At 37.5% G+C, this 72,089-nt stretch overlaps 2 protein-coding genes, 1 non-coding gene and 1 pseudogene across 3 annotated transcripts; 1 reads left to right on the top strand and 3 right to left on the bottom strand.

Moving 5' to 3' along the window:
* Window positions 1-13,428: 13,428 nt before the first annotated feature.
* On the bottom strand, window positions 13,429-14,091 carry LOC140871431 (uncharacterized). Its single transcript, XM_073273936.1, has one exon. It carries the CDS (start codon window positions 14,089-14,091, stop codon window positions 13,429-13,431), a length of 663 nt encoding a protein of 220 aa, XP_073130037.1.
* Window positions 14,092-25,220: 11,129 nt separating this feature from the next.
* LOC140871421 (uncharacterized) lies at window positions 25,221-26,120 on the bottom strand. The gene has a single exon (XM_073273924.1). The coding sequence runs from the start codon at window positions 26,118-26,120 to the stop codon at window positions 25,221-25,223; it is 900 nt and encodes a 299-aa protein (XP_073130025.1).
* A 3,201-nt stretch (window positions 26,121-29,321) lies between these two features.
* Window positions 29,322-42,603, top strand: LOC140871412 (uncharacterized; annotated as a pseudogene).
* Window positions 32,165-32,275, bottom strand: LOC140876881 (small nucleolar RNA R71). Its single transcript, XR_012149111.1, has one exon. It is a non-coding gene; the product is annotated as a small nucleolar RNA R71 (small nucleolar RNA).
* Window positions 42,604-72,089: the final 29,486 nt, after the last annotated feature.

Genomic DNA, 72,089 nt, shown 5'->3' with positions numbered 1-72,089 from the left:
GGTGTACGTTTATTTATACCCCTTATTTTCTTGTAATTCTTCTGTAACACCCGGTATTTTTAATACGTAAATTCGCATGCATAATTAGGAAATTTATTTATTTGAAATTTTAGAGTATGGGTTAAATATTTATGTGAATTATTTGTGCATGATTTAATTGATTTTCAAGCATTTAACCCATAATTAGAGATTTTCATGATTTATGGTAATTGAATTATTTTATCGCGTTGACGGGACCGTGGGCGGACGAGATAACAACTTTCTATCCAATTTATTTCATGAGCATTTTTAGAGCCCAAAAATATTATTTTGAGTTTTATTTCCTCAAAATTATTAATATTTAATTTTATATGATTTTAGGAGTCCATTTTTATTCAAAATAAGCCAAAATAATGACTTTTTATTATCTTTAAAATTCCCTTAATTATTTATTTCGGGATTTTTAAATTAGTTATCAGATTTTAATTATTAGTTATGGCTTTTAAGTTATATATTTCATAATTAAAAATCCATATTAATATTTTATTATCCTAAAAACCTATTTTTAATTAAAAACCTTACCCTAAACTGGTAATGTACAGAAAGGTGTTCAGTCCTTTGTTAAAAAAGGACGCTAGGTTTATATGGACCGATGACCATACTAAAGGGGTAAACTAATTAAAAGAGATATGTAAGAATCTCCCAAAAATGGCTATACCAGTAGATGAAGATGATCTGGTATTATTTACGGATGTCAGTGACGATTGGTGGGCAGCAGTCCTTACCAAGATCACTCCAGATGGGGAAATACCATGCAGATACTGTAGCGGTCTTTTTTCAGAATCTGAGGTCATTAGATGGCATATCAACGAGAAGGAATTTTATGCAGTTAAAAGGGCTTTTGAAAAATGACCATTATTTTTATTTGCTAAAAAATTCACTCTGAAGGTTGATAACACCCAGGTAAAAGCTTTCCTAAAAAAATAAGATTGAATCTAAACCTGAGAAAGCTAGGTTATTAAGATGGAAAGCATTATGTCAAAATTATATTTTTGATATTGTTATTATTAAATCTCATGAAAATATTCTTGCAGATTTTTTAACAAGAGATGGAAGGCAGTGACGTGGATTCCATCATGAAAATGCAGAGGCATCTCAGAGAACACCTTGGATTGCTTCAAAACGAGTTCAACCAGTTAGCCTTTAATGCTGAATGGCCGGCAGGTTACAACAAGCTGATCGGATCAAAGTATCTAATCGAATTACAGGATGTATGCAAGCTCAAACACAACTATGGGCTGCTATTCAAGGGCCAATTGTGAAGGCTATAGAGAAACCATTGGTTTCTCATAAACAAAATATGCTAAAACCATTGGTTTTACAAGAACAAGAAATACAAACACCGGTTGTGAAACAAGATGTTGAGGAATCCAAAACTCAAGAAACAAGTGCTGATCTATCATCAGTCTTTGATGATCTGTATGAAGCAACAATTGATGAGGATAACTCATCAAGTCAACCCTCCGCCTCTGGGGTAAAAGAGGAAGAGATCAATCTTAGGCCCAACACTGACAAGGGCAAATCTAAGATTGATACTAATCCATTTATTATTTCTTCATTCCAGGTTTATCAACAAATGTGGGAGAAATTGAATACAAAGAGTGAAATCAACCCGAACACTTGAAGGGTTGATGTTGCAGGAATATATCCAAGGGTTTGGCTAAAAAACAATGTAAATCCTAAAGATGTAAAACTCTGATATGAATTTGGGGCTTTGGCCTCAGTTTATACAACGTCACCAAGCTTCCCGGAGATATCACAGTTACCAAAATGGATCCAGGAAGCAGTCCAAGAAACATGGGCAAATAATGATCATTTGTCCAGAGGAGATGTGCTTGAGTTATACTTTTTTAGTGCAGCTCCAGTGTAGTAGCCCGTACCCTAATTGAGTAATTAAAAGATTAATTCTAATTAAATAAATTGGGTATCGGACGGATCGGAAGCTCCGAAGGCACGATCGGAAGATCCAAACAGGATCGGAAGCTCCGATGAGCGATCGGAGGCACAGATAATATTACGTCAGGCATGACGTATGGTTGGATCGGAAGCTCTGATCACCCCTATCCGGAGTCAACAAGTGATATTTTGACACGTGGCAGATCAGGATCTTCGGAAGTTTCGATGGTAGGATCGAATGTTCCGATCGAGGTTCGGACGTTCCGATCGAGGATCGGAAGTTCCGATCGTTGTCTATAAATAGAGGGCCGAGGCTTCATTTCCAATTGCCAATTCCGAGTATTTCCCTCTCCTTTCTAGTCTATTCGAGTTGTTCTAGCCTTCCTAGGCTTGACCCGGGAGTCATCGAGGCGTTCGGAAGTCGTAGCAGAGTTGTGCCCAAGTTCTGGAGGCATCGACATCAAAGGGCTAACGACGGGCGAAGGTATAGCTTTTGCTTCCTATAAATATTTAGGAGTATGCAATAGCTTAGTTAAGGCTTTTAGAGCACTTTAATGATAGTAGTATCATTTGGCAGTGTAGAGCAGACTATAGGCGTGGACCTAGAGTTGGTAGAGCTTGCACTGATTTGAGGTACGGAAGTACTGTTCGAGATATCTTGACTGAGTATGCATGTATTATGTGACTGCATGGTTTATATGTCATTGATTTATGCTGCATTCATTTGCATACTGAGCTGGATGTCTGTTAGTAGGGTTTTTCCCTATCCTGTTAGTGGTTGGACTTCCATCGATTTGGGTCCGGCATATCCACTGGTATTATGGTATGGGAGCCACCTCCTGAAGCGACGGCACAGCGTGCTACATACCAGGGCCCGATCTGTCTCTGTTATCTGATCTTTGACCTCGAGTTTATAGGGAGTTCACTTTGCATGCATGTATACTCATACTCTCGTACTGAGCGTTTTATGCTCACGTCTCGTACTCTGTGTTTCTGGACACCCTATTTCATGGGGCAGGTTTGCGATTGGACGAGGCGGGTGGATCCAAGAGGGGCTAGTCAGTGGTTGACCAGCTGGAGCTTCGTCTAGGTTTTATTTCTGTTGTTTTGAGGTTGATACAACTATTCGATTTGGTTGTATATTATTTGGATAAATTACAGATTCCTTTACTTGAGATTGTATAATGTTTATGGTTTCCGCAGTTTTATTCTGATATCTGATTAATTAAGTTAATTGCATGCCTAAGTTCTATTAGTAGGTGATCCGGGTAAGGGTCACTACATTTATGGTATCAGAGCATGCAAAAGTATTCTTGGGATTTAGTCTCATCATGAGGTATTTTTGTAGATGGCAAATCGTGATAACCAGAGTTCTCATGGCAGTATTGGTGGGCGTTGGGGTGATGCCGACCGAGAGCATCGTCGAGAACGGCGTCATCGTCATCATGATGACGAGCGTTTCACTGTGCGTCGATTCTTAGCTATGGGCCCTAAGCCCTTAGTTGGAGGTGATTCTCTGGAGGATGCGGAGAATTGGTTATACCGCATGGAGACGACTTTTCAGACTTTCCATTGCTCTGAAGAGCAGAAGATGGAGACCCTTGGCTATCTTCTGGATGGGCGAGCCCGTAGGTGGTGGAGGTTTACTTCTGCACCCTTTATTGCGGCGAGAGGAGTGGCCACCTGGGCCGAGTTCCGCACAGCTTTCCAAAAGCGGTATTTTTCTCCTGCACTCCGTCAGTCGAAGGCAGGAGAGCTACTGAGTCTGTGACAGGGAGCCATGTCTATTGATGAGTATCAGCAGAAGTTCTTTGATCTGCTATCCTATTGCCTCGAGATCGCTGATAGCTCTGAGATGAAGTATAATCTGTTCCTTTAGGGCCTTAACCCTGAGATCCATGACCGTGTGGCGGTTGTCGACGACATGTCCTACGAGGGTTTGGTGAGCCGTTGTCACCAGGCGGAGGACAACATTCGGCGGAACAGGTCTTTCCCTCAGTCGAGGCCTGCTAGTTCTTTGGGTCCCCGTGCCCAAACTTTTAAGAAGTCTGGATCTACTTCTTCCTCTGGTTCTAGAGGTGTTGTCCATTTCGGTAAGAAGGACAAGTGTGATCACTGTGGGAAGAATCATCCATCCGACAAGTTCCGCAGAGCTTTTGGAGCTTGTTTCCATTGTGGAGAGACTGGTCATATCCGGAGGGATTGTCCACTGTCTGGGGGAGGCGGTTCTGGTTCTGGTTCAGGATCTGGTTCTCAGGCCACCGTTCAGCAGAGGTCACAGGGACAGCCTGCTGGGAGTTCTCATTTGAGGCCACGAGCTTCTGGCCAGGTGTTTGCCTTGAGGCATGATCAGGCAGTGGAGGAGAATGAGAAAGTCATCGCAGGTATATTTCTGCTTTATGGTATACCTGCTCTTGTACTTATTGATACTGATGCATCTCTTTCCTTCATTTCTGCACGTTTTGTTAAGAGGCATAAGTTACCATGCATTGCACTAGACGTAGTGATGTCTGTTTCTACTCCGACGGGCCAATCTGCTTTGGCTAAACGTCTAGTGATGGGTTGCCCTTTAGAGTTTGAAGGGAACATTCTGTTAGCGAATCTCATGGTCCTGGCGATGGACGACTTTGATTGCATTATGGGAATAGATATGTTGACTACCTATCGAGCTTCAGTGGACTGCTATCAGAAATTAGTACGCTTTCATCCGGATTGGAGTGGGAGCTGGTTTTTCTATGGTGAGGGAGCGCGACCCCCGATGCCTTTGGTATCAGCTTTGAGAGCCTGTCGAGCTCTAGAGTCTGGCGGGGAAGGCTACCTTATCTATGCAGTTGATTTGTCCGCTGAGAGTATTGGGATAGAGAGCATCCTGTTGTGGATGAATTTCCAGATGTATTTCCTGATGAGATTCCGGGTTTTCCTCCTGCTAGGGAAGTCGAGTTTGGCATAGAGTTGATGTCAGGTACTTCACCTATTTCTCGAGCACCGTATCGTCTGGCTCCGTCAGAGATGCGCGAGTTGAAGAATCAGCTACAGGATCTTTTGGACAAGGGGTACATTCGTCCTAGTGTATCTCCTTGGGGAGCTCCTGTTTTTTTTGTAAAGAAGAAGGATGGGTCGATGCGGTTGTGCATTGACTATCGGCAGCTGAATCGAGTCACTGTGAAAAACAAGTATCCGTTGCCTCGTATTGATGACTTGTTTGATCAGCTGCAGGACACGTCAGTTTACTCCAAGATTGACTTGAGATCTGGGTATCATCAGTTGAGAGTCCGTGATCAGGACGTAGCCAAGACTGCATTCCGTACTCGCTATGGGCATTACGAGTTCCTAGTGATGCCATTTGGTTTGACTAATGCGCCGGCTATATTCATGGATCTGATGAACCGTGTCTTCAGGGAGTATTTGGACAAGTTTGTCATGGTCTTCATTGACGACATTATGGTGTATTTGCGTAATACGAAAGAGCATGTTTCTCACTTGCGATTGGTACTGCAGACTCTTCGAGATGAGCAGTTGTATGCCAAGCTGAGCAAGTGTGAGTTCTGGATGGATCGAGTGGTCTTTCTTGGCCATATCATATCCAGGGAAGGGATTTCTGTTGATCCAAGCAAGATTGAAGCGGTACTTAATTGGTCGCGTCCGACGACAGTTGCTGAGATCCGTAGTTTTCTGGGTCTAGCAGGGTATTATCGTCGCTTCATTCTGAACTTCTCTCAACTAGCTCGACCTTTGACGTAGCTTACCCGCAAGGGTGTGGATTTCGAGTGGTCCTCCGAGTGTGAGGAGAATTTCTGTGAGCTTCGACGGCGGTTGACTTCTGCGCCGGTGTTGGCATTACCGTCAGGATCTGGAGGGTATGTGGTATACACTGATGCTTCTCTTCAGGGGTTAGGTTGTGTTCTGACTCAGAATGGGCATGTGATCGCATGCGCTTCTAGACAGCTGAAGCTTCACGAGGACAACTATCTAGTCCATGATTTGGAGTTAGCAGTCATTGTGTTCGCTTTGAAGATCTGGCGTCATTATTTGTATGGTGAGATATTTGAGATCTTCACCGACCATAAGAGTCTCAAGTATTTGTTCACTCAGGCGGAGTTGAACATGAGGCAGAGACGTTGGATGGACTTGCTAAGGACTATGATTGCGAAATTAAGTACCATCCGGGAGCTGCTAATCTCACCGCTGATGCCTTGAGTCGCAAGGTGCGACTATCCGTACTTCAGAATTGTTCGATGTCTAATGCGATCAGTGACTTTTGTACTTCAGGTTATACCTTCAAGCATAAGAAAGGTATGCAGAGTATCCAGATGTTTGCGATATTATCTGAGCCAGCTTTGTATTCGCGGATTCGAGATGCTCAGATGTCTGATTCGAAGACCCAGCGTTTAGCTCGTCTAGCTAACGAGGGTAGCTCGTCTGGATTTCATTATCAATCAGATGGCTTTCTGTGTTTGTCTGGTAGGCTTGTGATTCCGCAGGATGAAGAGTTGCGAGAGGATATTTTGTCTCAGGCACATCGCACTAAGTTGAGTATTCATCCTGGGAGCAACAAGATGTACAAGGATCTACGTACTCGTTTCTGGTGGAAGGGAATGAAACGCAGTGTTTATCAGTTTGTTTCGAGATGTTTGGTGTGTCAACAGGTCAAGGCAGAGCACCGATGACCTAGAGGATTGCTTCACAGTCTGCCTATTCCTGAATGGAAATGGGAGTTTATCACAATGGACTTTGTGACCCATTTGCCGTTATCCCCGAGGAACTGTGATGCTATCTGGGTTGTGGTGGACCGACTCACCAAGTCAGCGCATTCCATTGCCTATAGCCGGGAGTACAATGTGGATCGTATGGCACGGTTGTACATTCAGGAGATCGTTCGACTTCATGGAGTGCCTGTGAGCATTGTCAGCGATCGGGACCCCAGGTTTACTTCTAGATTCTGGGGGAGTGTTCAGCGTGCGATGGGTACTACTCTCAGTTTGAGTACTGCCTATCATCCGGAGACTGATGGTCAGTCAGAGCGCACTATCCGTACTTTGAAGGATATGCTTCGAGCGTGCGTTATGGATTTTGGTTCAGCCTGGCAGGATCATTTGCCATTGATCGAGTTTGCATACAACAACAACTATCATACTAGTATTGGGATGGCACCTTTTGAGGCGTTGTACGGGCGACGTTGTCGTACTCCACTCTTCTGGGAAAAAGTGGGGGAGAGACAGGCTGAGGGACCGGAGTTTATCCAGCAGGCGATAGACATTGTTGATCAGATCAAGAAACGGATTAAGACTGCACAGGATCGTCAGGCCAGCTATGCTAATATCAAGCGTAGGCCCTTGCAGTTCGATGTCGGGGAGAAAATGTTTTTGAGAGTGTCACCTTTCCGCAAGATTCTCAGATTTGGCCTTAAGGGCAAGTTATCTCCCAGGTTTATCGGTCCGTTTGAGATCTTGGAGAGCATTGGCGATTTGGATTATCGACTAGCTTTGCCATCGCATCTATCTAGTATTCACGACGTGTTCCACGTATCTCTGTTGCGACGGTATGTGGCGGATGAATCTCATATTCTGCAGCGGTCTGAGGTTCAGGTGAACAAGGATTTGACCTATGTTGAGAAACCTATTCGTATCCTGAATTATAAGGATAAAGTTTTACGGAACAAAGTCATTCCTTTGGTTTTAGTTCAGTGGCAGCGCCGAGGCACTGAGGAAGCTACTTGGGAGCTTGAGGACAGGATGCGTGAAGAACATCCTGAGTTGTTTTGATTTCATTCATAAGTTGTATTCAGTTGCAAACTCTGTAAACGTTTGATTTGAATAAAGAATGTTTCTGATTTCTGTATTACATTCGGTACTTAAGATCTGATTTCGAGGACGAAATATCTTAAGTGGGGGAGAATGTAGTAGCCCGTACCCTAATTGAGTAATTAAAAGATTAATGCTAATTAAATAAATTAGGTATCAGACGTATCGGAAGCTCCGAACAGGATCGGAAGCTCCGATGAGCGATCGGAGGCACAGATAATATTACGTCAGGCATGACGTGTGGTTGGATCGAAAGCTCCGATCACCCCTATCCGGAGTCAACAAGTGATATTTTGACACGTGGTAGATCAGGATCTTCGAAAGCTCCGATGGTAGGATCGAACGTTCCGATCGAGGTTCGGACGTTCCGATCGTTGTCTATAAATAGAGGGCCGAGACTTCATTTCCAATTGCCAATTCCGAGTATTTCCCTCTCCTTTCTAGTCTATTCGAGTTGTTCTAGCCTTCCTAGGCTTGACCCGGGAGTCATCGAGGCGTTCGGAAGTCGTAGCAGAGTTGTGCCCAAGTTCTGGAGGCATCGACATCAAAGGGCTAACGATGGACGAAGGTATAGCTTTTGCTTCCTATAAATATTTAGGAGTATGCAATAGCTTAGTTAAGGCTTTTAGAGCACTTTAATGATAGTAGTATCATTTGGCAGTGTAGAGCAGACTATAGGCGTGGACCTAGAGTTGGTAGAGCTTGCACTGATTTGAGGTACGGAAGTACTGTTCGAGATATCCTGACTGAGTATGCATGTATTATGTGACTGCATGGTTTATATGTCATTGATTTATGCTGCATTCATTTGCATACTGAGCTATCTCCTTCGAGATGTCTGTTAGTAGGGTTTTTTCCTATCCTGTTAGTGGTTGGAATTCCATCGATTTGGGTCCGGCATATCCACTGGTATTATGGTATGGGAGCCACCTCCTGAAGCGACGGCACAGCATGCTACATACTAGGGCCCGGTTTGTCTCTGTTATCTGATCCTTGACCTCGAGTTTATAGGGAGTTCACTTTGCATGCATGTATACTCATACTCTCGTACTGAGCGTTTTATGCTCACGTCTCGTACTCTGTGTTTCTGGACACCCTATTCCATGGGGCAGGTTTGCGATTGGACGAGGCGGGTGGATCCAAGAGGGGCTAGTCAGTGGTTGACCAGCTAGAGCTTCGTCTAGGTTTTATTTATGTTGTTTTGAGGTTGATACAGCTATTCGATTTGGTTGTATATTATTTGGATAAATTACAGATTCCTTTACTTGGGATTGTATAATGTTTATGGTTTCCGCAGTTTTATTCTGATATCTGATTAATTAAGTTAATTGCATGCCTAAGTTCTGTTAGTAGGTGATCCGGGTAAGGGTCACTACATCCAGAACCAACAGTGAAAGGATCACACGAACCCTTTCATTTCATCAAGCTAAGGAGACCTGATATAAACAGTCATAAATTTATCAAGGATCCTAAAACTGAAGAAATACCCTTGATGTCCACTTTTGGTGAAAATGAGATCTCAACCAGAAGGGCATGGAGTATTTGGGTTTGTCTTACTGAGATGGACAAAGTCAAGTTTCCATTCAAATTTTATCAGAATTATGTGAATGGATCGTTCCTGTTGAACACAATGACAGGAAAAACTACAGCATTTGCGGAAGAACTCTTCGAAAAGAAGAGAAACCTTTTGTGGAACAGCAAGCTGCCGGGGAGTAAAGAAACTCGCCAAAAATTTTGTAACATGGCTCATATTGGACGATGGTCAGAGAATATCTGCCCAGAATGCCCAAATCAAAAGGACCCAGAATTTGGAAAAACCTTTAGACCCCGAACGGATCGAAAGGATTTTTCCGAGACAAGCAAAGGTGGACAAGGACCACCGAAGATGCGTTTTCACAGGGGCCTACTTCAAAAGCAAAAGATGTCCCGACAACAATAAAGCAGACATGTGAGGAGAATAAAGCCAAAAGAAAGTGGCAGACATGTGATTCCTCCACTAGTAAAAGATGTCATCAATAATGGCATAAAAAATTCCAGACAGCTGCCTCCTCCACTAGTAAAAGATGTCATCAATAATGGCATAAAGAAATACAAGACAGCTGTGAGATTCCCTGAAGTTTCTCAGTGAAACGAGTGGAACTACAGCTATAAATACAGGCATTTGAGGAAGGTGAAGATATCGATCATTCCCTTCAGTTTTCTTACAAATAAATTGTTGTAATATTTCTCTTTCTATTGTATTAAGTTTTCTTTTATGTATTTTAAGAACAAGGCTACTATGAGTAGCTAAACAAGTTGTCTTCTCCTCTTCAAAGGAGTTGATTTATGTAATAATATTATGTCTGAATAAATTTCCTAAATCTCTCGTTCTTCATGCTCATATTTTATAATTAAATTTATATACCATATGTCTTAAGGTAGAAAATGAATTAAGGCTGTGCTGGGTGTCGTTGAAGGACCTTGTGCAGAAACCATCTGTTGCGATTGCGTGGTTGGGGTGTGAGTAGGGATGACAATTTTCCCCGCGGGTTCAGGTCCCCGCGGGGAAAACCCGAAATGGGGGCGGGTTCGGGGGAGAGTTTCGGGTTCGGGGGCGGGTTTTGGGATTTTTTTAAGATCCCCGCAGGGGAGTGGGGAGGGGATGTGGATGCCATCCCCATCCCCATCCCCGAATCCGCTCCAATAGCCCCGAAAATATATTAAATAAATAATAATAAAAATAATAAGCTGAGATTATAATGTTATATGTATGTCACTGGATTTATATAAAGAAAATGAGTTGGAAAAACGAAAATTTCAAGTCGGAATTTGCAATAGGGGACGGGGACGGGGATGGGGATGGGGATTTGATCCCCGCGGGTTCGGGGACGGGGATTCCCCGGTTAAGCAGGACCGAGGATGGGGACGGCAAACCCGTCCCCGCCCCGCCCTATTGCCATCCCTAGGTGTGAGGAGCACTTCGTAAAACTCGGAAGGTATGACCCAACGACATTATGGTCAAAAAGGTATTTAAATTCAATTTATCTTACGGAAGCATGTTGGACCCTTAATCCGGAGTATATCGGCTGGAAACCTTGCGTAACTGATAGTCTTGCATGGTCGGGACTGGTTCGATAGGTATAACAAAGCCACGTACAGAGGATAAGTTTTATTTAATTTTTAATTCAAAAATGAGGACCACTATGGAGTGAAAATAAAGAAAAGGATGGGTAAGGAGTTAAGTTAAAGAGAAGTTTGGTAGTGGGGAGTTTAAAATAATTTGTCCCATTTTTATCCATGTTGAATATACAAAATTATTGAATTCGAGATACTATTCAAAAAAAATATTTATTATCATTAACACACACCACTGACTGAATGAGACAAGTCCAGGGGCAAAACTTAATGAGAGCTAGGCTGGGCCCCTCCACTTATAGGCCCATATATTCAATATAGTCATAGGGCTTTAGCCCACCATCCCCAACTGTCCACTATAATTAAGGATACATGAAGTTGATGGATTTTGGTCTTTTATTAATATTTTTTTGGGTCCCCTTTTCCTTTTTTTAACGGTAAAATAACTTTTTGATATTAAGGTTTCTTGCTATATCTTACTACCTTACTATCTTTTATATATATATATATATATATATATATATATATATATATATATTTAAAGAGCATTGTTTAATAGCCGAATTAAAATTAATTTTGTGAAGTCGTGAATACAAAGATAAAATATCTAAAATACCCTTCAAAAAGCCAAAAAAAAGGACAAAATCTCAATCTCTATTTTAAACTTCATTTGTCCATGATTTTCTGTTTTTGTGTCTTCATTTTATTTTCAAATTTAAACTGATTTGAAAACAAAAATATAATATGTATGTATGAAATAAATTATATTTATATTTTAATAACACACGCAACTAGTGGCGTACCCAGAATTTTTAACCCAGGAGGGGCGATTCAATAAATTAAAAAAAATATTACACCACAAAGTGTATAATAAAAAGTCATATATTAACTTCATATGATTTTACAATACACTCCGAAATTTCATAGTTTGAAAATGTTGAATAAAAATAATTTCAATATCAACTGTATCAAACACATCACGCTCAATATATGGTATCAAACCATCATCTAACACATCATCTCCCAACCGATTACGAGGTGATATTTTGATTATTTTTATTGTTGAAAACACTCTCTCTACGGTAGCAGTTGCAACAAGTAATAACAATGTTAACTTTAAAAGTAAATATCTCAAATGATATAATCGATCTTTATTCGATTGGAACATCATTTTAGCAAGCTCGCTAATCCCCCCAGCCTTAGAGAATTGATTGTTACTTCGCATGTCAAAAATAAAGTTATGAAGTTGATACTCAAGATGCATTAAATCCATCAAGAAGAAATCAGGTGGATAAAATTGAGTAAACTGAATCAAATTTCTCTTGTGACATTCAAGCATAAAAAGCATTTCATTTTCCAAAAACAAATATGAGCAAATACAAAGCATACTATCAAATCTATTATAGTCTAAAATAAATTTATTATTATCTTATTCATCAAATATCATTCTAATAAATATAAAATTAAATCAACATTATAAAATATATATTATATATAGAACTAAGTTTTTTAAAAAAAATTTCAAAGGGGCGGTCGCAAAATTAAATTTATATTTAAAAGATATATTATGTATATAGTACTAAAATTTTTTATAATTTCAGGGGGACGATCGCACCCTTTCGGGACCATCTAGGTCCGCCACTGCACGCAACACGTGTACAAGGACGACTAGTATGTAATTATTTGATAAATTATCATGAAACAAAATTTATTAGAGTTAGGTGTATTGGTATTTAAGATTTTGCTATATTGGTCATTTCATTAATGTGTAATTATTTGGCGGATTGTACAAAATAATCATCACATGTAAATGCAAAATAAATACTATTGTTAAACTAGTCTGTCACACAGGATTTGTCTAGTGTGGTTTATCTGACTAACGTAGTTTGCAGGTTATTACGTTAGTTCAGAGGTTTACCCAGCGTGCACCGAAAAGTAGCGGATGCCCTTTCCCAAATCATAAAAATAAATAAATAAATAAATACTAGTGGATTAACTTTAAAAGTATAGTATGTGTAAGAAAATAGAATGTCAAACGAGGCATTACATATTCTTTAAAGTTCAATGCATTTTGAATAACCAACAAAATGCAAAGTTTAATTTATTTGTATGCCCACAATTCATTTAAATATTTATAGCAATTTATCGATCAAGGGCAGAAAACCACCCTATAGTTAGGGTAACCGTAGGCACCAAGGCACCCGGGACTTATCCTCATTATTCATTACTATATTATAATTGTTAAACTCATTAAAAAAATTACTTTTGATCATTTTAATAGATTTTCAAATTTATCCTTATCATTCTTTCAACATATTCAATAATTAAGAGGTAAAAAAATAATTTATCATTCAAAAACTTCTCACATCCTCTTCCCACTATCTCATTATCCTAATTTATAATTATCACTATCCATTTTCCCATTATCCTAATTTATAAATAAATTTAAGTTTATAAAAATATATTTTGTGCACATGCAACGCATGTGCTTCGGTGTACTAGTATAAATATTTACATAATGTGTTGTTAAATTGAACTTGATCAATAAGTGTTTGAAATGAATTATATAATATATTAATTAATTGCGTACTGTATAATTCAACATAACACAAATTTTTTTTTTGACCAGAGCAAACTTGTAATTTTTTTGAGAGATATCATTCATTACAAGAGTTATAAGCCAACTAGGGAAATTCTCAGACACCCAACTAAAAGGTGTAGGGGAAAAACAAGCAAATTTAGAAATATAATGTGCCACAGAATTGGCCGATCTTCGAACATGAAAAACCGAAAGAATACCCAGGTCCACACACATTGTATCAATTTCTTTAGCACAAACACCCACATAGCTAAGATCTTTATAAGACTCCGTGACTGCTTGCCCTACAAATAAAAAATCCGACGAGATAATAACCTGCTTAAAATCTTTGTCTCGAACAATCCGAATGCCCTCCTTTATAGCCAAAAGTTCTCCCATCACCACTGATTCTGGCATAGATATAGAATTACCAAATGCCACCAGTGGTTGCCCCAAGTGATTTCGAATGACTCCACCAATACCACCTCGGTTATCTATTTCATTGAAGCTTGCATCCACATTCAGTCGAAGTTGACCCTCAGGCGGCACTTCCCATCGACTCAAAGAGTCCAGGCTCGATCCTTGTTGCACACTGGACAACTCCTGCACCGCTTTTTTATAGTCTGCTAGCATAATCTGGCCATCCACCAACACATTACGCATTTGTCTAGATTCCTGGCAATGAAGAGCCCTGCATGGCTGCACCTTCCACCCCACAGAGCCCACTCCTGGCACATGAAAGACTCAACTTGGCATCGAAAGTACTGCATCATTAACCGCAAGCTAACATCTTTGATATCAAGATTCAAATATGCTTTAAGATCATACCAAATTTTATTCTGAGTCCATAAATGCTTCAGAACCGGACAGAGAAATAGCGCATGACAGGTGGTATCCTTTGAGCCGTGGCATAGAGAACAATAAACAGAAGTAGGAACATTATGGGCCGCCAAATTAGCTCCAGTCGGGATAATATTATCATAAACTCGCCACCAAAAAATCCCGATTTTCGGAGGAATAGAGAGGGACCAAAAGAATAGCCACCACTTCTGTTACATGAGGAAACTCGATTGACTGTCAGGGGAGTCTTCGAGTCCAATCCCAGTCCTATAACCACTCCTAACCGAGTAAATTCCCTTAGGCTCGAATTTCCAGAATCTGTTATTCCCAGTTTGAGAACCAAAGCGCGGGATAAAAAGAATATCATTGATAAGTGCATTTTGTATGCATTATTTCATGATATTTTTATGTCTATTTTGTGTTCATTCATATTGTTTTTATGTGTTTTAGTTCATGTGTGTGTATTTCACTCTTCGGGTTAATTTTGTAGGAAAATTGATTTTTGAAGAATGAATTACGGAGTAGCCTTGGTAAAAAATTTAATTTGAATTTTAGAGAGATCCAAATCCAATCTCCACCGTTCAAAATAAATTTCATAATGCTTTAAAGCTTTTGTCCAAATTTTATCTTGATCCGACGACTAGAACTCTGAATATGAATTTTTAAAAAACATTGCGCGGAGCAGAAAAATCCACGAGCGAGCGAGCGAGATGTGCAACAATTCCTCCGAGACAGAAAGTTGCTCGCTCGAGCGAGCGAAGCGAGCCCAGAAATCCTATGGAACAGAGTCATGCTTGCTCGAGCGAGCAGAGCGTGCAGCTTGCTCGGATTGGATGCTATTTTTTGAAGACCCTTGGGCATATAAATACGAACTCATCCATCAGATTAAGGGTTCGACAACACGTTTGAAGGCAGGAGGCGGCCAACATCATCTTCCATTCTACCTTTATTCTTTTCTTTTTATTTTTGATTTTCAATTGATGTTTTGGATTAAAAAATTTGGTCTTTGAATTACGTTAAACTTTGAGTAGTTTTTCTCTTTCGATTAAGGCCACGTGATTGGGCAAGACAATTTATGTAGAAAATTTGGATGTTTATTTGAAAATTTTCAGACTTGATTTTATTTTATTGATTGTCGAATTTATATTTGTCTTGTGAATTACCTGGCCAGTTATTTTCTTGCATGTTAATCGATTCTAAGTCGACAGAGAAGGTTTCAATTTCGATCACTTTGATAATCAACATATTGTAAAACTGACTAGAAATAGAATTTGGTTTCATTATGCGGTTTGGGTGTAAACTGAATTTTCACCGTTCGTCATGCATTCAAATTTGATTAGAATTACGAAAGATTAATCCGTCAATATTTGAATAGGTTTGATTGTTCTAGAAATAGTCCTTTGAACAAATTAGGAGAATTCCCGTGAATTAAGATTAATTCTGAGTCTTGAATCAACTACTTGTTACATAATTTTTCTGGTGCCAACGTGAGTCCTTGCTCGAGATTTTTCCCTATCGAATTAAATCCAAAAATATCTGTTGTGTTTTGAGTTGAATTTTATTTGCAATTTAATTTCTTAGTTTAAAATCTGAAATAACTCTTTTTGATTAGTCTAGATTAAGTAGGAATACTTATATTCTGATAGTCATATTTATACAGTCCATGTGGGTTCGACATCTGATTTCTTTTCACTATCTATAACTTGACATGGTATGCTCGCCAGTAGAATTTATTCACACCGATTTTAGAGGTCACATTTTTGGAACCGTTGCCGGGGACTGTTTGATATCAGAATTTTTATTTCACTTGAGATTAGACTTAATTTTAATTTAGTTTATTAAATTATGAATTCTCTTCTTGCCTTGGTGATTTTCAGGTACTATCTGTTGTGCATGCATTGCAAGAGACGCACCAAAAGTTTTCTACCACTCGATTTGGAGATAGAACGCACGCTTAGCAGGATTCGAAGAGCTAGGAGAGATATTAATCTGGAACTCAATTCAGAGTCAGAGGAAGAGATGGTGGATAACCGTACTATATGGGATCTGATTTGGCCGCCAGTTGAAGGTTATGGATCGAGCATAGTACGTCCCGCTGTTGAGGCAAAAAATTTTGAGCTGAAACCCTCTACTATTCAGCTGATCCATCTGCAAGCGAGATTTGGGGGCACATCTCTGGAAGACCTCTACGCTCATCTGGAGCATTTTCTGTCAATCTGCGACACGTTCAAGGTTAATGGGGTAACATCTGATGCAGTGCGACTGCGGTTATTCCCATTCTCTCTACAAGGCGAAGCTATGGAGTGGCTAGATGATCTGTCTGCGGGTTCCATCACTACTTGGACCCAACTTGTTCAAACTTTTTTGAACAAGTATTTACCTCCTACGAAGATGGCAAAGTTGTTCTATGATATTATTTCATTCAAACAGAAGGAGAGGGAATATCTTTATGCGGCATGGACCAGATTTAAAAAGATGTTGAGGATGTGTCCTTAACATAATCTTACTCAGAGCCAGCAGACTCAGACATTCTATAATGGGGCTGATCAGTCGGTTCGATCTCTGCTGGACGCTGCTGCTAATGGATGCTTATTCAAGATGACACCAACAGACGCTTGGGAGATTATTGGTAACATGGTGGAAAGCAACATTGGGTGACCGGATGTGAAGAAGGAGAAGAAGGTTGGAGTTCTATGGGTCGATGCTTTAATGGCCATGAATGCTAAGATTGACGCTCTAACACACCAAGTGGGGCTTATGAAAACAGTGCCAGTGAATCAAGCACAAGGGAATTTGCAAGAATAACAACATTTGTTTGAGGTAGAGGCGACTAATTTTGCAGGAAATCAAGGACGGCAGTCATACAACTCATACAACAATACCTAAAATCAGAACTGGCAGAATCAATCTAAGCAAGAGGAGTAGAAGCCGAGTTTTGACGAGATTATGATGAAATACGTGGCTGGTACTGAGGCTCGGTTACATAATCAAGAAGCTATGCTGCAGAAGTTGGAGACTCGGATGACTCAGATAGCAACCCAACTGTCTGCTCGTCTTACTAGAGCTTTGCCGAGTAACACCGAACCAAATCCCAGAGGCGTGAATGATATCATGGTAGTGACTAGATCACAATCTGAAAAACTTGAGCAGCAAAGGGACGAAGAAAAAACTGTGGAGAGGCCGAAAAGTTCAGAAGTAAAGGAGGATGCACGTGCTGAAAATTCCTCAACGGCAGGTAAGAAAGGTCTTCAAAATTCGAAGTTAATGATGATGTTGATATTTCTACTTTACCTTTTCCCCATAGAGCTAAGCAATTATTATTTGGTTATCACTTTAAAAAGTTTCTTGAAATTTTCAAGAAACTACATATTAACATACCCTTTGCAGACGCTTTAGCTCAGATGCCGAATTATGCCAGATTTTTGAAGGACTTGTTGAAAAACAAGAAGAAGTTGAATGATAAAACGCAAGTCATAATTAATGAGAAATGCTCGGCGGTGCTGAAAAATAAGCTTCCAACCAAATCTCAAGATCCAGGGAGTTTTTCTATACCTTGTCAAATTGGAAGTTTATCAGTTGATAATGTTTTGTGTGATTTAGGATCGAGCATAAATTTGATTCCTCATGCACTTGCTAAGAAATTGGGTATATGGAACATTGAACCAACAAATATTTCTCTTAAATTTGCTGATGGATCTATTAAATAACCAAGGGAGGTCATTGAGAATGTCCTAGTCAAGATAGATAAGTTTATTTATCTTTTTGATTTTGTTATTCTTGACATGGATGAAGATTGTGAGGTGCCTCTGATTCTAGGGAGTCCGTTTCTTGCTGCTAGTAGGGCCTTAGTGGATGTTGAAAAGGGAGAGTTAGTGTTGAGATTGAATGATGAGCAAGTTGTGTGCCATATGTTTAAGTCGGCTAGCGATAGCTCAAATTAAAATCTTGTTCTGCTGTCAATTTTATTGATGTGATTCATGATGTTGGGGAATGTCAGCAGGTTCAGCTCTCCGAAGGAATTGGTCCCTTGCAAAATATCTATAGAGGTGAAGAAGGCAGTTGCAGGATTGATCTGAGTTTTTCCAAGATGGTGGATAAATCACCTTGAATGTTGCCACTCAAGAGAGGAATATAGTCGGGCTATAGACTATAAATTTAGAGCTGACTGGGAGGCAATCCAGTGTTCTTTACCTTGCTTTTTAGTTTCTTTTTGCGTAGTTTTATTTTTATTTCTATTTGATTTTTGTTCTTTCCCATGCTAGTTTGTCGTGAATGCCGATTCACCCAGTCTACTACTGTCACCCCAAAAGATGTCGTTGCTAGAGTGTGAAGAGAAAGAGAATGATGGAGATGCCAACGAATTAACTAGTGGAGTTTCATTTTTCAGTTTCATTCTGTTTGTCTTGCATTTTTTCTTTGTTTGTGCATAATGTTTGTGTTTCTAGAGAATTGAGGGCAATGCTTTGGATAAGTATGGAGGGTGTTATTTAGTTTGTTTTGTTCATCATTGTGTTTTGCATTTATATGGTTTAGTTCTTTGCATATAGTTTGTAATCATGCATATCATACTGTTTTGTGTTTGTGTTGTGTGAATAAGTAGAATGATGAATGTTGGCCGATGATGATAGAGTTGTGGAAAAAAAAATATTTGTAGAAAATGTTGCTTTTGATTGAACATGAGAAATTATTGGTTGAATCGTGAATCATTTTTAAGCACGCATGTTAGACTGGTGTAGTGTAGCGAAGTAATTGATGAAGTTCGTGTTTACTTGACCATTGCATGATAATAGGTGTTTGTTGATCATGATAGTGTCTTTGAATTCTTGATGATTGTCTGACAATGCATGTATGATCTTGGGCGTAACTATAAAAATTTTTGAAAATTTTTGGTTGAAACTTAAGTTAATTCCATCCGGGTTACGAGTAAGGGATTGAAATTCTAATCATTTGTTTTTGACTAAGTATGCGGATTCCATGAGGTTAAAAATTTGAAATTTTTTAAAAAATAAATGAAAATTCCATCCGGGCTTGGAAAATGATTGAAATCCTAATCAATTTTTCATAGCTAAGTTTGCGGGTTAAATGAGATTGTAGCTCCATCCGGGCTATAGACGAGGGGATTGAAATTCAAATCCTATCTTAGTTATAGCTAAGTTTGCGGATAATTATTGGGGCTTAAGAAAAACCAGGTGCAAAATCGTAATTTATCACAAGAAAGTACATGTTTTTGTTTGGGATTGTTGAGATAGAGGAGTGCTTGTGACACTTGCACTGAATTGTCATAGGTTGCTTAGAAGTCATAGAACAAATTCTTTGTGAAGTTGTACGAAACTGAAATAACATGCCACACACACACGTTTACGTTAAACTGACAGTGTATTGTGAACAATCAGAAGTTTGTGGTTTTTAGTTGTTGAAGTTGAAACTTGTTTGAGGCTATGTTGTACATGATTCATTCTTACTTATGTCGTTGTTTGCATATTATTTTTGCATGTCTTGCTCGAGAGCGGGCAAAAGTTAAGTATGTGGGTGTTGATAAGTGCATTTTGTATGCATTATTTTGTGATATTTTTATGTCTATTTTGTGTGCTTTCATATTATTTTTATGTGTTTTAGTGCATGTGTGTGTATTTCACTCTCCGAGTTAATTTTGTAGGAAAATGGATTTTTGAAGAATGAATTGCGGAGCAGCCTTGGTCAAAAATTCAATTTTAATTTTAGAGAGATCCAAATCCAATCTCCACCGTTCAGAATAAATTTCAAGATGTTTTAATGCTTCTATCCAAATTTCAACTCGATCCGACAGCTAGAACTACGGTATGAATTTTTAAAAAACATTGCGCGGAGCATAAAAATCCACTCGGTCGAGCGAGTGAGACGTGCAACAATTCCTCCGAGACAGAAAGTTGCTCGCTCGAGCGAAGCAAGCCCAGAAATCCTTTGGAACAGAGTCATGCTCGCTCGAGCGAGACCTATGCTCGCTCGAGCGAGCGGAGCGTGCAGACTTCTTAAAAATAAAAACTCTTGCTCAGATTGGATGCTATCTTTTGAAGACCCTTGGACATATAAATACGAACACATCCATCAGATTAAGGGTTCGACAACACGTTTGAAGGCAGGAGGCGGCCAACATCATCTTTCATTCTACCTTTCTTCTTTCTTTTTATTTTTGATTTTCAATTGATGTTTTGGATTAAAAAATTTGGTCTTTGAATTATGTTAAACTTTGAGTAGTTTTTCTCTTTCGATCAAGGCCACGTGATTGGGCCAGACAATTTATGTAGAAAACTTGGATGTTTATTTGAGAATTTTCAGACTTGATTTTATTTTATTGATTGTCGAATGTATATTTGTCTTGTAAATTACCTGGCCAGTTATTTTCTTGCATGTTAATAGATTCCAAGTCGACAGAAGAGGTTTCGATTTCAATCACTTTGATAATCAACATATTGTAAAACCGACTAGAAATAGAATTCGGTTTCATTATGCGGTTTGGGTGTAAACTGAATTTTCACCGTTCGTCATGCATTCAAATTTGATTAGAATTACGAAAGATTAATCCGTCAATATTTGAATAGGTTTGATTGTTCTAGAAATAGTCATTTGAACAAATTAGGAGAATTCCCGTGAATTAAGTTTAATTCTGAGTCTTGAATCAACTACTTGTTACATAATTTGTCTGGTACCTACATGAGTCCTTGATCGAGCTTTTTCCCTATCGAATTTAATCCAAAAATCTCTGCTGTGTTTTGAGTTGAATTTTATTTTCAATTTAATTTCTTAGTTTAAAATATGAAATCACTCTTTTTGATTAGTCTAGATTAAGTAGGAATACTTATATCCTGGTAGTCATATTTATAAAGTCTCTGTGGGTTCGACATCTGATTTTTATTCACTATCTATAACTTGACCTGGTACGCTTGCCAGTAGAATTTATTCACACCGATTTTAGAGGTCAATCATTCACAATATAAGGCTGGCAGACATCCCTGATAAGCGGATCATTCCACTGAGAATTCATAAACAGAGAGTGCACCTTCGTACCTGCCGGAAGATGAATAGATTTTGGATTAACCCTATTACGCAAAGAGGGGATCCACTTATCCTGAAAAATATCAATTGACTTATTATCTCCCACTCGCCAGCATAGACCCTCATCCAATAGGCTTCTACTCCATAAGAACGAGCGCCAAATAAACGATGGATTACTTCCCAGAGGCGCCTTCATAATGTCTAGATGTTTAAAATATCGAGCTTTGAGAACTCTTGCCAACAATGATGACGGATTTTGAATGATCCTCCAAAGTTGTTTTGCCAATAAGGCCTTATTAAACATCTCCAATTTCCGAAAGCCCATCCCCCCTAGGCATTTCGGTTTCACAAGAAGTCTCACGATTTCCAATGCATTTTTCTCCTGGTAATATCCATGCCCCACCAGAAATCTGCACATTCTTTTTCAATTGTCGCACAAGTCGACTTAGGGATGCAAAAACAAGACATAGCATAAGTCGGGATTGCCTGCAACACTGATTTAATCAAAATCTCCTTACCACCAGCAGAGAAGAACTTACTTCCCCACCCCTTAATTCGCCGAGAAACTCTCTCAGCAAGGTACCAAAAATGTAGATTTTTTGCTCCGTAACGATAAAGATGGCAGTCCAAGATACATCTCATGGCCTTGAACAATTAGAATTGTGAGAGTAGATTTTATTTTATCCACCATTACAAGGGTTGTATTCGGAGTGAATGAAAGCGCTAACTTCTCAAAATTTATCAGTTGGCCCGACGCCCTTTCATATGCATGGAGACAAGAAGCCACACTATTACAATCTGCCTCGGACGCTTTAAAGAAAACTAAACTGTCATCAGCAAAGAACAAATGTGTAATCATTGGCCCATGAGAAGCAATGCGAACCCCATGTAGACATCCCTAGCTTCAAAAAAGGAGAATAAAGGTGATAATCCTTGGGCACACAGAGTCAGAGGCGGAGCTAGCCTTGGCCCAAAAAATAATTATAATATATATATATATATATACATATATATATATATATGTTATATATATATAGATGATTTTTACCCTAATTTTAAATTTTTTTTCTAGTATAATTACATGCTTAATGCTTAGATGTTGGATCCAAAAAAACAATAATTTTTTTCTTTTAATATTTTGTATACCTAAATTTTAGGTTTAAAATTTTACAAATTTATGTACGTTGTTTTCACCTAACAAGTCACAAATGTTGTACACTTTGATTAAAAATAATTTCAATTCATATTCTTTATCGTTTCATCTTTCATATTGTCCATAAAATCCAAAATTTAGGTTTTTTTTTTTCCATTATCAGTCAATCATTCAATTGTTTTAAAATTTTGTGTCTTTTTTTAATCGGGAATGAATTCATGCATACTATATTTTTCGAATGTAGAGATTATATTTTTTATCAAAAAAAATTTATTGCGGATTCTATATGCGCTGTTCTTCGTCATGTTTTGGAATACATCGAGTAACAGGTGCTACTGGTTATATGTAGATTATGTTCGAACTTTAGAAAAATATTATTTTCGACTGTCTACTAATCGGTGCACTTTTTTGTTTTATTAATTATAGTATATTGTCGCCTACACTGAATAAAAATCCTAGCTCCGCCTCTGCACAGAGTAAAGAGGTATGGCGACAGTGGATCCCCTTGACGAATTCCCCTGCTAGGTTTCATAAATCCAACCACTTGGTTATTCAAAGAGAAGGAATAGGTAACACTGGATATACATCTCATAACTTTGCTGATCCATTCTGAACATAATCCCATTCGATGCATGATAGCTTTCAAAAATCCCCATTCCACTCTATCATAGGCTTTGCTCATATCCAGTTTCAAAGTCACGTATCCATCTTTCCCTTTCTTTCGGTTGTGCAGCCAATGCATCGTCTCAAAGCCAAGAATGATATTATCTGAGATTAGGCGGCCTGGAACAAATTCACTATGCGTCTCATCTATTATGTGTTCCTTCAAAGGTCGCATTCTATTAGTCAAGGCCCTGTCAATGATCTTGTAACATACATTGCAGAGACTAATAGGGCAAAACTCCTTTACCATCATCGCATTAGGGACTTTAGGAATGAGAGTAATAATAGTCCTATTCCAGTCATCCAGAGATACATCCCCATTGAGAGCACCAAGAACATCAGAAGTAACATCATCTCCAATAACATGCCAATACTTCTGATAAAACTGAGAAGACAGCCCATCAGGCCCCGGAGATTTATCTGGATTCATATCAAATAAAGCAGATTTTACCTCCAGACTCGTAAAGGGCGCCCGAAGCACTGTATTCATATAATTTGTCACTGAGGGCTTGACACAATCAATTACAGTGCTCATTACCTCAGGAGTAGGGGTAGCAGAGGCAAATAGATCTCCATAATACTGCAATACAATAGATGTCATACCTCCCTGATCTTGCACAAGGTCGCCATGAGAGGAAATAAGACCACTTATATGATTATGTGCCCTTCTGATAGTCGACTTCCGATGAAACATTTTAGTGTTTTTATCTCCCATAGCCATCCAATCCATTCTACTTCGCTGTCGCCAATATAACTCCTCCTGGAAACTAAGTTTCTCTACATCCTTTTCCAACTCCACTACACGGCCGAACTCATCATACCAACAATCATGATTTCGAAGAAGAGCCAGCTGCCCTCTTTGCTCGAAGCTGCTTCGGGATAGAATGAAATCGACGTCGAGCCCAATTCTACAAGGCGGCTGTACACCTCTCAATTTTCCTTGATAACCCTGACTCAATGTGTGATGGATCATTCCAGCTCTCTATAATGGTGTCCTCGCACTCAGGTTCCCTGGCCCATGCCGCTTCAAAGTAGAATCTTCCTCCAGACAACTGTAGGGCATGGGATGATAGTCCGAGATTAAGGAGAATAGGTCTGTGGTCCGAATGGAAGTAATCGAGTGATGAGCATGTAGCCGTAGGGTACATCATCCGCCACCCAAAGGTACCAACATATTTGTCAAGTCGTTCAAAAATTAGTTCCTCTTTCTTTCGACGGTTGACCCATGTAAAAATCTCCCCATGACAATGCAGGCTTTGTAAATTACATGAATCTAGAGTATTTCGGAAAGCTTCCATTTGTACATTCGGTCTTTTATTTCCCCCAATCTTCTCACTATCGTAGAAAATCTCATTAAAGTCACCTCCAAGAATCCAGGGAACATCAGAGAATTCATTTAAGCCTGCTAATCTCCGGATTAAAGACCAAGAAATATGACGGAGATGAGCTTCCGGATTTCCATACAAACCTGTAAATCGCCAAACTTTGCTCTCATGCTGTACCAAACAATCGACATGGCCCTGCGAATAGGATTTAACCGAGACATCCAAAGGTTCTTTCCAGCAAAGACACAGCCCTCCACTACGAACTTGACTAGCCACTGAAAAACAGCCCTTAAAGCCAAGTAAATTCGCCCACTGAGTATCATTAATATCTCTATTGCGCGTTTCACACAAAAACAAGAGAGGGGGTTTCTTATTCAATTCACGGAATGCCCGTTGGTTCCCAAGCCCCCGGACATTTCAAATAATGCAACTCATTGGTTGCGGCGGAGTTGCACCGCAACCTCTGCCGATAGATCGTTTGAGTTAGTCTCCATCGAATCATCCACCAACTGTCTTTTGCCCAACCTAATGTTCTCACAAGCATCATCAACCAAAATTTCAGAAGCATCTCTTTTTACTCCAAAAAGAAAATCGATTTTTCAGGCGAAGGGACTCCCTTTTTACCCGACTTAGCACGAGCAAGACACTTCCACTTGATTGGGCTAGGCTTGGTCTTATGCACAACTGTTTCCTCCATCATGAGGTTGTCATTTTCACTCACTATCTCCACCATTTCTTTAGAATTTTCTTCTTCACCCCTATTCCTCTACCGCCTGCAATTACAGCCAGCCCCTCCATCTGCGAATGAGAAACACCACATGAAGGAGGCTCGATTGGATGTCTTTTACCTTAACACCCACTAACTGTAGCTGGCGGGATGTCCCCTCCGAACCAACAGATTGGGAATTTGGAGTTTTCACAGGTGGCGAACGACTCCTTCCCTTACTTCCTACTGTCTGCGCCCTCATCCAAACCCCATACCTCATCACCGTATTCTCCTCAGCTGGTTCGCCATACGTACGGAACGAATGGCCAAGAACACCACAACGATAGCAAAATTCTGAAAGACGCTCATAACTGAGAATAATGATAACCTCCTCTCCATCTTCAACCCCAACACACAAAAATTGTTTCAGAGGTTTCCTTATATTAATACGAACCCTCATGCGTACAAACCGCCCCATTAGAGAACTTGACTCTCCATGATCAACTTCCTCCACCTCCCCAATCTGGGCTCCAATCTTTTTCATAATGCCAATTTGGGAGAATGCTATTGGAACATTATGACACTGGACCCAAAACGCTACCTCATCAAAACACAGGGACCGGGGTTCATCCATTCCTCTCGGTTCCTTTATCACTATCAAATCTTGAAAACAACTCCAAGGCCCCTCTAACAACACTCTCCGACGATCCATAAGGGAAGCAAATTCCATGATGAACGTATTCTTCCCCACAAAGTCCACCTCCACCTTTTTTGTTAGCTGTAGAATCCTTGGGACATGCGTACGGAACGTCTCCTTATTTACAACTTTATGGGAAATAACACGTGCTACAAGACATTTTGATGCACGTTCTTCTCCCATTTTCAACTCTTCTGCTTTGATCGTGACATTGTGATCGCCTTTATTTGAGATCGTAAACTCCTTGACCAGTTTAGCAATATCCTCTATTTTCATGATGATAAACCGATATTCTCACCCGCTTAGAATCACCCCACCGGCTGAGACAAGCGACGAACCTACACGAGGTAGGAGAAGGTTCCCGACGAAACCCTAGGAGAGTATAACTTTTTTCAACATAACACAATTAAACGTCAATTGGACTCGATCTTTTGGCCATTTCCAGTTGGCGTTTATTACAAATAGTAAAATTAATTACAAATTATAATTAATTAATGGAAAAAAAAAATAAAAGACTTCAAATAAATTAGAAGGAGAGGGAAGAAATTGACCACTAAAAATAAAAAATGAAATGGACCAAAAAATTTAAAAAAAAAATACAAATGGAGATGAATTGAAGCATGTTTCCTCCTCTATATATTTTGGAGAAATCCTCCATCATAGAGGAGAATTGGAGATAGCGATGCTCTCAAGACATATATGGTCGGTCACTTGGTCTTACGAAACTTGATTCAAATTATTATTACATAAATTAGTTCGGTTCGATGCTCTAGTTTTCTTATATTAATTGAATTGGATTAATTTTCCTTCCTAATAAATATATTTTGGTTCATTGACATTTGGTTTCTCGATTTTTTTATTCATATTCAATTTTTTATTTATTTAAAACTCTATAATTTTAGTTAATTAAGTGTTGAACATAACTTGACATGTCAATTCGGGCCACCCCGTCCCGCCCCGCCTTGGCCCGACATCAGGCGGGCCGGGCCGGCCCAAATTGATGGCAGGTTGGAAATATCCCAGCCCAGCCCAACCTTTTATGGGTTGTGGGTTGGGCGGGCCAACCGCCAAAAAATTAAAAACAAATCAAAAAATATTTTAAAAAATAAAAATAAATTTAAAAAATTATATATAAACAATTATAAATGATATACATATTCAAAAAATCATTCAAAATAAATAAATCATTATAAATAATATAAATTTTTAAAATTAGTCAATTAAACATAAATTATAATAAATTATATAAGTCATTTAGAACTTATAATCATATATAAAACATTCAAACAATATAAATTGTTCAAAATATATCAATCATACATAAAATATTTAAAATATTAATTATAATAAAAACTTTTAAAAAAAAATTGGCCGGCCAGGACGGCCCGCGACCCAAACGGGCCAGCCCATTTTGGCCCGCCCCTAAACGGGCTGCCAATTCTTCAATCCAACCTGTCATTTTTTAATGGCGGGACGGGTTGGCCCGACGTGCTCAACCCGAATTGAGTACTACGTTGGCCACCTTGTGAAAAATTGTGTGATCTTAATAGTTATTGTCAATTGCTAAGTCGGTACTCGGTCAAGTTGATGGATGGCGTGGATAAATAGTCGATCAAATATTTGAATATTCAAAATTTGAAGATTCTATTTCGACATGTATTTTAAAACGTTTTTATTATTATTTAAGTGAAAAAAATTAAAATATATGTTTGGACAATATTTTTATAAAATGTTTTTGAAAATTATTTTTTTAAAAATGTTTTCCAAATATATATTTTAAATAAAAATGAAGAAGTGTTTTTAGAATGTTAGACAATAATGAAAGTCAAAACAATATTACTTTTGAAACGTTAAGACGTTTGTATAGAATAATTGTTCAAACACATATTTATTCTTTAAAAAAAATTTAAACATTTTATAATTTTTTTTAAATTCCTTTTTTTTTATCAAAAATATTTGTAAATATTGGTCTAAACAGAGCCTTTTAAAAAATTGATATAAACTTTAATTTTGGGCCGGACTCCCTACAAATCGGGTTTGGGCCGTACTCACTATTTAATTTTTAATATAACTATATAATGGCAAATTATCAATTAACACCTATCAAAAGTTAAAGTTTCTTCTAAAAGTCTCCTATATTTTATTTTTTTTTGAAACAATCCTATATATATTTCATTCCCTTATATACATATAATTGTTGTTTGAGCTCCTTTATTGATTACTTTATTAATTTGTAGTGCACTGATTATTTTTTTTCTTCTTGCTCCTCCATTTATTTATTTTGAGCTGGTTTTTTTCTTCTTTTTCCGAGCTAGTGCGGTGAAAAATATTTATAAAAGATCTTTTTTTCTTAAAAACAAATCTTAAATTGTAAGGAAAAAAATTGTTTGTAAAAGATCTTATTGATACCCCGTGAAATTATTTTAACCCGAACTCGTTTATTATGGGTTGACCCGAATATGGGGTTATTATCATTATTCAAGGTCCAGCCCAGTTTTCTACCTGTTATGCCTTGTTGGGACCTGGGCTGGTGTTCATGGGCCTACCCGAGCTGGGGTCCAATGGGTTGGACATACATTCCTAGTTCAAGGAGGACTCGGATGCCTTGAGGATAAGCTTGATCATTCTACAGATATTCATGAGATAGGGATAAACTCAAGGATGGTCCAATGAGTGAAGAGTCCTACTCCAGGACATGTTATAATTCGACTAGGTATCTTGCTCTATTTTTCCTATAAATACAGGTACTGTTATGGTTGTGTTCATTCATTAATCACTATTCATCATTCATCACACATTCACTCTCACTTTTACATTCACTCATATCTCTCAGTTTTCGCATTAATCATACCCTCTGCCTTCAAGACACTGACTTAGGCATCGGAGGGGTTACGCCGAAAACACCTTCGGCGCCCCTTGACCTAGCTGTTGCTTGTGCAGATTTTATTGGTGCCTGACCCGACCTATTTCATAAAGGATTTGGAGGATCCATTCTACCAGACCGAACCCGAAGTAAAATTTTGACATCATCAATTGGCGCCGTCTGTGGGAATTTGAAGAAAAAGAGTTTCGATGGCTAATCAGAATGGAGATCGCCCAAATTTAGAGGAATTAGTAACTCAGGCTGTTCAGAGGGCTTTGGCGGAAAGGGGTGAGGCCAATCCCCCGCACCCCGATCATAATGCCCACCTCGAGGAGATCAAAAAGTTGAAGGAAGAGATGAAGTAGCTAAGGAAGAAGCAGGTCGGGTACCTAGCTACCACAACCAGAAACATTCCTTTTACTCAGGAGATATTGGACGCCGACCTCCATAAACAATTCAAATTGCCCCATGTCGGGGAGTATGATGGTAAAGGGGATCCTGAAGACCATTTAGCACGCTTCGAGAATGCAGCTTTGTTGCATAAATATTCTGATCAGATCAAGTGTAGGGCTTTCCTTACTACTCTCATAGGACTAGCCAAACAATGGTTCAATATGCTACGCCCTGGGGAGATCAAGAAATCTAAGGATTTTAGCAAATCCTTTTTGCATCACTTTGCTAGCAGCAAAAAACATCCTACCACTACTTTCAGCCTTTTTGCAATCAAGCAACGAGAACATGAAAATTTGAGAGCCTATATCCGCAGGTTTAGTGCCTTGGCTCTCGAGGTACCCATGGCGACGCCAGACCTGCTTATCAGTGCCTTCATGCAAGGGCTGGATACAAAGGATTTTCTTAAATCTCTAATAAAGAGGCCGCCAGAGACATATGAAGAATTACTCGCCCGAGCTGAGAAATACGTCAACATGGAAGAAATACAGGTTTCGCGAGCAGCTGTGAAGAGGGAACGACCAAAAAGTCCAAAGAGCAATAGGGTTCCGAGCAGTAATTTAGGGATGGGACAGCCATTCCGACCTGCGTTGTTGGGAGAATTCACCTCTTTCACTCCTTTACGCATGAGTAAAGTCCGAGCTCTACAAATTTGTGACGATCAGAATCTCACACAAAGGCCTCCATGGACTGAAAAGGGACCTCGAAATAGGGAATCAGATAAGTATTGTCACTTTCACAACGAGTATGGGAATACTACGGAGGACTGTCGTCAATTAGATCAAGAAATCGAAAGGATAATTGATGAAACTTAAAATTTGTAATTATTTATATGTTAAAAAGTGTGTTTTAAAATTAAAGTTTAATTAAAATTATGAAGCTGTATTATTTTAGTGTTATGTGTTTATATTTAAATGTTTTACTAAAATGTTGTATTTTACGGTTTGCACAGGTTTGGTAAAAATAAAATTACTCAAGCTACAGAGGTCATAATGGAGTAATCTTAAATCCTGTAGAATCACAAAAGAGGCATCTTCAACTTTGTAGAAGACAAGAAATTCCAAAAACTTCATTAAGATGATCAAAATAATCAAACATCAAAATGGAGACAGATTTACTTTTACTATGACCATCTTGGAGTAAAAATATCATAAGTATTTTATATTTTATCCAAAAGGGGTGAATGAGTTGTCAAAACACATTTACAGACAAAGGGATACGTGTTATATGTTTTGTGCAGAAGCAAAATCGGAAGTCTAAGGCATCAAACATGCCAATTAATGTTGGGTCAATGTATTTACATTCAAGGAGACAAGCACCCACCAACTTTACTATTCCATATTTAATGAGTCTTGGACCCTTGCTCTCATTTGGCCTATAAATAGATTTGTTGTATAAGCTTTGTATTGTGCAAGAGTGTAGAGAATTCCTCATTTGTAAAATAAATATTGTGTGTGTGAGAATAAAAGTTTGAGTGTGCAAGTTTCTCAAGTTCAAGTATGAAATTTCTTTTATCTTTATTCTTGAGTTTCATGTTCATGGAAAGCTAAATCTTTTTATGTCAAGGTGAAAAGGTTTCATTGTTGGTCAAGTAAGATTGTTTATATTTTGTATATTCTTTCCTTTTCTATTTTTATTTTTACTAATTGATCTTTATTTGTAGGTATAATTTTGGATGATTTGTTGTTATCTATTTACATCAAATGTTTGGTACCTTGAATGTGGTTACCTTGATTTATTGTCAAATATGATACAATAAATACTACAATAATTATATACTATAAATATATGTATCTATTTATAATAAAGTCATATATATTATTTAGACGATAGTGTGACTCTGTCGGTTGTTCTAAATAATATATTGTGATTTGAACTAACTTTTACTTTTCGCAACTAACTTTTACTTTTCGCAACTAACATTTACCTTTCCGCAACTAACATTTACTTTCTCGCATCTAACATAAAAAAAGGTCATATATTTTATTTAGACAATAGCGTGACTCTGCCGGTTTTTTTAAATGAAATATTGTGATTTGATTTAATATTTAATTTTATGTCAATTTATATTTATGCATTTATATATATATTATGGGTACCATGTATTAAATATCGGTTAATCTAATATTAATATAGTGGAAACTATATTATATGATATATTTGTATAAATATTTAATTATTCTCTTACGTTTATTTTTATTTTAGTTTCTTTTATTTATTTTTGTTAAGCAATCATAAATAAACCAACAATGAACCTTTGAAGCCTTGACAATTTTATAATTTGTGTATTTGAAGTTTTATAATAATATTTTCATCTATAATATATCATTGCTAAAATTAAACTTACAACATCCTCTCCGTGGATCGATCTCGTACTCACGAGTATATTACTTGCAGACAACCTACACTTGGGTGAATTACAATTTAAGTTGTAGCAAGTTTTTGGCGCTGTTGCCGGGGAGGTATAAATTAAGTTTAATTTTTGTTATTTATGTTATTTATGTAAATATTATGTTGTTTTTAATTGTATGATTGTTTGGAGTCGTAAACAAAGTGGTAGACTTGTTCGAGTATCTGAAAATACTTTAAACATGGAGGATAATTCTAATAATCAAGATGATAATAATAATAATAATAATTAAGAACATGAACAACCAAGAACACTTAGGCACCATATGAATCCAATAAGAACTAGTACACCATCTTGTTTAGTTTTTCCTCCTAATGCGTCTAATTTCAATTTTAAGCCACAAATCATTCAACTTTTACCAAATTTTCATGGCCTAGATTCTGAAAATCTATATTTGCATTTAAGAGAATTTGAGGAGGTTTGCAACACTTATAATGATCAAAATTGTAGCATGGATATTGTTTGATTAAAGCTTTTCCCTTTTTCTTTAAAAGATAAAGCTAAAACATGGTTGCAAAATTTGAGATCAAGTTCAATAAGATCATGGGAAGAAATGCAACAACAATTTCTAAAAAAAATTTTCCCTTCCCATAGAACAAACTCTTTTAAAAGACAAATTACAACTTTTTCTCAAAAACAAGGGGAAACATTTTATCAATATTGGGATAGATATAAAGAGTTACTTAATACATGCCCACATCATGGTTTTGAAATATGAAGGATAGTTTCTCACTTTTATGAAGGTTTAATACCTAAAGATAGGCAAATGATAGAATTCATGTGTAATGGAACTTTTGAAGATAAAAACTCAAATGAAGCTATGGAATATTTGGAGTCATTAGCAGAAAATGCTCAAAATTGGGATAATATAGGCTCAATTGAACCACCAAGTAAAACAAATAATTCAACAAATGGGGGTGGTATTTATCATCTTAAAGATGATGTAGATGTTCAAGCTAAACTTGCATCTTTAGCAAGAAAAATCGAGTCATTAGAAATGAAAAAAAGTGATCAATTAAAAAGTGTTCAAGAAATTGTTTGTCATATATGTGACATACATGATCATCTTACAAAAAATTGTCCTACTTTGCCTTCATTTAAAGAATGTCTCCATGAACAAGCCAATTATGTTAACAATTTTAAAAAACCAACATTAGATCCTTTTTCACAAACATATAATCCTGGTCGGAGAAATCATCCTAATTTTAGTTGGAGGAACGATAATAATGCACAACCTTCACAACAACCTTTTCAAAATAACCAAAATCATCAAGGTTATGCTCCTTATATCCCACCTCCAAGAAAACATTTTGAAGATGAAATTCATGCATACATTCAAAAGCAAGAGTCTATCAATATTCAAAACATTCAATCTATGAATGATTTGAAAGAAACTCTTGCAAAATTTGCATCTGCACTTAATATTCATGAAAAAGGAAAATTTCCATCTCAACCACAACATAATCCTAAAAATCAAAATCAAGAAAAAATTGATCAAGTAAAATCTGTTATTACTCTTAGAAGTGGTAAATAGTTAATGATCCATATAGTGATGAAAACAAAGATCAGTCAAACTCAAAGAGTAAGGATGAAAATCTTGATACTTTCGAGAAAGATGATACTTTGAGTCCTAAGATTAACAAAGTTGATGATAAATTATCTGAAATAATATGTGAGTCAAATAAACATGTTCCTTTCCCTCATGCATTAGTTAATAATAAAAAACAAAAAAATGATTCTGATATTTATGAAGTTTTTAAACAAGTAAAAATAAATATTTCATTATTAGATGCTATTAAACAAGTGTCTTCTTATGCAAAGTTTTTAAAAGATTTATGTACTGTGAAAAGACAATTGCATGTAAAAAAGAAAGCATTCTTAACGGAGCAAGTAAGCTCTATTATTCAAAATAATTCTACCTTGAAATATAAAGATCCCGGTTGTCCAACAATTTCATGTATTATTGGAAAAAATAAAATTAAAAAAGCTTTGTTATATTTGGGAGCAAGTGTGAATTTAATTCCTTATTCAGTTTATGAAAAGCTTAAGTTGGGAGATTTAAAACCTACATCTGTTACTCTTTTACTAGCCGATAGGTCAATCAAAATACCTAGAGGTATTGTAGAAGATGTATTAGTTCAAGTCGATAAATTCATATATCCCGTGGATTTTATTGTCTTGGATACACAAACAATAGAAGTACATAACGAAATTCCAGTAATATTGGGACGTCCATTTCTAGCAACTTCAAATGCTTTAATTAATTGTCGAAATAGAATAATAAAATTGTCTTTTGGAAATATGACTTTAGAACTTAATGTGTTCAATTTATGTAAACAACCAAGTATTAATGAAGATGAAGATGATAATGCAATAGAAACAATTGTGAAAGAAAATATACACCAAAAAAACTTAAATCAACAATCTGAAGTTTGTTTAGTGGAAAGTTTTGATTCAAAAAATGTTTTTAAATCAAAGTTATTTGAAGAAATTAATGAACTTGAAGAAGTAAAAGAAAATGATCATCCAAAACTTGAATTAAAACCCTTACCAATAGAACTAAAATATGCTTTTCTTGGTGAAAATCTAGCATATCCTATTGTAATATCTTCTACCCTCTTACCAAAACAAGAAGAAGATTTAATAACACTACTTAAAAAACACAAAAATGCAATTGGATGGACTTTGCAAGATATAAAAGGTATAAATCCTTTAATCTGCACACATAGAATTCACTTGGAAGAAAATGCTAAAACATATCAACAACCACAAAGAAGATTAAATCCACACATGAAAGAAGTTGTTAAAAATGAAGTTTTAAAACTATTAGATGCCGAAATTATTTATCCAATCTCAGATAGTAAATAGGTAAGTCCAACACAAGTAGTACCAAAAACATCAGGCATCACTGCTATAAAAAATGAAAGAGAGAATTATTACAAGCTAGGATTCCATCTAGTTAGCGTATGTGCATTGATTATAGAAAATTAAATGATGCAACTAGAAAAGATCACTTTCCGTTACCATTTTTAGATCAAATTTTAGAGAAAGTGGCAGGTAATCCTTATTATTGTTTTCTTGATGGGTATTCGGGGTATTATCAAATACCAATATCATTAGAAGATCAAGAAAAAACTACTTTCACTTGTCCGTTCGAAACTTTTGCTATTAAAAGAATGTCATTTGGTTTATGTAATGCCTCGGCTACTTTTCAAATATGCATGCTAAGTATTTTTAGTGACATGATTGAAGAATTTGTGGAAGTTTTTATGGATGATATAACTGTTTTTGGAAACTCATTTGAAAACTGTCTTAAAAATTTGGAAGAAATTTTAAAAAGATGTGAAGAAAAAAATCCTTTTTTAAATTGGGAAAAATGTCACTACATGGTTAAATCCGAAATTGTGTTAGGGCATGTCATATCTGAAAAAGGAATTGAAGTTGATAAAGCTAAGGTTGATGTTATTGCTAATTTACCATCACCAAACACGATCAAAGAAATTCGATCATTTTTGGGTCATGCGGGATTTTATAGAAGATTTATAAAAAAATTTAGCATAATATCGAAACCAATTTCAAATCTTTTAACAAAAGATGCACAATTTGAATGGACTCAAGAATGTGAAACTGCTTTTAAAAAGATAATTAATCTTTTAACAACATCACCTATTTTACAACCTCCTGATTGGTCTTTACCATTTGAATTAATGTGTGATGCAAGTGATTATGCTGTAGGAGTCGTGTTAGGACAAAGAAAAGAAGGTAAAGCTTATGTGATCTATTATGCAAGTAGAACCTTAAATAGTGCTCAAATCAATTATTCAACAACTGAAAAAGAATTACTTTCAGTAGTGTTTGCATTAGATAAATTTCGATCCTATTTAATTGGTTCTACTACTATTGTTTATACTGATCATTCTGCCATAAAATATTTATCAAATAAACAAGATGCTAAGCCGAGATTAATAAGATGGATTTTGTTGTTACAAGAATTTGATCTTGTAATAAAAGATAAAAAAGGAAAAGAAAATGTAGTAGCCGATCATTTATCAAGAATAATTTCTGAATCATCTCAAAATGAAATACCAATAAATGAAAATTTTCCGGATGATCAACTATTTTATGCTACTACTATGCCTTGGTTTGCTAATATTATAAATTTTATTGTGACAAATAAAATGCCTTCTCATTGGAGTTCACAAGATAAAAATAAATTCTTGAAAGAGGTCAAAAAATTTTATTGGGATGATCCTTATTTGTTTAAGTATTGTCCTGATCAAATTTTTTGACGATGCATACCCGACAATGAGGTAAGTAGTGTCATTAAATTTTGTCATTCTGAGGCATGTGGAGGTCATTTTTCGTCAAAGAAAACAGCTGCAAAAATCTTTCAATGTGGATTTTATTGGCCTTTTTTATTCAAAGATACACATTCATTTTGCAAATCTTGTGAAAATTGTCAGAAAATGGGTTCAATTTCAAAACGAAACATGATGCCTTTAAATCCAATCATGATTATTGAAATATTTGACAGTTGGAGAATAGATTTTATGGGTCCATTTCCATTATCTTTTGGATTCACTTATATTTTAGTGGATGTCGATTATATTTCAAAATGGATTGAAGCAATTGCGTGTAGAACTAATGATCATAAAGTTGTGATAAAATTTTTTAAAAAAAATATTTTTAGTCGATTTGGAATACCTAGAGCTATAATCAGTGGTGGGGGAAATCATTTTATAAATAAATCATTTTCTTCGTTGTTAAGAAAATATGGTATTACACATAAAGTTTCTACTCCATATCACCCTCAAATGAATGATCAGGTTGAACTTGCAAATAAAGAAATAAAACAAATTTTGGAAAAAACAGTCAATCCAAATCAAAAAGATTGGTCTTTAAGATTAAGTGATGCATTATGGGCATATAGAACTGCATTTAAAATATCATTGGGGATGTCACCATATAGATTAGTTTTTGGAAAGCATTGTCATCTACATGTTGAAATTGAATATAAAGCTTATTGGGCAATTAAAGCGTTTAATACTAATTTAGATGATGCATCTAAATTAAGAAAATTGCAATTAAATGAACTAGAAGAATTAAGAAATGATGCATATGAAAATGCAAAGATTTATAAAGATAAAACAAAAGCATTTCATGATAAAAATATTATGAGAAAATCTTTTGAAATCGGACAAAAAGTTTTACTTTATAATTCTCGCTTGCATTTGTTTCCAGAAAAACTTAGATCGCGATGGTCTGGACCATTTATTGTTAAATTTGTCTATCTCATGGTGTTGTTGATGTTGAAAATCCTAAAAATAATAATGTATTTAAAGTTAATGGGCAAAGACTTAAACCGTTTATAGAAAATGAAGTTCTTAATGAAGAGTTTATGCCTTTATATGATCCAACTTAATTGTTACTTATATTTTTATTTTATTTTTGCAGAATTGAGTTCACTTCCCGGTTAAGTGGCGGATAACGGTACTTCGTGACTACTTTCAGTCGGTTTTATTTCAATTTTCCAAAATAATTGAATATATATATATATATAAATATATATTATGGATGAAGCTATCAAAAAACTTCGTAAATATTTTTCATCTGTTTCTAAAAAAGTTCTGAGAATGATTTATGAAGGCAGATGTGAAAGATTGAGAATGCTTATACAAAAAGGAATCCCGGAGAATATTCGTCGTATAATTGAAGCCAAGGTTCGATTAGGTGGTGAAGTTCCAAAATTCTTACTTGTTCGAAATATGTCTGGACTAGGAAAAAGTACCTATGCGAAGAAAAGAAGGGCTAAAAGGTTAGATGTTTGTCATAATTGTGCCAGATGGACTTGTAATAGACAATGCAGATCTTTGGGATATGTTTCCATAAATAGAGAAGATAAAATTGATTTCATTAAGAATGGGCTGAGTAAAGAGTCATTAGATGATATCTCATTGACTCTTGAGACACATTCTAGTGGAGATGTTCAAGGTCAACTTCTCCGTTTATGAAAACTATTCCAAGCGCAACGTCATGGTAATGATCTTGGGAATCTGACTAAAAAAGACCCTATTTGCCAATTTATAAGAAAATTGGATGGTAAGCCAACCCTCGACTCATAAATATTTAAGGAACATTGTGAGCCACTCGCATGCATGTTATTATTATATATTATTGTTTTTTACTATTTTCATCATTTTGTTCACATCTGTATTCCTATTTCTGTCTTATTTCTTGTTTTCCTTATAAAATCACTCAACTCTCTCTATATTTTGAAAAGAAAAAAAAACATGACAGGATCTTCTTCACAAAAATTGAAAAATATTTGTGTCTTTTGTGGTTCTAATACTGGAAAGAATGAAATATTTGTTGATGCAGCAATTAATCTTGGAAAAAAGTTAGCAGAGAGAAAAATTCACTTGGTTTACGGAGGAGGAAATATTGGGTTAATGGGATCTATTTCAACAGCAGCTCATCTTGGAGGTAGTCAGGTTTTGGGTATTATTCCTACAGCTTTAGCTGAAGAAAATATTACAGGTGTTACGGTTGGGGAAGAGTTGAAAGTTTCATCAATGTACGAGAGAATAACTAAAATGATAGAAAATTCTGATGCTTTTATTGCCTTACCTGGTGGTTTTGGTACTTTAGAAGAAATTTTTCATGTTGTTTCTTGGGCACAACTTAATATCCATAATAAACCTGTTGGCTTGTTGAATATCAATAACTATTATGATGGTTTGTTGACTTTTTTTGATGTAGCCGTGGAACAAAATTTTATTTCAAAAAATTCACGAAGGATGCTCATCTCTGCTTCGAATGAAGACCAATTAATTGATGATCTCCAAGCTTTTGTTCATCAACCTGATTCGGCTATAACAAAGATCAATTGGTTTCAACCAACCAGTAAGAAAAGAAAACTGGATCATTGATTCAACATGTCACGAAATGGTTTGTGTTTGTTCCTCATCTTCAATAAATTCCAGGTGATATCTCTTTCATCATGTACTCTTTATTTTTTTTTTAAAAAAAATGTCATATTCAGGTTTGGGGGAGGGTTTATTTTTTAAAAAAAAAAATTAAATTTTTTTAAAAAAATATTTCTATAAATATATATTTTTTCTTTTTCAATGGCAGAGTAAGGAGTCAAAAACTCCTGACACGCATTATTTTTTATTTATCATATTATCACAATAGATTAGATTTTAATATTCCGTATATATTTAAATTGCAAACTACTAAGAAAATGAAGTTTTTTTTGTATAGATTTTTATTTATTCTTCTTTTTATCAATTTAATAGAAAATATGTAATTGATGGGATATAAGTTATAAATAATATATAATTGTGTGTTTTCAAATAACATATTTTCTAAAACTTTTATGAGTATATAATTAAAGTGATATTGATTGAATGAATAATAACATGTATAATTGAGAGAATTAATTTGTAAAAGTGCAATATTTACTCACATAAATTTTGTGAGTGAGAGGTGAGAATTGAGAAAACAACTTATAAGCTTTTGTTGATTATTAAAAAATGGTTGATTACTAGATTAAACCCATTTTAAAAAAAAAATATTGCGCATATGAAAATTGGCTGCAAAGATTGTTTGAAGTTTGATTGTAAAGATGTAGAGTATTAATATATCTACTATAATTATCAATGTAATAGATTAATCTCATAAAAAATAAACAAATAAATAAACTTTGAAAAAAAAAATATGTTACATTTTCAAAGTTTATTGGAGGTATTTGGTTATGTAAAAACAATTTTGCAGCCAAGCAAAAAAGAGAAAAATATAAAAAAGAAAATAAAAACAAAATAAAAACAAAATGGGTTTATTCTTTGTAAATTATCCTATCTTATTTTCAATATTAGGTTATTTGATTGTTTGCTTTACATATTAACCATTTTCAATGAGTGTATAATTTTCTTTCATCTCCATGAGTGAAAACCAGTTATATATATATAAAAAAATAATATCATAACCCGAGAGAATATGGAGTTGAGACTTTTACATTAAAATTCCTGAAGATATACATGTTATGAAAAGGATTTCTATTATTATTTTGATTATATAATTCTCAAAGTTTTTAGAAAATATTTATATAAAAAATTATATATATTTAATATTTTGATATTGTGTGAAATATATATGTATACCCCATCCAATTATATATTAATATATTAGTTGATATCAAGATTTATAAATAAACATATGATCTTCTTACAAGTATGTTTTAAAATTTCAAAGTTTGCAAATTTGAATATATATATTAAGGAATAAAAATCTAACTTGTGATTTTATGAAATTTTATTACTAAGGGACTAGTAATTAGCCGGTTTGGGGGTATGATGAAACTTAAAATTTGTAATTATTTATATGTTAAAAAGTGTGTTTTAAAATTAAAGTTTAATTAAAATTATGAAGCTGTATTATTTTAGTGTTATGTGTTTATATTTAAATGTTTTACTAAAATATTGTATTTTACGGTTTGCGCAGGTTTGGTAAAAATAAAATTACTCAAGCTACAAAGGTCATAATGGAGTAATCTCAAATCCTGTAGAATCACAAAAGAGGCACCTTCAACTTTGTAGAAGACAAGAAATTCCAAAAACTTTATTAAGATGATCAAAATAATCAAACATCAAAATGGAGACAGATTTACTTTTACTATGACCAGCTTGGAGTAAAAATATCATAAGTATTTCATATTTTACCCAAAAGGGGTGAATGAGTTGTCAAAACACATCTACAGACAAAGAGATACGTGTTATATGTTTTGTGCAGAAGCAAAATCGGAAGTCTAAGGCATCAAACATGCAAATTAAAGTTGGGTCAATGTATTGACATTCAAGGAGACAAGCACCCACCAACTTTACTATTCCATATTTAATGAGTTTTGGACCCTTGCTCTCATTTGGCCTATAAATAGATGTGTTGTATAAGCTTTGTAGTGTGCAAGAGTGTAGAGAATTCCTCATTTGTAAAATAAATAGTGTGTGTGTGAGAATAAAAGTTTGAGTGTGCAAGTTTCTCAAGTTCAAGTATGAAATTTCTTTTATCTTTATTCTTGAGTTTCATGTTCATGGAAAGCTAAATCTTTTTATGTCAAGGTGAAAAGGTTTTATTGTTGGTCAAGTAAGATTGTTTATATTTTGTATATTCTTTCCTTTTCTATTTTTATTTTTACTAGTTGATCTTTATTTGTAGGTATAATTTTGGATGATTTGTTGTTATCTATTTACATCAAATGCTTGGTACCTTGAATGTGGTTACCTTGATTTGTTGTCAAATATGATACAATAAATACTACAATAATTATATACTATAAATATATGTATCTATTTATAATAAAATCATATATATTATTTAGACGATAGCGTGACTCTGTCGGTTGTTCTAAATAATATATTGTGATTTGAACTAACTTTTACTTTCCGCAACTAACTTTTACTTTTCGCAACTAACTTTTACTTTCCGCAACTAACATTTACCTTTTCGCAACTAACATTTACTTTCTCGCATCTAACATAAAAAAGGTCATATATTTTATTTAGACAATAGCGTGGCTCTGTCGGTTGTTCTAAATGAAATATTGTGATTCGATCTAACATTTAATTTTATGTCAATTTATATTTATGCATTTATATATATATTATGGGTACCATGTATTAAATATCGGTTAATCTGATATTAATATAGTGAGAACTATATTATATGATATATTTGTATAAATATTTAATTATTCTCTTATGTTTATTTTTATTTTAGTTTTTTTTATTTATTTTTGTTAAGCAATCTTAAATAAACCAAAAATGAACCTTTGAAGCCTTGACAATTTTATAATTTGTGTATTTGAAGTTTTATAATAATATTTTCATCTATAATATATCATTGTTAAAATTAAACTTACAACATCCTCTCTGTGGATCGATCTCGTACTCACGAGTATATTACTTGCAGACAACCTACACTTGGATGAATTACAATTTAAGTTGTAGCAATAATACAAAAACATTCTGAAATAAAGAATATATTGACCCGTCAAGAAGGGTATCGCCCGAATAGAAGTCAGCGAGGGAGATCAAGACAAAGAGCCAGGACTGCTCCTCCTCAAGAAGATTTCAATCGTCCAAATCAGGACCAACCCAGAGATGACCGACCTCATCAAAGACCAGCTCCGCCTGCTCGAGAAATTATCAACATGATTTCTGGAGGCCCTACTGATAGAGATTTCAATCGAGCAAGGAAAACTAGCAGCAGAAAATTAATAAATATGGAGATTGACAATCAGATTGTCCATACTGGCCCGACCCTCTCTTTCGGGCCGGAAGATTTGAAAGGGGTTCCTAGCAACCATAATGATGCGCTGGTAATAAGGGCCACGGTCGCAAACTATGATGTAGCTTGGATATTTGTGGATTCAGGCAGTTCTGTCAATGTTCTATTCCAGGAAGCAATAAATCAAATGGACTTGGGACAGTACAAAATGGAGCCCGTTGTAACATCACTCTTTGGTTTCACGGGTCATGTCATCCGACCTGTTGGGTTAGTGCACCTACCCTTAACTCTGGGAAGAAACAACTATCGCAAAACCAAAATTGTAAGCTTCATTATAGTAGATGCTCCATCCGCCTATAATGCTATACTAGACAGACCTGTCATGACCACTTTCATGGCTGTGGCATCAGCTCTATATCAGAAAATGAAGTTCCCAGTGGGAAATGAGGTCGGTGAGGTGCAAGGTGATCAAGTTATTCCACGCAAGTGTTATGTGGAGGAGGTTAAAATAGAGCAAAAAGTGGACAGGACTGATAATGTTGACAGACCTGGACTTTCTGGCATGGAAAAAGTCAACCTGATAGAGAACACATCTGTCACTGCTGAAGAAGAAATTGAGGAAATCATGATCTCGCCTCCTTCTGGGGTGGTAAAAATTGCTCGCAGCCTTGAAACACGATTGAAGCAACCGCTACTGGAATGCTTGAAAAAAAATAAGGATGTTTTTGCATGGTCAGTTTTTGACCTGGTAGTGGTACATCGAAAAGTAGCAGAACACAATCTCAATGTAATAAAGAGCTGTCGCCCTATTATTCAAAAGAAACGGCACTTCGCCTTGGTAGCGCTTAGTCGTGTCGCGCCCAAATTAACCCAACTCAGATTAACTAAATAAACATGTAGTAGCGAGAGTAGGGATCGTTCCCACGAGGAAAGTGAAATTTATTTGTGTTCTTAAAAATACTGGAAAGGGGATTTTTTGGATTTAAAAAACTACTAAGCAAGAATTAAAATAAGAAAGATCAATAAAATAACGAGACTTGGTATCGGTCGACTATACCCTTGAAATCATTCACTCGATCATCGATTCTCTAAAAATAATTAATTCACATCGAATATTCATCATTGGAAATTTAATTCATGTTTCACCTTAATTTTAGTTAACTAGACAACAACAGTCTAAGTTAACCCTTACCCCATAAACTAACCCAATACCAGCGATTAGATTTAAATCCACGGTAGCATTCAAACTAGTAAAACTGATAAAGCTAGACAACCCATACACAAGTGGATGAATTTAGCCTAGTCAATTATTATTCCTACGATTTAACAAATTCAACAGCAGAAATTATTAATCATAGTTGCTTCGCAAATCAGAGGTTTCAAACAATTACGAATTTGAATTCTAATTTAGCATTCGACTGTATAATGAAATCCTAAGATGGCCAATCTAAAAATCTCATACACAAGAATATCAATCAATTCAGAATAATTCTTGATGCTTGATAAAAATCAAACAATGAAAATCTGAATCTCACAAGATAAATAAATTCAAGGATTCGTCTTCCTCAACCAAGAATAAAAACAAGAAGAATTAAAATCTAAGAACAAGAAAGATAAAACCTAGCCGCCAAGATGGTTTTTGAGCCTCTTCTGCGTCTCCTCTCCCTTCCCAATCAATATCTCCCTCTAAAATTCGAGATATCTCTTTTAATTAAGGCTAGAGTCCTTAATAATAAAAATTCCTAAATTACAGATTTTTTCCCGAACAGCACGTCTCGCTCGATCGGCAATATGTTGCGGATCGAGCGAGCAACTTTTCCGAACATACTGTTTCAAATTTTTTTGGCCGCTCGATCCGCAAGATGTTGCGGATCGAGCGAGCAACTTTTCTCCCAGCAAGCAGCGATTTTGTAAAATTCATATCCGGAGATCTAACCGTCGGATTGAGCTGAAATTTGGACAGCTGCTTTAAAACATCTTGAACTTTATTCTGGACAGTGGAGATCGGATTTGGACTTCTATAAAATTAAATATGATTTTTTGATCATTGCTGCTCCGTAATTCATTCTCGCGCAATAGCTTTTCCATATTTTCCTCGACAAAACGCTACATCCTATACAATAAACATGGGAGAATGTAATGTAGACACGATGTATGAAATATGAACACAATGCTTAATTAAAACACATAAACGCATGCAAAATAACAACAAAATGATATTAAAATATGCAACACAAACATGCCCATCAAATACCCCGACACTTAATCCTTGCTCGCCCTCGAGCAAGTCATGCAAAAACAAAATGAAACAACAACAAACACATAATTAAGGACGAATCACTCATATCATAGCCTCAGAAAAAACCACTTTCATCTAAAAATAAGTTCATAGCGACTCTCAATCATCAATGATGCACCTTCAGTCGAATGCGAAACGTGTGTGTGTGCCATGTTACCCCAGTTACATGCAACTTCAAAAGAACAAAGTTTCAAGACTGTTCGCCGACCTATAACAATTCAGTGCAAGCCTCACCATCAAGAACTCTCCTCCCAACAATCCTTCAACACAACACAACTGCCTTGAGAATAATTACGCACATCCGGATTTTGCACCCGGTATTGCTTTAGCCCCAATAATTACCCGCATACTTAGCTATAACTAAGACAAGATTAGAATTTCAATCCCCTAGTCTATAGCCCGGATGGAGCATCAACCCCATTTTATCCGCATACTTAGCCTTAAATTTGATCTTTTAGGATTAGGATTTCAATCCTTTTCAGGCCCGGATGGAGTTGTAAATTTTTTTTTTCTAGGTGCGCCCAAGATCGTTTATGCCATATCAAAGAAATCATCAAGATTCAAACACTATCAAGTTCCACAAACACCTATTGTCGTGCAATGGTCCAACAGACATCCACAATATCTAATACATCGCTATACTTTACTGGTTAAACATGCGTGCTTAAGAATATTCAACAAACAACCTACGGTTTCTCAAATCTGATCAAGAGTTAAAATTTTTTCAAAAATCATCATTTTTCAACTATCTCATTATAGGCTAACAATCATCATCCTACTCATGTAACACGACAAGCACTAACAAACTAACAAATGATACGGAACGAACTATATGCATATACTCAACAAACGAATGCAAACAAAATGACAAACCATCGAATGAACTCCCCCCACACTTAACCAAAGCATTGCCCTCAATGCTCTAGTACTAACGACACAAACACAAATAACAAAATGATAACGAGATGCAAAATTAAAACAAAACTCCCCCGGTTCAAGTGTTGGCGTTGTCGTCCTCTTTGGCCTTAGGCTGAATAATGGGAGACTCATATTGAAAATTGGAATGCAGATGGGGCGGCTAGGCTCCTGAAAACAAAGAAAATAAAACAAAAAAAAACAAAATTTGGTAGCGCTTGATTTTCAGTCATCGGCTTGACTCTCAGAAGCACTGCTCAAAGAGCGGCTGACGCCCAAAATAAGTGTTATATGACACTACAAATGGGTCTTGGTTCCATATGCCCTCAAGCTTGGCCAGATATATACAGATGAAGCTCGTCACCTCAACAACACTTCGTAGCTGGTAAACATGGGAAGAGAATATCTCTGCGGGCTCTTGGAAACCAAAATCTTTCGAAACTGGTACTCCATCATACATTGTTTCTTCCAGTATATCTTCCGGCTGATGTTCAACAAGAAGAGAAGACTCAAACACCTCTAAATCTTCAGTAGGAATTGATTCGCTCTCCCAATCCTGGTTCTCTGAATAATCATCATCGAACCAAATTGGGTTGGTCATTGCTTGAGTATCTTGCTTCACTTCCTGTTCTCTGTGTCCCTGGGGAATCGATCTCTTGAGATTCTCTATGTGCTCCGCAAGGTCGCATCTAGACTTTTTCAGATCTTCTATAGATTCCACAGTCGATGCCACAAGCTTGCTCATGATATCCTCTAGCGGATGTAAGATCAACTGCGAACAACTTCCCTCCTCCTTTTGAAGCTCAAATGGTTGGTCTGTAAAATTCGGGTATTGAGAGTGTGAATACCAGTAATAGTCAAACTCGGCCATATCATCCAACAGGTGTCTCATGGTATCATCATCTCGGCAAAATATTGAAATACGGGCCGTGAAAGCTCCATCAATTACCCATCTTCTTGTCACTGCATCCAAACCATCAAAAAAATATGTAAGGAGAGAATATTTAGAAAAATCATGATACCGGAAGAGGGTTGCTAAATCATTGAATCTCTTCCATGCTGCGTAGAAAGGCTCTCCGTGTTGCTGGGTAAAACTTGTGAATACTTGTAGATTTGACATCTCAAAGTATTATACCGCAAGAATCCTCCTTCGCCTACGCAAAATTCTTTCTATCTTTGGGTCGTATGGAAATGCTTCTAATTCCGAAGATTCACCTGCACGCACAAACAAACCAGAGTAGCACTACGAGGAATAAAATAAAAAAAAATTTAAAATAAAAAAAATAAAATAAAATAAACAAAGAACACAATAAATTAACACCGATCCCCGGCAACGGCGCCAAAATTTGGTAGCGCTTAATCGTGTCGCGCCCAAATTAACCCAACTCATATTATCTAAATAAAAATGTAGTAGCGAGAGTAGGGATCGTTCCTACGAGAAAAGTGAAATTTATTTGTGTTCTTAAAAATACTGGAAAGGGGATTTTTTGGATTTAAAAAACTACTAAGCAAGAATTAAAATAAGAAAGATCAATAAAATAACGAGACTTGGTATCGGTCGACTATACCCTTGAAATCATTCACTCGATCATCGATTCTCTAAAAATAATTAATTCACATCGAATATTCATCATTGGAAATTTAATTCCTGTTTCACCTTAATTTTAGTTAACTAGACAACAGCAGTCTAAGTTAACCCTTACCCCATAAACTAACCCAATACCAGCGATCAGATTTAAATCCACGGTAGCATTCAAACTAGTAAAACTGATAAAGCTAGACAACCCATACACAAGCGGATGAATTTAGCCTAGTCAATTATTATTCCTACGATTTAACAAATTCAACAGCAGAAAATATTAATCATAGTTGCTTCGCAAATCAGAGGTTTCAAACAATTACGGATTTTAATTCTAATTTAGCATTCGACTGTATAATGAAATCCTAATATGGCCAATCTAAAAATCTCATACACAAGCATATCAATCAATTCAGAATAATTCTTAATACTTGATAAAAATCAAACAATGAAAATCTGAATCTCACAAGATAAATAAATTCAAGGGTTCGTCTTCCTCAACCAAGAATAAAAACAAGAAGAATTAAAATCTAAGAACAAGAAAGATAAAACCTAGCCGCCAAGATGGTTCTTGAGCCTCTTCTGCGTCTCCTCTCCCTTCCCAATCAATATCTCTCTCTAAAATTCGAGATATCTCTTTTAATTAAGAATAGAGTCCTTAATAATAAAAATTCCTAAATTACAGATTTTTTCCCGAACAGCACGTCTCGCTCGATCGGCAAGATGTTGCGGATCGAGTGAGCAACTTTTCCGAACCTACTGTTTCAAATTTTTTTGGCTGCTCGATCCGCAAGATGTTGCGGATCGAGCGAGCAACTTTTCTCCCAGCGAGCAGCGATTTTGTAAAATTCATATCCGGAGATCTAGACGTTGGATTGAGCTGAAATTTGGACAGCTGCTTTAAAAATCTTGAACTTTATTCTGGACGGTGGAGATCGGATTTGGACTTCTATAAAATTAAATATGATTTTCTGATCATTACTACTCCGTAATTCATTCTCGCGCAATAGCTTTTCCATATTTTCCTCGACAAAATGCTACGTCCTATACAATAAACATGGGAGAATGTAATGTAGACACGATGTATGAAATATGAACACAATGCTTAATTAAAACACATAAACGCATGCAAAATAACAACACAATGATATTAAAATATGCAACACAAACATGCCCATCAGTCCTTAAAAAGATACGGTAATAAAGGAACAAGTAGACGAATTACTCAGAGCTGGACACATTGAGGAAATATATTTCCCGACCTGGTTGTTCAATATAGTTCTAGTGCCAAAGTCCTCTGGTAAATGGCGCATGTGTGTGGATTTTCGGGATCTGAACAGGGCAAGTCCAAAGGATTGTTATCCATTACCCAGAATTGATCAACTTTTCGATTCAACAGCAGGACACGAGCTGCTCAGCTTTTTAGATGCCTATCAAGGGTATCATCAAATCCCACTAGCTAAAGAGAACAAGGATAAAGTGAGTTTTGTGACGTCAATATGAACATATTGTTACGTGGTCATGCCATTTGGGATTAAAAATGCTGGGGCTACATACCAAAGGTTGATGGACAAAGTATTCGAGCAGCAAATCGGCAAAAATATCGAGGTCTATGTAGATGATATTCTGGTCAAGACCCGAACTGCGGACCAGTTCATTACCGACCTAACTCAAACTTTTCAGACTTTGAAGCATTATCAGCTTAAGCTAAACCCCAGCAAGTGTACTTTCGGAGTCCGAGCTGGAAAGTTTCTTGGTTACATGGTTACAAGAAGGGGAATTGAAGCTAATCCCGAAAAGGTCCAAGCCATAATTTCTATGACCTCCCCCAAGAATATACAGGAAGTACAGAGATTAACGGGAAGAATTATAGCACTGGCCCGATTTATAAGCCGATCAACAGATAAAAGCCTCCCTTTCTTCAAGGCATTACGAAAGACAGAAAATTTTGAATGGAATGAGGAAAGTGAGAAAGCCTTTCAGGACTTCAAGGCTTACTTAAAGAAATTGCATGTGCTGAATAAGCCTACACAAGGAGAAGCACTGTTCTTATATCTGGAGGTCACACCCCGAGCAGCCAGTTCGTTCCTGGTCAGGAGGGACGGAACAAATCATCAGCCTATTTATTTTGTGAGTCATGCCTTGAAGGGAGCCGAACTCAACTACTTAACCCAGGAAAAGCTTGCCTTAGCTTTAGTCATCACTGCAAAAAAATTGCGTCCTTACTTTTTGTCACATCCCATCACCGTGCTCTCCAACAGCGTTCTGGGAAAAATTTCAACCAATCCAGACGCATCGGGGAGACTTATCAGATGGATTAAAGAGCTGAGTGAATATGACATCAAATTTGAGCCTCGGACAACCATAAAAGCTCAAGCCCTAGCTGATTTCTTGGCAGAGACAGTTCAACTAGAACAAGAAGAGCTATGGAAGATTTTTGTAGATGGGTCATCATGTCAGTCCGGGAGCGGAGCTGGAATCGTGATCATCTCACCTTGGGGTGAAGAAACTAATATCTCAATCAGACTGGACTTCAGAGCCTCTAACAATGAAGCAGAATATGAGGCATTATTACTTGGACTCAAGGCAGCACGGAATTTGGGCATTTCCCAGGCTACACTATATTCCGATTCCCAATTAGCTATTCAGCAGAGCAATGGAAAGTTTGAGGTCAAAGGTGATAATATGAGGAAATATTCCAAGGCATTGGACAAAGCCAAGGAAGGATTCACCAAACTGAACTTGGAGTTCATCCCCTGAGCTGAGAACATCAAAGCCGACCATTTGGCTCGCTTAGCTAGTGCCTTGAATGACCGGCCTGACCCCATTGTTACAGGTCGGGAGCTTGTATCTCAGTTGGAAACTCTTGATGATATGCTAACTCAAGTACCAAAAGGGGATTGGAGATATGATATACACAAATATCTGACCACGAATGAATTACCAATTAATAATAAAAAGCTAAGGAGATAAAACGAAGGGCACTTCGTTTCGTCATGATAGACCAAATTCCGTTCAAAAGATCCTTTTCTCAACCTTTGTTAAAGTGTTTGGGTCCCGACGAGGCAAATTATGTATTACGAGAAATTCATGAAGGGTCTTGTGGCAGTCACCTGGGCAGTCTTGCCCTAGCTCGAAAAGCACTTCTGGCGGGATTCTTCTGGCCTACCATGCGGAAAGACTCATCAGATCTGGTTAATTCATGTTATAATTTCCAAAGACATGCTAACCTACAGTGGAGACCTGCAGAATACATGAAGGCAGTGGTGGCCGCTTGTCCTTTTGATCAATGGGGGATGGATATTGTAGGACCATTCCCTGTTACCACGGGGCAAAGAAAATTTTTATTGGTCGCGGTCGATTATTTTTCCAAATGGGTGGAGGCCGAACCCCTAGCTAGAATTACAGAGAATGAAGTGCTCAATTTTCTATGGAAAAATATAGTGTGCCGCTTCGGGATCCCTCGCATGTTAGCATCAGACAATGGGAGACAGTTTTGTGGATCCAAAGTTCGAGCATGGTGTCAAGAAATGAAGATCGAACAAGTTTTCACCTCTGTGGCATACCCGCAAGGGAATGGACAGGTCGAAGTTATCAACAGAACGATAGTCCAAGCTCTTAAGACACGACTGGATGCAACTAAGGGCAAGTGGGCAGACGAACTCCCTTCCGTATTATGGTCCTACCGAACTACAACTCGATCTGGTACCGGTGAAACTCCCTTTAGCATGGTGTATGGGACTGAAGCTGTTCTCCCAGCAGAAATTGGACAGGAGAGTGCCAGGATAATGGCAAATGGGGCCAACAATCAAGAATTGCGAGCAATGGATTTGGACTTACTTGAAGAGCACAGGTCCCGAGCTGCAATTAGGCTCGCAGCCTATCGCAAACGAATGACCTAGACCTACAACAAGAGAGTATATCCTAAGGTTTTCCAGGAGGGAGACCTGGTTATGAGAAAGATACAACATCCAGGGGAAAGAGGAAAGCTAGAGGCCAAGTATGAAGGCTCATTCAAAGTGATAGGAAAAGCTGGAATAGCTGCATATTACTTGGAAGATAACCAAGGCAAGAAGGGTAAAAGGCCATGGAACGCTCAGCACTTGAAAAAATACTACCCCTAGCAGCTCAGCTCGGGCCTCATCATATCATCTATCTTTCACTAAGCTGGTCCTTAACCATTTAGTATTTTTGCGTTATTTATTTGTTTTGCAATAGTCAGTCCTGTTTTGTTTACTATAGGGTCAGTCCTGTTAGGCGTCAATTTTGTTTTGTAACGTCATTGCGAGAGTCAGTTCTGTTGTATGGAACATACCCTATGAAATTTTTTGAAATCAATCTTTACTCAAAGCCCAGGTAGGTCTGGCACACAAAGTCTACCTCAGTGGCCCACATCAGTGGAACTCAAAGCTCAAGCAGGTCTGGCACACAAAGTCCATCTCAATGGGCCACATTAGTGGAACTCAAAGCCCAAGCAGGTCTGGCACTCAAAGTCCACTTCAGTGGCCCACATCAGTGGAACTCAAAGCCCAGACAGGTCTGGCCACATCAGTGGAACTCAAAGCCCAGACAGGTCTGGCACACAAAGTCCACCTCAGTGGCCAACATCAATGGAACTCAAATCCCAGGCAGGTCTGGCACACAAAGTCCACCTCAGTAGCCCACATCAGTGGAACTCAAAGCTCAGGCAGGTTTGGCACACAAAGTCCACATCAGTGGCCCACATCAGTGGAACTAAAAGCCCAGGCAAGTCTGGCACACAAAGTCCACCTCAGTGGCCCACATCAGTGGAAATCAAAGCTCAAGCAGGTCTGGCACACAAAGTACACCTCAGTGGCCCACATCAGTGGAACTCAAAGCCCAGGCAGGTCTGGCGCACAAAGTCCACCTCAGTGGCCCATATCAGTGGAACTCAAAGCCCAGGCAGTTCTGGCACACGAAGTCCACTTCAGTGACCCACATTAGTGGAACTCAAAGCCCATGAAGGTCTGTGAAACGCCTACTACTAATAAAATGCGGAAAAACTTTTTTTTTTTAAATAATACTATACATATACGCCCATACATATATGTATATAAAAATAACATACTTTTCTTAAATAACCTGAAAAATATTAAATAAATAAATCCTTAAAAATGTTTAATGCATCAATTTAAAATAATAAACAGTGCTGCTAAAAAAAATCTCATATGCGGAATAATATTAAAATAAAACATGTTTAAAAATTCAATCATAATAAACTAAATAACTGCGACGGTCACGGGGTCCACTGCTCCGTGAGCTCATACGTCCTCGCCACCGGTAGGAGCTAATAGACATCATCATACTCACCTGCACCATATAAGCGTAGTGAGCCTAGAGGCCCAACATGTCTAATCCTTGATAACGAGGTTTAAAATAATGCATCACATAATCATACTAATACATATAACTTACGTGGACATGCATGCATGATCTTAAAATAAATGCATCATAAAAATTATTCATCATCAGTCGTACATACATCATAACTAATCATACATAACATAATTGAGCATGTCATAATCATAAAAACTGAGTATGGTCATATCCATGAATGTGACTAATAACTGTGCCGACTGATCAATCTAAAGAACCATCGTACGTGGCGGTGGATAAATCCACCTCTATGCTGGTAGTAAACTACCTCTGTGCCAGTGGTAAAACCACTTCTATGCCGGTAGTAAAACTAACTCTGTGTCGGTGGTAAACCACCTCTGTGCTGTCACACCACTTCAATTTTCATAAAAATATTTTTCATGCTCAATTCTTAATCATAAACACATCATAAAATATTTCATGTATGCATGCACTTAAAATATGTCCATAATATATATTTGATTAATTTTAATAATAAATATACTTATACTTAAAATAAACTTCATGCATAAAAAAAGAATTAAATATATATTCCGGACTTAGTTAATTTTCATGGGTTGGTCCAGACTGCTGATCACTCACTCTAAGCCCATTAAACTTAAATAAAATCCAATAATCATATTTTAGCCCAAATAACTTAATTAAACTTAACTTGACCTAAATAAAATATTTAAGCCCAATTACTTAACTTAAGCCCAATAAAACTCTAGACTGGCCCAAAATCCACTGACTGGCCCAAAAATTCTCATGGACTCCCAAGCCCATAAAATTCATTGTGCTAACTTAAATAAATTATTTAAGGCCCAAATAAAATTATTTGGAGGTCCAAATAATTTTATTTCTAATTAATTGGCCCAAAAACCAATTAAAACATTAAATATTTAAAAATTAAAATACTCAAGCCCGGCCCACCTAACCCGGACCCGGACCGACTTAACCCGACCCATGACTACCTGAACCAACCCAGCACTCAACCCTGACCCATAACCCGACCCAGCAACCCCCCAAACCCCAAACCCGATCACCCCTCTCCTTCTCTTCTCGGCTGGGCGAGCAGCAGCCATTCCATGGCTGCTACCGCCCTGCTCCGGCCGCCCCTGGCCGGAGAACCACCGCCCATGGATAGCCCACATCTAGGGGGTTCTAACACAACAAGAATCAGACCAAACCATGGCCCGAGGAGTGAGAACGAAGCTCTGCACCAGACGCCTTCCTCCTCCTCGCGCGCAGACTGAGCAGTCGCCAAACTTTTGTTCGTGCGGCTTCCTCCGACAACCAAAGACCGTGAAACCACTTCTCAATTTTAGCCAACATCTAAATCTTTTAAACCCAACAAACCACGCACAAATCCATGGCCTGAGGAAGGAGAACGACCCCTCTCTTCACAAAGCCCTAACCTGCGCGTCTGTGTGCATCAGAAGTGAATAGCTTAGTTTCCAGCCTATGACACCTTAAAACTCTGAACAAACTCAACCCTAAGGCACCCTGGGACCCCTCTGACTCGAGCCCTCAGCCCTGGACCGTACCATGCTTGGAAAAAACGTGAATCATGACCCAAACAAGCAAGAACATGCATCAATACAAAGCATACATGCATAAACTCTAAATTTCCATGAAAAGTCTGATATAAAACACGTCATGCATGATTAATAGCTTATATGGTGGCCAAATAAAAGTTTTAGACATGCCTTTTAAATTAAACACGAGGACTATTGCGTATTCGGGGCTCCGGGACGACGAACGAATGAAAAACCACCAAAATCCTTGAAGAATCGGCTATGGAGATTGAAGAAATTCTGAAAATCTGATGGTGAGGGTAGGAGAGGGTTGAAGGCAGCTAAGGGAGACAACGTAGGGTAGGGAGTGTTTTATTTTGGGTAGATATAGATCAATAATTGGTATAAATTTATTAGGTAGATAATATAATCATAAAATATAACATTTTAAACTCCTAAAATACTTACCAATCTGATAATAAATTAAAATCCCGAAATACTAATTTATAGTATTTTTAAAAATTAATAAAAGTCATTAAAATGACTTATTGTGGCTAAAAATCAACTCTTAAATAAATATATAAATAAATACTAAAATTTTCTTGACAAAACACATTAAAATAATATTTTAAGCCTCATAAAACTCATAAAATATTTTTGGCTAAAAAATATTGGTATCTCGTCCGTCCACAGTCCCGTCTACGCGATCAACTCAATAAAATTCTTAAAAATCTAAAAATACAATAACTGCGGGTTAAATGATAAAATAAATTTAAATCATGCATATAATTCACATAATAACACATAAATGTCATTTAACCCAAATATAAATTTTTAAATAATTAATTTCCCTAATTATGCATGCGAATTTACGTATTAAAATTTCCGGGTGTTACAGTCTGGCTCGCAAAGGCTAAGCAGGTCTGTCATATCAAATTCGTATTAGTAAAAGCTTAGGCAGGACTGGTGTCAAAAAATCAACCCTTGGTACTTAAAAAATCCGAGTGTGCCTCTATTTCAAAGATTGGTATGGTTTAAACAGTTTAATAACTTGGGGCTTGATTTTTATTCGGACAGTCCGTGTACATGCAGATCGAGTTTCAATGAGTTAAAGTCTTGGCTTGCATTCGGCCAATCCTGGTATAAGTAGGTCGGGCCCTTAAATGATTTATACTTAATAAATTTTGTGGCTTTACTTTCATTCACATTTATAATAGTAAAATCATGTTAGAATATAAGAATCATTGAAGAAACCCGAACTGGGCAAAAACATTCATGCACGAAAAATAGTAAACAAGTAATGTATCAGCCCGACCTGGGCAACAACCAAAATCAATGAACGCGCAGGGTCTACCATTTAGATCATGTTTTTAAACAGTATTCATACAACAGGAACAAAAATAATCAAGGGGCGAAGGCATCTTGTGACTTTGAGCTCTGGTCGGGATTTTCTGGCTTCTCTGGCTCGGCCTCCTCCGAATCTTCATCAGCCATGTCATCAAGAGCCTTGGTACAATCTAGGAAAAGGGCGGGGTGCTCGACCTCTGAGTACCCATTAGCCCTGAACTGGCCTAAGCACCCATTGAAACCCTCATCAAAGAAGGTAGCCGCCTTCTCAGCTACGGCATTAGCAAAATCGACGGAATTCAAGAACTCCTTCCTCCCGACCTCCTTGGAAACTTCTAATTCTTTGGTCAGGGCCCGTACTTGGCTCTCTGACTCGATTTTTTCCACCTCCAGCTCGGCAATTTTAGTATTAGCAGTTTCCAGGGCAGTACGACAGGACTCAATCTCAGCCCTCATCCCGGCCTGTTCTTCTTCATATTCTTTTTTCATCTCACGGGTCTTCCGCGTGAGTTCAGAGATCCAAGCCACAAATGCCTCCTGGTTCATGGCATGCTCCTCTCGGGTTTTGAAAGCTCGGCTAGTGATCTCCCCTTCCCAAGCTAAAGCCTGTGATAATATACAAGGATAAATACCAGCTCGGTGTACAAGTTATGAAGTTAAAAAGTAATATACCTGCAGGAAAGCCAGAGCAAAGTTTTGTTCAGCCTCCAGGTGGGGCACAGCTTGTAGGATTTTTACGTCAGACCAGGAGATCAGGTTTTGCAGTATGCCCAGGCTCCCTTGGGGGTCGGGCTATAAAAAGAAGGACATCTCAGGAGTCCCGGGCTGGAAATCCATACCCCGAGGCATGGGGTCCGATAGAGATTCAAACTCCTCTACCGGGCCTTTTCCATGAGCTCGGGCGGGTAAAGTGGAAGGATGCGGCGGTAGCTCGGGAGCCACAGTATGCCCTTGCTCCTTGGATTTGGAGGATTTCTTCTTGGAGGGAGTAGTGGTATCTGGTTCGGGATGAGAGCTGGCCTCTACATCTTCAGATTTCTTTCGTTTTAAATTCTTCAAAGCAGCTCTGAAGTTAGCAGGCATGGTGGCAGATCTGATCCTGTCGTCTGAACAAGTAGAAATACAATAAATAAATATATTGGAAAAAAGTTAAATAAAGGTAGTACAGGTACAGGAGTACTATATCTACCCAAAATAAAACACTCCCTACCCTACGTTTGCGCGGACATTGTGGCAGATCTGATCCTGTCGTCTCAATATCAAAGGTTTGCGCGGACATTGTGTTGATATAGTTGGTGAAGTCATGAGTGGGCAGAGCTGGGGGTTCAGGGGTGGTGAAATTCATAGCCCAGTTGGACCGACATTCCCAGGGCTAGTTGGGTTTAACAAAAAAAATATTTGTTTGTCCAGCCCTTGTGTGAGCTAGGCTTACCCCTAAAAAAGGGGTATTCGGGTCACATGGAAATATAGAAACGGCTCGGGGCAGTTTTCTTAATTTGCAAGAAATAAATGAAATTTTCTATGTCTAATGGAATTCGGAAGAAACAAAAAAGGACACCTAATGATAGAATTGAACTAAAAGAGTTCGGGGATAATTGACTTGGACACACACAAAAATATTGACAGATATAGGATACGCAGCTCGGGACGGGAAATCTTAAACCCATCTTGATTTGGTCTAGGCTGAAGCTCAAGAAGTCAGGGGGAGGTCTGTGAGCCTCGGTCTTTACGACTCGGGATTATAAGATCATAAGTATCGGGCATACCCGATCTCTCCCTAATGAGGGGACCTAGGTCTGGACTTAGATGGGAGGCCAGTACCTCAAACCATTGTTTTCCCTTGGCAGATAATCGGGCCTCGTTCGACCTGAGTCTGTGCAGTCGCTTTAATTTTTCCTATTGAGTCTCCGATAAATCCAGCTCTGAGCTTGGATTATCGAAATCGGAGGGCTCGGGGTTGTTAGAGGGAGAATTGGGTGCTTCATCAAATGCTACTATTTCTCTAACAGAAGTTTCATCTGGGGAAGACAAATTAACCAACCTAGTGTTAGGACAGTAGGACTTACAGGTAAAAGATCTGTAGCTCGGGATTGACACAAACAAGACGAAAGCAGCAGTCCGGGTCGGGCGAGCTCTCGAAATTTTGACAGCGTAACAGTACAAGAGTGTGAGGTAAAAAATGAAATTTTTACTGACCTCTATTTATAGAGGGGGTGAATTGATCTAGACCGTTGATTTTTCCCTTGATCTACGGCTCGGGATGGGACAAGTCAGGGTCTTCTAAGCTTCGGGAGGTGAATCGTCAGAGGGCATCTCGGTCGTTCGTTAAAAGCACATCATGTGGATCCTAATCTGGACCGTCTACAGGAAACACATTACATGAATTCGATTCTGGGATGTTCAAGCATGAGTAGTTCGGGGTCAGGTCTGAATTATTGGTCTAAATTCATTCTCCTTTCAGACCAGTTAGGGAGGTACTATTGATACCCCGTGAAATTATTTTAACCCGAACTCGTTTATTATGGGTTGACCCGATTATGGGGTTATTATCATTATTCAAGGTCCAGCCCAGTTTTCTACCTGTTATGCCTTGTTGGGACCTGGGCTGGTGTTCATGGGCCTACCTGAGCTGGGGTCCAATGGGCTGGACATACATTCCTAGTTCAAGGAGGACTCGGATGCCTTGAGGATAAGTTTGATCATTCTACAGATATTCATGAGATAGGGATAAACTCAAGGATGGTCCAATGAGTGAAGAGTCCTACTCCAGGACATGTTATAATTCGACTAGGTATCTTGCTCTATTTTTCCTATAAATACAAGTACTGTTATGGTTGTGTTCATTCATTAATCACTATTCATCATTCATCACACATTCACTCTCACTTTTACATTCACTCATATCTATCAGTTTTCTCATTAATCATACCATCTGCCTTCAAGACGGTCACGCCGAAAACACCTTCGGTGCCCCTTGACCTAGATGTTGCTTGTGCAGATTTTAGTGGTGTCTGACCCGACCTGTTTCATAAAGGATTTGGAGGATCCATTCTACCAGACCGAACCCGAGGTAAAATTTCAACATCATCAGATCTTTTTTGAAGGAAAGAGACTAATTAAACATTACTGGTTATCGGAGGGAATGTGATCTTGAGCTTATAATACGATCAGAAAAATGAGGAACCTCAACCAATCACTATGGAAGTGTCATCTTCTCAAACTATTGTCAATAAAGATGAGACATTAAACTTGTCTCATATGGAATCCACAGAACCACAAACCTCTCAAATAGATGAGTTACATTCTTCAACTCCTACTGAACAAACTCTGGAATAATCAAAGGAAGTCTCAGAAACTTTGGAGATTTCATCTCAACTTGATGACACTCCTGCTCCCTCCAAGTCTATTAGATAAGAAGTACTTCAGTCATCCAGTCCAACTAATGATCCCTCAGTCACACCATCTCTTATCACTGATGCTCAGCAGCAAGAATCAGTACATGAATCACCATCACATGTACAAATCGCCAGAGATTCATCTCTTGATAATAAAGCTATTGAGACTGAGACTCTGTCTCAAAATCTAGCAATGATTGTTCATTCGGTTCCTGAATCATCATCTCATCGGGACAAAGGAAAAGAAAAAAATTGAGATAATTTCAACTACACCTTCATCTCCTCCTAAGGGACAGAAGACAGACTTTGTCAAGAAACACCTTTTATCTAGTGGTAAAGAAACTCTATCTCCCACATCAATTTACGATGATGATTGGTATCAGTTGGTCTCTTAGATTGAAACTTCAGTCTATGCTATATCCAAGACTGTCACTGGTCTTAAGGCAAATCAACAAGAAACCAACAGCAACATTTCTTTTCTGAAACAATCAATGAGTGCAGAACTAGTTAAACTTCAAGAAAAATTTGCACTATTGGACAAAGTTCTATTGGACTCAAGTCAACTGACAAGCTCTTTGTCTCAACTACAAAATTCTCATCAGTCTCTGGAGACAAAAGTTGACAATTTGAATGAATTTTTTCAATCCTTTCACACTTCAGTACAATCAAATTTTCAAAGAATTTCTCGACAACTCAATACTTTGGCAAGCTTATCTCAGAATATCTTGCGCACTCAACATGAAGCTCAAGCCTCTAGTCGTCATACCTCAGCAGCTCATCAACCATCTCGCAGTTCATCATTGCACAGATCTTCTTCCGATCGAAGATAATCTATTTTGAATTGTTTCAAGTTTATTATGTTATCTACACATGTATCTCTTCTTTCGGTTCCTTATTTTTAGTTTATCAAAAAGGGGGAAGATTTACAAGAACTTGAAACCGAATATCTCTGCCAAAGAACAGTTCACTTTGAATATCAGTTTATCATGCAATATCTCAAAGTTTTGATAAACACCAAAAAGGGGAAAATTGTTGGAAAATTTAGTTTTGGTATTTACAAATTTTAAAAATAAAGCCAAACTACTTGAGAAACTAAGAAGCGCTAAACTGATATTCGGAACTAAACTACGTCACCATCAACGACCGCGCTCAACTGATTAGAAGATGCTATACTGACTCCATCAGTTTACCCTCGATAAAATAAATCGGACTCCATCGCTCAAATGGTTAAGGGATGCTAAACTGACTCCATCAGTTTACCCTAAACTGAATCCGACTTCATCGCTCAAATGGTTAAGGGATGCTAAACTGACTCCATCAGTTTACCCTCGCTAAACTGAATCCATCAGTTTACACTTGCCAAACTGACTGTATCAGTTTACCCACATCAGTATACTACCTTGCCATTTCTGGATAAGATCATCCGTACTCTGATAGCTCTGCAGAAGGTAGTGTCGCGATACCAAGGGCAATGTCGGCTCCAGGATTTGTTGATGATAGTGACAAATCCAACGGGAATAATTTAAACCCTATCTGAAGAACAATTTGAATTTATGACCGTTGGCAATCCAAAGGGTATAAATAGAGATCTTGATCAATCAGAGTGGTCAACTGATGTGAAAAACGCTCTGCTATTTTACGAGAATATTCGAAGCTTTAACGCTCAAGATTTGATCAAGGAACTCAAAGCACAAACGCCGAAGTGTTATTCTGATCATTGTAGGATCAATTTTGTGCTAAAGATTTCGAGTTGTATTCACTCTATTCTACTATCAGTCTAGGACTGAAACTGAAGTGTTGTACTAAGAGTTCTTGTTTAGGCAGTGTCTAAGTCCTAAACTGGATTGGGGTTTTGCAAACTGCTTGTAAAATTCAAAATTTTCTAGTGATATCCTACCGAGGTGGAAGAAGGGGTGACGTAGGAGTGTTTGAAATCTCCGAACATCCATAAACAATTGTTTGTGCTATTTCAGTTTACTCACCTTCACCACACACCCTAAACTGTTATTCACTCAGTGTTTTAAATCTGTAATTTGATATATTTCCGCACATATTTTGTTTGTCAAATTACATCTGACATTAAGATAAGCCTCAAACTCAATCACTAAACCGATCGAGTTCAATCTTTCCTTCTAAACTGCTTGAAAGTACATCCCCCCAGACTTTCAACGAATCCTAACAATTATTAAAATATGAATAATATTATTTATCACGGATAATATAGTAATTTAAATTCAATGATTTGATTGATGTACGATAAATAATTAATAGATTGATGAATAATATATGACTAAAAAAACGTGAGATTGGATAAGATAAGATATACGTAGATTACTAATATGCAAACCAAATTGTACCTTGATTAGTGGTTTTAATTCATTTCTATGGACGACATAAAAATGGACTCCGTATTTAAAAAAAATTGTGAGGGAAAACTGCAATTTTGGTCATATATGTTTGTCACTTTGCGATTTTGGTCCTCTATCTTTTCATATTTCAGTTTTAGTCCTGCATGTTTCGATTTTTGGCAATTTCAGTCTCTTTTCTTCGAAAAATGCTTACGTGGCAATACACGTCAACTTCACATCAGCACTGCAATGGTGCCACATCAGCGCCACATCGGAAAAAGGAATAAAATTGCCAAAAAAATAAAGATAGCGGACTAAAACTGAAACATAAAAATCTAGAGGACCAAAATCGCAAAGTGACAAACTTACAGGACCAAAAAATAATTTTCCCAAATTGTGATGGAACATTCATTTTTTTTAGAAAATATATTAAATAATTTATTCACTCTTTTTTACCAACAAAACCATGGAAATAATATGTGACGAAGTTGCAATGTAAATAAAAACCGTAGCCAATAATGCCATGTTGCCAACCCATATCATCTTAACAAAGGTAATAATTGAGTGTCTCGATTAAAAAAGTTCCTAAGGTTCTGTTTATGCATCTTATTTGACCAAATTGAACCGCATTAAACTATCTCTGTATTATTTATCATATTACTCAAATCAGGGACGGAGCCACCCCAAAGGTTGGGATGGGCTTCGGCCCGAGCTTGTTTTTTTGTTTATGTTAAAATATATATATATATATATATATATATATATATATATATATATATATATCTTCAGCCTTCAGCCCTGCATAAATTTAGTTTTGAGTTTTTTTTTTTTGGGAACCCATTTGATTTTTAGCACAATAAAATACAAATTCATATTAGAAAACAACATCCAATCAAAATTCATCTCTTCTTTTGCCTTGAAACCCTAGCTCGTGGCTCTATTTGACTATTTCTACCCAGTTGTTTTTCGATTTTTTGAAGGTATTTAATCTTATGCTGATTTTTGTTAATTTGTATCCATCTAATTTTAATTTGTATTTATTTGTTTAATTTGTATCGATTTTTTCAAGGTTAAATTTGTATCGATTTTTTCGGTTTAATTTGTGTTGATTTGAATCTATTTTTCCAAGCGTAATTTGTGTTAATTTGTATCGATTTTTCCAAGTTATTAAAGTTTCTGACAAACACATGACCGAAGACATCTTTTAAATTAAACGTTAATTCCTATTTTCTATAACATCAATCTTCTTGATCCTAGATTTAAAAATCGAGACATTAAAATAAAATACAATGTATTATGGAAATTAAAATGGTTCAATTTTGTATATGTCTTTCATGTCATATTATTTGGAGAGACGGAGAAGGAATATTTAAAAGATTTGTGCTAGGAAAGTGTATGTTTATTTGTTTGAGTAAATAAATTCAATTCTTTATTTGTGGTGATATATATTATTTATTTGGGTTTTTTGTAATTTTAACAATGAAATTTCTTAAAATTTCTCATCGAAATAAGATAGAAGAAGAGTTTTTGACAGATTTTATTATTCTCTACATTAAAAGAAGAGTTTTTGACATATTCTATTATTCTTTAAATTAAAAGAGAATTTACTGCAAAGATCGAAACTGATTCAATACTTGATGAGTTTTATTCTATGAAAAACCGTAGGAGCACATCTTCAGTAGTTTTATCTTGTTCGGTGATATTATGTCAATTTTATAGTTAATGTTAAATGTGTAAGTGCTCTTTGACTATAAATTAATATTTTACTATATTTTAATTTTTAAATATTTAATTTATCATCAGTCAGCCCAGGATTGATAAATTTTTTGCCTACGCCCTTGACTCAAATCAAACGTTATTTTAAGTAATAGTGTAGTAGCTCGTGCCCAAATTAAGTAATTAAGGGATTAATTACTAAAATAAGCAATTAAGCTAAGAACGGATCGGACGCTCTGAAGTGGAGTTCGGAGGCTTCGAACGTGATCGAACGATCCGAAGCCAGGATCGGATGCTTCGAACGTGTTCGAACGCTCCGTCGGTAGGTTCGGACGGTCCGATCGGGATCAAGTATTACGTCATTGATTACGTCAGCAAGATGACATCACGGATGACGTGTGGATGGGACTTCGGACGCTCTGAAGTCGAATTCGAATGGGCCGAACGTGTTTGGAGGCTCCGAAGTGGGGTTCGGACGATCCGAACTCCGTCTATAAATAGAGGTGCCGAGATTCATTTTCAGACGCACCGAATTCCTCTCTTCTCTCAATTCCTTAGCCTTCTAACTTAGATCTAGGGAATTCTAGGCGTCCCCTTGGGAATCCGAAAGTGGCATAGCGGTCTAGGCATGTAGTAATCCAGATACCATTTTAAGATAATAATATGTTAAACATGATTAAGGGTTGGTATTTAACCAATTTCGGAGTGTTATTGGACTTCAGAAGTAAAATTTGAGCTTTTTAATTTTGGGCCGGATAGTAAGTTCCGATCCTAGATAGTAAGCTCCGATCGGAACGGAAGCTCCGATCCTGGAACGGAAGTTCCGATCCCCAGCTGCCAGAAATGATCGATGACTCAGTCGCGAGTTTTGACAAGTGTCGATCATAGAGCAGATCGGAAGCTCCGATCGTAGATCGGAAGTTCCGATCCTGGCGTGGCAGACATGCACGCAATGAGCTGGATCGGAAGCTCCGATCCCGAAATCGGAAGTTCCGATCCTGGCCGAGAAATTTGGCTATAAATAGGGCCGTTCAGAGTTCATTTTCAATTACGAATTCTCGAGTTTCTTTCTTCAGTTATATAGTGTGAGTTATACACTTGAGGGCCCTATCGGTTATAATAGAGGTTCTGGAATAACCAAGGTGTGGTTATAGTCATCGGGACTAGTGACTTCAAAGGGCTAACTACGGACGAAGGTATGGTTCGGGAATCTATTTAAGTTTTGGGAGTACTTATTAGCTTAGTTAAGGCTTATAGAATTTATGTAGTGATACGGTAAACTTTTGAATATAGGCTTGGAACCTAGGATCCTATTATACTTGAACTAGCCTAGAGGTACGTACACATTGACTGAGATTGTCAGCGAGTATACATGTTTATATGTTGCATTTATTTGGCATTATTATATGGCATGATGTATGCTTTACCGTCTTCTATACTCATATGTCATGTGCATATACATGTTGAGCCTATTCCCTGTTATACCTGATTATAGAGCCGCTCAGCTCTATACTCGATAGTCTGTCACTGAGAGTACCGCGACGGCGGGGGCATTTATGTCTGTCTACTCTGGTGTACTAGACGAGTGTGGTTGCACCCAGAGGTTGATCCGTGCGGTGGCAGCACTCATATGGCGCCGGTTCTGAGCATGACTTTTCAGATGATCTTTTACCAGTCATCATGTTGCATGCATTATATACATATGTTTACTCATGTCTATGTACTGGGCGTAGCTCTCACGTCCTAGTTGTTATCTTGGACACCCTATTCCATGGGGCAGGTCGCAGGATGGACGGAGCTGGTAGTTCAAGGCAGGACTAGGGAGAAGGAGCCTTGAGGATTTTATTATACCACATGATTTGTTAGCTGTATAATGTTTATTTTTACAAATTTCGTTATGGTTGTATCACTACAGATTTAAGCCTGGATTATATTACTAAGCTGATATGTAAATTATGGTTAAGTTTCCGCACGTTTTTATTCTGTTAAGTATTTTGCTGTATTAAGTTTAATGCATGCTATTAGTTTTCAGTTAGTAGGTGATTCCATGCAGGGTCACTACATTTTTGGTATCAGAGCATGCTTAGATTTTGGGATTAGTACTTGGGATTTAGTTTAGTCTTGAGTAATTCTTGCGCATTTGGGATTTTAATGTGCAATTCTTTTCAGGATATGGCTGACGAAAGTCACGGTAGTGTTGGCCAGGGAAGTGGTCATCATCATCGTCGCCATCATCATCAGGATGATCAACATCGTCCTCATGAGGGTCGACGTCGCTATACTATTAATAAGTTCATGCAGGTAGGACCGAAACCCTTAGTGGGAGGCGAGAATCCTGAACAAGCTAGAAGCTGGATGTCTAAACTTGAGAGCACATTCCGAGCTTTCGAGTGTACTGAGTAGCAGAAACTGGAAGTTCTAAAATTCGTTCTAGAGAATAGAGCACGTTTTTTGTGGGATGCCAAGGTTGCTCAGGCACGTACTGAGAGAGGACAGGTGACTTGGGGGGATTTCTGTCGGGAGTTTCAGAAATTATATTTTCCTCCGGCTGTTCGCCAAACACGATCTATGGAGTTGCTTACTTTGAGGCAAGGATCAATGACTATTGATCAGTATCAGCAGCGATTTCTTGATCTGCTACCTTTCAGTCCTCATATCAATGCGAGTGATGCGTCGAAGTATGATATCTTTCTGCAAGGCCTGAACCAAGATATCTACGCACAGGTTGTCGTCTGTGATGACCCGGTGTCTTATGAGACTTTGGTGAACCGTTGCCGTCTTGTGGAGACTAGCAACAGGCGTGCACAGTTGATGATGCCAGCACAGCCTAGTGGATCTTTTGAGCCTCGAGTTCAATCTGTTGTGCAATCGGTACCTACGTCTTCTTCTACTCCTACAACTTCATCTGGTTCTCGTGGTTCACGAGGTACTTTTCGCTTTGGGAAGAAGAAGAAGAAGGAGGAGTTTTGTAGCCACTGTGGTGGGAAGCATCCTGCAGCTTCATGTCGGAGAGCTACTGGGGCTTGTTATATTTGCGGTCAGCAGGGACATCTACGGAGAGATTGTCCTCAGCGCATGAGTTCTGTTAGTGGATCGGGATCCCAGGTTGGATCTCAGGCTTCTACTTTTCCACGTCAGCAGCCAGCACCACAAAGTTTTTCTGGTTATCGTCCCCAGACTCAAGGGCAGGTGTTTGCTCTGTCTCAGGAGCAGGCTACTGAGGGAAGCGATCGCATGTTGGCAGGTAACTTATTGTTATGTGGTATTCCTGCACTTGTATTAATTGATACTGGAGCATCGCATTCCTTTATTTCTAGTCGCTTCGTTAAGAGACATAAATTACCTTACGTATCATTAGATATGGATTTAGTTGTATCTACTCCGTTGGAGCAGGAGGTAGTAACTAAGCGTCTAGTGATGGGTTGCCTTCTGGAGTTTGAGGGTAATGTGTTATCGGCTAATTTGATGATATTAGCGATGACAGATTTTGATTGTATTTTGGGAATAGATATGTTGACTTTGTATCACGCTACTGTGGATTGTTATCAGCGTCTGGTACAGTTTCATCCCGTTGAGGGTGATAGCTGGTACTTTTATTGTGAGGGTGCGCGACCTCCGATGCCACTTGTTTCGGATCTGAAGGCATGTTATGTCTTGGAGTCAGGTGGGGAGGGCTACCTCATCTATGCAGTTGATATGTTCATGAGTAGTACGGGTATTGATCAGCTACCGGTTGTCAGCGAGTTTCCTGACGTATTCCCTGATGAGATTCCTGGTTTTCCTTCGGTTCGAGAGGTTGAATTTGGTATTGATCTAGTACCAGGAACTACGCCTATATCCCGAGCACCTTATCGTCTGGCACCGTCAGAGATGAGGGAATTGAAACAGCAGTTGCAAGATCTTCTTGATAAGGGATATATTCGTCCGAGTGTTTCTCCGTGGGGAGCACCTGTTTTGTTTGTCAAGAAAAAGGATGGATCGATGCGATTATGTATTGATTACAGGCAGTTGAATCGTGTCACCATCAAGAATAAATATCCTTTGCCACGGATTGATGATCTGTTCGATCAACTACAGGGTACTTCTGTTTATTCGAAGATAGATCTGAGATCTGGATACCATCAGATGCGGGTACGAGACTCAGATATATCTACGACTGCTTTCAGGACCAGATACGGGCATTATGAGTTTCTGGTGATGCCATTCGGTTTGAAGAATACACCGGCAGTCTTTATGAATCTGATGAATCAGGTATTTCGAGATTATCTGGATAGATTTGTCATCGTCTTCATAGATGATATTCTTGTCTATTCTCATGACAAGGATGAGCATGCACAGCATTTGAGGATTGTTCTACAGACGTTACGAGATAAGCAGCTATATGCGAAATTGAGCAAGTGTGAATTTTGGCTTGATCGGGTAATATTTCTCGGTCATGTGATTTCTAATGAAGGGATATCTGTTGATCCTAGTAAGATAGAGGCAGTGCTGAACTGGTCTCGACCGACGACGGTTGCTGAGATTCGTAGTTTCTTGGGTCTAGCGGGATATTACCGTCGGTTCATCGAGAATTTTTCACAGTTGGCCAGGCCTTTGACTCAGCTTACTCGGAAAGATGTTACCTTCATTTGGTCCTCGGATTGTGAGGAGTCGTTTCACGAGCTGCGTAGACGTCTTACTACTGCACCTGTGTTAGCTCTACCTTCTGGATCAGGAGGTTATGTTGTTTATACTGATGCCTCTGGTCAGGGGTTGGGATGCGTGTTGACACAGCATGGACATGTTATTGCCTATGCTTCTCGACAGTTGAAGACGCATGAGAATAACTATCCAGTGCATGATCTCGAGTTAGCCGCCATTGTATTTGCGCTCAATATTTGGAGACATTATCTTTATGGCGAGAAATTTGAGATATTTACGGATCACAAGAGTTTGAATTATTTATTCACTCAAGCAGAGTTGAATATGCGACAGAGACGCTGGATGGATCTCCTGAAGGATTATGATTGTGAAATCAAATATCATCCAGGTTCTGCTAATCTTACTGCTGATGCCTTGAGTCGGCAGGTGAGACTTTCTGCACTTCAGACTAATGAAATATCTCATATGATTCAAGAGTGCTGTTCATTGAGTTTTACGCTCAAGCACAAGAAAGGGAGGAATGAGATTTGTTTGTATACTATTCTATCTGAGCCAGCATTGTATTCTCGGATCAGAGATGCTCAGATATCTGATGTTAAGACTCAGCGATTGGCACGTCTAGCCAATGGAGTTAATACATCTGGATTCCATTTTCAAGCAGATGGTTTATTGTGCCTATCCAATAGAGTGGTTGTACCTAATGTTGCGGAGCTCAGGAATGATATTCTATCTCAAGCTCACAGGAGTCGATTATCAGTTCATCCTGGAAGTATGAAAATGTATAAGGACTTGCGAACTAGATTCTGGTGGAAGGGGATGAAGCGAAGTGTGTATCAATTTGTTTCGAGATGTTTGGTTTGTCAACAGGTCAAGACTGAACATCGACGACCAGGTGGATTACTGCAGAATCTTGAGATTCCCGAATGGAAGTGGGAGCACGTGACTATGGATTTTGTTACCCACTTGCCTATGACTTCACGTCAGTGTGATGCTATCTGGGTTGTCGTTGACCGTTTGACAAAATCAGCACATTTCATTCCTTATAACCGGGAGTATTCTTATGATCGCATGGCACGCTTATATATCCAGGAGATTGTGCGATTACATGGGATTCCAGTGAGTATTGTTAGTGATAGAGATCCGCGATTTACTTCACGTTTTTGGGGTAGTTTTCAGCAAGCGTTGGGTACCACTCTGAGTTTGAGCACGGCGTATCATCCGGAGACTGACGGGCACGCTGGAGGATATGCTACGTTCTTCTGTCATGGATTTTGGCTTATCTTGGCAGGATCAGTTACCTTTGATTGAATTTGCCTACAATAACAGTTATCATCGTAGTATTGATATGGCACCTTTCGAGGCATTGTATGGTCGACGGTGTCGTACTCCGTTATTCTGGGATGAAGTCGGGGAACGGCAAGTCGAGGGTCCTGAATTGGTGCAGCAGATTGTAGACAAGGTAGATTTGATCAAGCATAGGATCAAAGTTGCTCAAGATAGACAAGCCAGTTATGTGAATATTCGCCGCAGGCCACTTCAGTTTGAGCCTGGTGAATATGTTTTTCTGCGAGTATCACCTTTCAGGAAGGTGATGAGATTTGGTGTGAAAGGCAAGTTGTCTCCTCGTTACATTGGGCCTTTCCAGATACTGGAGAAGATCGGAGATGTTGCTTATCGTTTGGCTTTACCGCCATCTCTTTCCAGTATACACAATGTTTTTCATGTGTCATTGCTTCGACAGTACATAGCTGATGAATCTCATGTGATTCAGTCTACTGATATTCAGCTAGAGCCATATCTGTCTTTTGTTGAACGACCAATCTGTATCCTATACAGGAAGGATAAAGTTCTTCGGAACAAGACTATACCACTTGTAATGGTACAGTGGCAGCGCCGAGGCGTTGAAGAAGCAACTTGGGAAACTGAGAGTCGTATGCGAGCAGAATATCCTGAGTTGTTTGCTTTGTATTTTTGATTACCATGTAAGATGTAATTACCGTTATTGTAATAAGACATGGTTTGATGTTTCATATTGTTATCTTGATTTGTCTTTAGATGTTATTTCGCGGACAAAATATCTAAAGGTGGGGAGAATGTAGTAATCCAGATACCATTTTAAGATAATAATATGTTAAACATGATTAAGGGTTGGTATTTAACCAATTTCGGAGTGTTATTGGACTTCAGAAGTAAAATTTGAGCTTTTTAATTTTGGGCCGGATAGTAAGTTCCGATCCTAGATAGTAAGCTTCGATCGGAACGGAAGCTCCGATCCTGGAACGGAAGTTCCGATCCCCAGCTGCCAGAAATGATCGATGACTCAGTCGCGAGTTTTGACAAGTGTCGATCATAGAGCAGATCGGAAGCTTCGATCGTAGATCGGAAGTTCTGATCCTGGCGTGGCAGACATGCACGCAATGAGCTGGATCGGAAGCTCCGATCCCGAAATCGGAAGTTCCGATCCTGGCCGAGAAATTTGGCTATAAATAGGGCCGTTCAGAGTTCATTTTCAATTACGAATTCTCGAGTTTCTTTCTTCAGTTATATAGTGTGAGTTATACACTTGAGGGCCCTATCGGTTATAATAGAGGTTCTGGAATAACCAAGGTGTGGTTATAGTCATCCGGGACTAGTGACTTCAAAGAGCTAACTATGGACGAAGGTATGGTTCGGGAATCTATTTAAGTTTTGGGAGTACTTATTAGCTTAGTTAAGGCTTATAAAATTTATGTAGTGATACGGTGAACTTTTGAATATAGGCTTGGAACCTAGGATCCTATTATACTTGAACTAGCCTAGAGGTACGTACACATTGACTGAGATTGCCAGCGAGTATACATGTTTATATGTTGCATTTATTTGGCATTATTATATGGCATGATGTATGCTTTACCGTCTTCTATACTCATATGTCATGTGCATATACATGTTGAGCCTATTCCCTGTTATACCTGATTATAGAGCCGCTCAGCTCTATACTCAATAGTCTGTCACTGAGAGTACCGCGACGGCGGGGGCATTTATGCCTGTCTACTCTGGTGTACTAGACGAGTGTGGTTGCACCCAGAGGTTGATCCGTGCGGTGGCAGCACTCATATGGCGCCGGTTCTGAGCATGACTTTTCAGATGATCTTTTACCAGTCATCATGTTGCATGCATTATATACATATGTTTACTCATGTCTATGTACTGGGCGTAGCGCTCACGTCCTAGTTGTTATCTTGGACACCCTATTTCATGGGGCAGGTCGCAGGATGGACGGAGCTGGTAGTTCAAGGCAGGACTAGGGAGCAGGAGCCTTGAGGATTTTATTATACCACATGATTTGTTAGCTGTATAATGTTTATTTTTACAAATTTCGTTATGGTTGTATCACTACAGATTTAAGCCTGGATTATATTACTAAGCTGATATGTAAATTATGGTTAAGTTTCCGCACGTTTTTACTTTGTTAAGTATTTTGCTGTATTAAGTTTAATGCATGCTATTAGTTTTCAGTTAGTAGGTGATTCCATGCAGGGTCACTACAAGGCATCGTAGCGAAGCTCTGGCCTAGTTTTGAGGCAAGCGACAGCAACGGGCTGACGACAGACGCATGTATAGCTTTTGCTTCCTAAAAATATTTAGGAGTATGCAATAGCTTAGTTAAGGCTTTTAAAGTAATATAATGATATTAGTATCATTTCGCAGTGTAGTGCGGACTATAGGCGTGGACCTAGAGCTTGCCTAGTAGTTGAGGTACAAAAGTATTGTTCGAGATATCCTGACTGAGTATGCATGTATTATGTGCTTTCATGATTTTATGTGCATATTTTATGACATGATTGTATGTTGCATGCATATTACACATAGAGCTATATCTTTGGGAAATTATAGGGTTTTACCCTATCCTGTTAGTGGATGGACTTTCATCGATTTGGGCCCGAAGTATCCACTGGTATTCGGTATGAGTGCCACCTTCTGAAGCAACGGCACATCGTGCTACATACCAGGGCCCGGTCTGTCTTTGTTATCTGATTTTTTGCCTTTATTTTCAGTAGGCGGTACACTTGCATTCATGCATCTATATAATACTGTATACTCATACTCTCGTGCTGAGCATTTTATGCTCACGTCTCGTACTTTGTGTATCTGGGCACCCTATTCCATGGGACAGGTTTGCGATTGGACGAGGCGGATGGATCCATGAAGGACTAGGCGGTGGTTGGCCAGTTGGGGATATCACCTAGGGTTTTTGTTGGTGTATTTGGGATAATACATTATTTCGATATGGTTGTATAATTATTTGGTATTTACAGATTCCTTTTCTTGGGATTGTATAATGTTTATTGCTTCCACAGTTTATTCTGGTTTACTGTTTTAATTAAGTTAATTGCATTCTTAAGTTTTTGATTAGTAGGTGATCTCAGTAAGGATCACTACAAAAAGCATATGACGTTTACACATTTTAATTTAGATTTAGGAGTGTGAGTGATTTTTTACTTATTTTGAAGTTAAGGAACAAAATAAGGAGTTTTTGTAAAAAATTGTTTTCAAGTTTAATTCTTATAGTAAAATGACAAAATATTTGTAACTTATATAACATTGATCTCTTTTAATTAATTATATAAATTTTGGTACTCACATCTTCGACAATGTATTTAATTATTATTATTAGATTTTGAATATTTATATCAAAATTAGTTTATATATCTTTTGATTAAATAAATGCTCTAAAATTTATATAATATTAATAAGAAAACAAATGAAAAATTTGTATAATTGCACTAAATATGTTTAAAAAATTCTGGAAATGAAATTATAAAAAAAATACAAAACATTTTTTACAAGATAAATGCAAATTACAAAAAAAAAAAATCACATCGATAAATTTCAGGCTAAGTCCTTCGTTTTTTAAAAAATAATTGAGGGTAATTATGGAATATGATAAAAAAAAAAAAATTTAAGATGCAAATGTCAAATTATAACTTCAAATCATTAACAAAAAAAGTAGAAGCAGAAAAAAAACATATCAATCAGCTTGTTTCTAACTTTAAATTATTTTTCCGTCATCTATATTTGATGTTGTGTGATTCGGTCTGTGTATTATCATAATTAAGTTTTAA

Source organism: Henckelia pumila, chromosome 1 (assembly GCF_033568475.1).
Source record: "Henckelia pumila isolate YLH828 chromosome 1, ASM3356847v2, whole genome shotgun sequence".
Classification (NCBI taxonomy): Eukaryota; Viridiplantae; Streptophyta; class Magnoliopsida; order Lamiales; family Gesneriaceae; genus Henckelia; species Henckelia pumila.
The sequence above is the reverse complement of the archived record's forward strand: the minus strand, read 5'-3'. Positions and strand labels throughout refer to the sequence as shown.

Excerpts from the sequence above, each read along its gene's own strand:
- LOC140871421 (XM_073273924.1), bottom strand. The coding sequence starts at position 26,120 with ATGAAAATAGAGGATATTGCTAAACTGGTCAAGGAGTTTACGATCTCA.
- LOC140871431 (XM_073273936.1), bottom strand. The coding sequence starts at position 14,091 with ATGCGTAATGTGTTGGTGGATGGCCAGATTATGCTAGCAGACTATAAA.